Genomic DNA, 72,089 nt, shown 5'->3' with positions numbered 1-72,089 from the left:
AGTGCCACAATACTACAGTAACCAACAGTGCCACAACATCACTGTAACCAGCAGTGCCACAAAATCACTGTAACCAACGGTCACACAACATCACTGTAACCAGCAGTGCCACAAAATCACTGTATCCAACAGTGCCACAATACCGAGAGTCAGGCAGGACAGGAGAGAGAGGTTTGGGACGAGAGTCAGGCAGGACAGGAGAGAGAGGTTTGGGACGAGAGTCAGGCTGGACAGGAGAGAGAGGCTTGGGACGAGAGTCAGGCTGGACAGGAGAGAGAGGCTTAGGACGAGAGTCAGGCAGGACAGGAGAGAGAGGCTTGGGACGAGAGTCAGGCTGGACAGGAGAGAGAGGCTTGGGACGAGAGTCAGGCAGGACAGGAGAGAGAGGCTTGGGACGAGAGTCAGGCAGGACAGGAGAGAGAGGCTTGGGACGAGAGTCAGGCAGGACAGGAGAGAGAGGCTTGGGACGAGAGTCAGGCAGGACAGGAGAGAGAGGCTTGGGACGAGAGTCAGGCAGGACAGGAGAGAGAGGTTTGGGACGAGAGTCAGGCCTGTGTTATGGCTTCAGCTTCTGTTGAATTCTTTATAAAATTAAGAACACGACATATGTAGACAGAATTGGCCAAACTCACCTCAATCTGCTACCGTCCACCAGACTGGCCCAGGAAATACGTATAAATGAGATTGTATCATCCCAAACTCGTTTTAATGGTTAATGATAATCCCGGGTTATATATATGATTGGACTATTATTAACATAAGTGTAAACATGACAGATGATATTCAGTGTACAAAATAACTGCTCTGGTTCTGTGTCGTGGCTTCACCAACTACCCAGTCAGACCTAATATAAGCAATATATATTTTGACGTCCCTTTATCCCAATATCATTTCTTACGTTTATTTCCAGCAAAAATGTTTTGTATCTAATATTGAAATTTGGTGTAAGTATTTGTTGATTGTTCATCAGCAAGACGTTGTATCTTTGTTATTAAAGTTCATTTCATACAATAGATCATGTTTTACATAACTATGTCTCTCCATACAGGTGGTACACTTCTCGGATAAAGATATATTTTTAAGAAATACGTTCTATCTAACATAGATATTATGTCTTCTATAAATATCTTTAAAAGTTCTCGTGTGGGACGAGGCTTTAGAGTTTTGTATTAAAGTTGATCACTTGTAACTGATCAAGTATTACAAAGTTGTGTTCCTTCTTTTCTTCAACAGTATTGTCCACATTATCTGCCAAGTAGAGTGGTTGAGAGCAGTATTGTCCACATTATCTGCCAAGTAGAGTGGTTGAGAGCAGTATTGTCCACATTATCTGCCAAGTAGAGTGGTTGAGAGCAGTATTGTAGAGACGTAGTGTCACAGTTGGTTTGATCAAGTCCAGGACTTGGCGCCTCCATAATGACAACTTGTTGGTTATTTCCTTGTAATTATCTGTATGTCTTGTAACGTTGACCACCACACTAATGTGTCACTTACTGATGTCTTCATAAACAGCCTGGGAAGGACCCAGTCATCTGCTGATGTTGGAATTCCTTTGTATTTCCACAGGAGGCAATACTGATCCTAAGTCAAGGTATTTCACAATCTAGGATCCCTTATGCCTTCTAGTTACTTATGTTTGGTATCTGATTCCATCCCAACACTCGATATTTATGGTGTGTAATTCTGTTTATCCTGATCACATCAATATAATCAATGGAAGTGCAGACCATTTTTCAACATAGTTACTCCACTCTGTCACATAATGCCATACAAAATGTGTTACCGGACTCCACCCGTAAGTGGTTACACCGGGAATGACAAGTCATCTTCGGCGAGGCGGTATCGTTGGTAAGGAAGGAAAGACATGGTACAGTCCAGTCAATAATCTTGCTGCAGAGATGTGTACCATACCCTGCTCCTGCATGGAGTGCAGCCAGGAAGGTGTAGGGGGCACATGGATGTTGTCCTGGGGTTGTGTAGTTATGATGATATTGGTCAAACCACCAACAACCATTTCTCAAGGTTTGGTGACCTAATGGTGGTCAGTGGATGTGTAAATGTCTTCGTTATATGTACAATGGATCACGGTACACAGGGGGTCCCAGGCTGGCTGACCTTCACACAACTGCTCAGGTTGTGTGTGTGTGTGTGTGTGTGTGTGTGTGTGTGTGTGGTTCAGAAGGCGTGAACCACTGGGGCGATGGTTCACAAGGTCGTTCATGTTGTGGTGTGTGTGTGTGTGTGTGTGTGTGTGTGTGTGTGTGTGTGTGTGGTTCAGAAGGCGTGAACCACTAGGGTGATGGTTCACAAGGTCGTTCATGTTGTGGTGTGTGTGTGTGTGTGTGTGTGTGTGTGTGTGTGTGTGGTTCAGAAGGCGTGAACCACTAGGGCGATGGTTCACAAGGTCGTTCATGTTGTGGTGTGTGTGTGTGTGTGTGTGTGTGTGTGTGTGGTTCAGAAGGCGTGAACCACTAGGGCGATGGTTCACAAGGTCGTTCATGTTGTGGTGTGTGTGTGTGTGTGTGTGTGTGTGTGTGTGTGTGTGTGTGTGTGTGTGTGTGTGTGGTTCAGAAGGCGTGAACCACTAGGGTGATGGTTCACAAGGTCGTTCATGTTGTGGTGTGTGTGTGTGTGTGTGTGTGTGTGTGTGTGTGTGTGTGGTTCAGAAGGCGTGAACCACTAGGGTGATGGTTCACAAGGTCGTTCATGTTGTGGTGTGTGTGTGTGTGTGTGTGTGTGTGTGTGTGTGTGTGTGTGTGTGTGTGTGTGTGTGTGGTTCAGAAGGCGTGAACCACTAGGGTGATGGTTCACAAGGTCGTTCATGTTGTGGTGTGTGTGTGTGTGTGTGTGTGTGTGTATGTGTGTGGTTCAGAAGGCGTGAACCACTAGGGTGATGGTTCACAAGGTCGTTCATGTTGTGGTGTGTGTGTGTGTGTGTGTGTGTGTGTGTGTGTGTGTGTGTGTGTGTGGTTCAGAAGGCGTGAACCACTAGGGCGATGGTTCACAAGGTCGTTCATGTTGTGGTGTGTGTGTGTGTGTGTGTGTGTGTGTGTGTGTGTGTGTGTGTGTGTGTGTGTGTGTGGTTCAGAAGGCGTGAACCACTAGGGTGATGGTTCACAAGGTCGTTCATGTTGTGGTGTGTGTGTGTGTGTGTGTGTGTGTGTGTGTGTGTGTGTGTGTGTGTGTGTGGTTCATAAGGCGTGAACCACTGGGGCGATGGTTCACAAGGTCGTTCATGTTGTGGTGTGTGTGTGTGTGTGTGTGTGTGTGGTTCAGAAGGCGTGAACCACTAGGGTGATGGTTCACAAGGTCGTTCATGTTGTGGTGTGTGTGTGTGTGTGTGTGTGTGTGTGTGTGTGTGTGTGTGTGTGTGGTTCAGAAGGCGTGAACCACTAGGGTGATGGTTCACAAGGTCGTTCATGTTGTGGTGTGTGTGTGTGTGTGTGTGTGTGTGTGTGTGTGTGTGTGTGTGTGTGTGGTTCAGAAGGCGTGAACCACTAGGGTGATGGTTCACAAGGTCGTTCATGTTGTGGTGTGTGTGTGTGTGTGTGTGGTTCAGAAGGCGTGAACCAGTGGGGCGATGGTTCACATGGTCGTTCATGTTGTGGTGTGTGTGTGTGTGTGTGTGTGTGTGTGGTTCAGAAGGCGTGAACCACTAGGGCGATGGTTCACAAGGTCGTTCATGTTGTGGTGTGTGTGTGTGTGTGTGTGTGTGTGTGTGTGTGGTTCAGAAGGCGTGAACCACTGGGGTGATGGTTCACAAGGTCGTTCATGTTGTGGTGTGTGTGTGTGTGTGTGTGTGGTTCAGAAGGCGTGAACCACTGGGGTGATGGTTCACAAGGTCGTTCATGTTGTGGTGTGTGTGTGTGTGTGTGTGTGTGTGTGTGTGTGTGTGTGTGTGTGTGTGGTTCAGAAGGCGTGAACCACTGGGGCGATGGTTCACAAGGTCGTTCATGTTGTGGTGTGTGTGTGTGTGTGTGTGTGTGTGTGTGTGTGTGTGTGGTTCAGAAGGCGTGAACCACTAGGGCGATGGTTCACAAGGTCGTTCATGTTGTGGTGTGTGTGTGTGTGTGTGTGTGTGTGTGTGTGTGTGTGTGTGTGTGGTTCAGAAGGCGTGAACCACTAGGGCGATGGTTCACAAGGTCGTTCATGTTGTGGTGTGTGTGTGTGTGTGTGTGTGTGTGTGTGTGTGTGTGTGTGTGGTTCAGAAGGCGTGAACCACTAGGGCGATGGTTCACAAGGTCGTTCATGTTGTGGTGTGTGTGTGTGTGTGTGTGTGTGGTTCAGAAGGCGTGAACCACTAGGGCGATGGTTCACAAGGTCGTTCATGTTGTGGTGTGTGTGTGTGTGTGTGTGTGTGTGTGGTTCAGAAGGCGTGAACCACTAGGGTGATGGTTCACAAGGTCGTTCATGTAAGCCTAACAAAGTGATGGTCGGCCAGCAGTCTCCTGCTTGTATAAGGTATAATGAACACGTCACAGTCAACACATGCATGACGCGGGTCACAACAGTTGTGATGACGCTTGGTCTCCACCACCACAACACACCACCACCACACACCATCACACACCATCACCACCACCACCACAACACACCACCACACACCATCACACACCATCACTACCACCACCACCACACACCACCACAACACACCACCACCACCACCACACACCATCACTACCACCACCACAACACACCACCACCACCACAACACACCATCACAACACACCACCACCACCACCACAACACACCACCACCACCACCACACACCATCACTACCACCACCACAACACACCACCACCACCACCACACACCATCACAACACACCACCACCACCACAACACACCACCACCACCACCACACACCATCACTACCACCACCACAACACACCACCACCACCACAACAACACACCATCACTACCACCACCAACACCACAACACACCACCACCACCACAACACACCACCACAACACACCACCACCACCACAACACACCACCACCACCACCATACACCATCACTACCACCACCACAACACACCACCACCACCACAACAACACACCACCAAAACACACCACCACCACCACAACACACCACCACAACACACCACCACCACCACAACACACCACCACCACCACCACACACCATCACCACCACCACCACAACACACCACCACCACCACCACACACCATCACAACACACCACCACCACCACAACACACCACCACCACCACACACCACCACCACCAGCACCACAACACACCACCACCACCACAACACACCATCACCACAACAACACACCATCACTACCACCACACACCACCACACACCATCACTACCACCGCCACAACACACCATCGCTACCACCACCACAACACACCACCACCAACACCACACACCATCACTACCACCACCACCACAACACACCACCACCACCACCACAACACACCATCACCACCACCACAACACACCACCACCACCACAACAACACACCACCACCACCACCACAACACACCATCACCACCACAACACACCACCAGAACACACCACCACCACCACAACACACCATCACTACCACCACCACCACCACCACAACACACCACCACCATCACCACAACACACCATCACTACCACCACCACAACACACCACCACCACCACCACCACACACCACCACCACCACCACAACACACCACCACCACAACACACCACCACAACACACCAGCACAACAAACCAGCAAAACACACCACCACAACACACCACCACCACCACAACACACCATCACTACCACCACCACAACACACCACCACAACACACCACCACAACACACCACCACCACCACACACCATCACTACCACTACCACAACACACCACCACAACACACCAGCACAACACACCACCACCACCACCACCACAACACACTACCACCACGACCACCACAACACACCACCACAACACACCACCACAACACACCACCACCACACACCATCACTACCACCACCACAACACACCACCACCACCACCACACACCATCACTACCACCACCACAACACACCACCACAACACACTACCACCACCACCACCACAACACACCACCACCACCACCACAACACACCACCAGCACCACCAACACACACCACCACCAACACCACCACCACAACACTCCAACACCACCACCACCACAACACACCACCACAACACACCACCACCACCACCACACACCATCACTACCACCACCGAAACACACCACCACAAAACACTACCACCACCACCACCACAACACACCACCACCACCACCACAACACACCACCAGCACCACCAACACACAACAACACCACCACCACCACCACAACACACCAACACCACCACCACAACACACCAACACCACCACCACCGAAACACACCACCACCACAACACACCACCACCACCACCACCACAACACACCACCACCACCACCACAACACACCACCACCACCACCACAACACACCACCACCACCACCACCACCACCACCACCACAACACACCACCACCACCACCACCACCACAACACACCACCACAGCACACCACCACCACCACAACACACCACCAGCACCACCACCACAACACACCACCACAACACACCACCACCACCACAACACACCAACACCACCACCACCACCACAACACACCAACACCACCACCACCACCACAACCACCACCACAACACCACCACCACCACCACAACACACCAACACCACCACCACCACAACACACCACCACAACACACCACCACCACCACAAACACCACCAGCACCACCAACACACCACCACCACCACCACAACCACAACACACCACCACCACCACCACCACCACAACACACCACCACAACACACCACCACCACCACCACCACCACCACAAACAACACACCAACACCATCACAACACACCACCAGCACCATCAACACACCACCACCACCACCACAACACACCACCACAACACACCACCACCACCACCACCACAACACACCACCACAACACACCACCACCACCATCACCACCACAACACACCACCACCACCACCACAACACACCACCACAACACACCACCACCACCACCACCACCACAACACACCACCACAACACACCACCACCACCACCACCACAACACACCAACACCACCATCACCACCACCAGCAACGATGATACATGCAGACATTGATGCTATGTGCCACGCACGGCTCGGCTCCTCCACCACCCATGATGATGATGATGATGATGATGACCACGTCAATGATGTGATGACATGATAGATAATGTTGATAACAGATGATGTTATTATCATATATAGGTACACAATGGCGAAATATGTAGATAATGTTGACAAATTATGTTATTATTATATATGGTTACATAATGGTGCAAGAGATGAAAAAGAGGGCAAATGAGAGGTGGGGTGAGAGAGTATCATTAAATTTCAGGGAGAATAAAAAGATGTTTTGGAAGGAGATAAATAAAGTTCTTACAAGGGAACAAATGGGAACTTCAGTGAAGACGGCTACTGGCGAGGTGATAACAAATAGCGGTGATGTGAGAAGGATATGGAGTGAATATTTTGAAGGTTTGTTGAATGTGTTTCATGATAGAGTGGCAGATATAGGGTGTTTTGGTCGAGGTGGTTGTCGAAGTGAGAGGGTTAGGGAGAATGATTTGGTAAAAACAGAAGAGGTAGTGAGGGCTTTACGGAAGATGAAAGCTGGCAAGGCAGCGGGTTTGGATGGTATTGCAGCGGAATCTATCAGAAAAGAGGGTGACTGTGTTGTTGACTGGTTGGTGAGGATATTTAATGTATGTATGACTCATGGTGAAGTGCCTGAGGATTGGCAGAATACTTGCATAGTGCCATTGTACAAAGGCAAAGGGGATAAAAGTGAGTGTTCAAATTACAGATGTATAAGTTTGTTGAGTATTCCTGGGAAATTATATGTGAGGGTATTGATTGAGAGGGTGAAGGCATGTACAGAGCATCAGATTGGCGAAGAGCAGTGTGGTTTCAGAAATGATAGAGGATGTGTGGATCAGGTGTTTGCTTTGAAGAATGAATGTGAGAATACTTAGAAAAGCAAATGGATTTATATGTAGCATTTATGGATCTGGAGAAGGCATATGATAGAGTTGATACAGATGCTCTGTGGAAGGTATCAAGAATGTATGGTGTTGGAGGCAAGTTCTTAGAAGCAGTGAAAAGTTTTTATCGAGGATGTAAGGCATGTGTACGTGTAGGAAGAGATGAAAGTGATTGGTTCTCAGTGAATTTAGGTTTGCGGCAGGGGTGCGTGATGTCTCCATGGTTGTTCAATTTGTTTATGGATTGTGTTGTTAGGGAGGTGAATGCAAGAGTTTTGGAGAGAAGGGCAAGTATTCAGTCTGTTGTGGATGGGAAGGCTTGAGAAGTGATTCAGTTGTTGTTCACTGATGATATAGCGCTGGTGGCTGATTCGAGTGAGAAATTGCAGAAGTTGGTGACTGAGTTTGGCAAAGTGTGTGAAAGAAGAAAGCTGAGAGTAAATGTGAATAAGAGCAAGGTTATTAGGTACAGGAGGGTTGAGGGACAAGTCGATTGGGAGGTAAGTTTGAATGGAGAAAAACTGGAGGAAGTGAGGTGTTTTAGATATCTGGGAGTGGATTTGCCAGTGGATGGAACCATGGAAGCGGAGGTGAGTCATAGGGTGGGGGAGGGGGCGAAAGTTCTGGGAGCTTTGAAATATCTGTGGAAGGCCAGAACATTATCTCAGGAAGCAAAAATGGGTATGTTTTAAGGAATAGTGGTTCCAACAATGTTATATGATTGCGAGGCGTGGGCTATGGATAGAGTTCTGCGGCGGAGGGTGAATATGTTGTAAATGAGTTGTCTGAGGACACTATGTGGTGTGAGGTGGTTTGATCGAATAAGTAATGAAAGGGTGAGAGAGATATGTGTTAATAAAAAGAGTATGGTTGAGAGAGCAGAAAAAGGTGTTTTGAAATGGTTTGGTAACATGGAGAGAATGAGTGACGACAGATTGACCAAGAGGGTATATGTGTCAGAGGTGGAGGGAGCGAGAAGAGGGAGACCAAATTGGATGTGGAAGGATGGAGTGAAAGAATTTTGAGCGATTGGGGCCTGAACATGCAGGAGGGTGAAAGGCGTGCAAGGAATAGAGTGAATTGGCACGATGTGGTATACCGGGGTCGATGTGCTGTCAGTGGATTGAACCACGGCATGTGAAGCGTCTGGGGTAAACCATGGAAAGTTCTGTGGGGCCTGGATGTGGAAAGGGAGCTGTGGTTTCGGTGTATTATACATGACAGCTAGAGACTGAGTATGAACGAATGTGGCCTTTGTTGTCTTTTCCTAGCGCTACCTCGCGCACACGCGGGGGGGAAGGGGATGGTCATTTCATGTGTGGCGGGGTGGCAACGGAATGAATGAACCCAACAAGTATGAATTACGTACATGTGCAAATATGTAAAGGTCTGTGTATGTATATATATGTATGCATTGAAATGTATAGGAATGTATATGTGCGTGTGTGGACGTGTATGTATGTGCATGTGTATGTTGGTGGGTTGCGACATTCTTTCGTCTGTTTCCTTGCGCTACTTTGTTAATGCGGGAGACAGGGACAAAGTATAATGAAATGAAATGAAATGATAATAATAATACAATGAATTAATTTCCAGTGAGAGGAAGACAGTGTAAGGGTGGGCGACACGCGCTCAAGGCAGGTGGACCAAGCGTGGCTGGTATGGGAGGGAGTGAGGCAGCTGGGTGGAGGAATACAGACAAAATTAATGTTTTACACGTAAGCTTCAACACTGGTTGTAAACATATGGGCATTTAACAGTTCTCAAGGTCGCTGCTGGTGGGTTGGAGGGTCTGTGGCTGGTGTTGGGGAGGGATGGGTAATGTGTCGCCAGCAAGTAGGTGTTGCCGCCATATTGGAAATGTTAGCTATTTACGCACATCATGACGTTGCATAACAGAAACAATTTAACATTTTATGAATAGTAGTGACGTTGCTTAGTAATCTAGGATACTATGAACCAATGTTTTGTTTTATTTAGCAATTACAGGTGAGCAACTGATATTAATCGTGGCACATGTGGCATTTTTCCCCAGCCCCTCCAGCCCACTCTCTCACTCCAAATACCCACTCACCTCCAGCTTGGTCACAGCAAATTTGTAAGTTATCTATAATTCTATTCCCTCCAGAATAACATAACATTTTGTTAGTGTTTTTGGAAGCATCTAGAACAAGCGGGGCAGTGTAATGTGGTGTTATAAAAGTGTCAGCAATGTGGCATCACAGGCGGCTGCGTCAGCTAGCACATCCACCTTAATTCACCAAAGGAAGTAAGTTATTTAACAACTAATGCCGGCCAGCCAAATGTATTCATGTCTATAAAACGAATAAAACTTAAAATACGGACTTATGATTTGCTTTTTATGAAGAGAAACTCTGCAAAGACAAAGAAGACCTGGGGACGCGAGAGGAGGAGGTAGTTGCCAGATACCGCGATATTTGTCCAAAACATTTTGCAGACTAAATGTTTTGCAGTGGAATTTATCAAAAAAGGGGGTGACTGTATTGTTGACTGGTTGGTAAGGTTATTTAATGTATGTATGACTCATGGTGAGGTGCCTGAGGATTGGCGGAATGCGTGCATAGTGCCATTGTACAAAGGCAAAGGGGATAAGAGTGAGTGCTCAAATTACAGAGGTATAAGTTTGTTGAGTATTCCTGGTAAATTATATGGGAGGGTATTGATTGAGAGGGTGAAGGCATGTACAGAGCATCAGATTGGGGAAGAGCAGTGTGGTTTCAGAAGAGGTAGAGGATGTGTGGATCAGGTGTTTGCTTTGAAGAATGTATGTGAGAAATACTTAGAAAAGCAAATGGATTTGTATGTAGCATTTATGGATCTGGAGAAGGCATATGATAGAGTTGATAGAGATGCTCTGTGGAAGGTATTAAGAATATATGGTGTGGGAGGAAAGTTGTTAGAAGCAGTGAAAAGTTTTTATCGAGGATGTAAGGCATGTGTACGTGTAGGAAGAGAGGAAAGTGATTGGTTCTCAGTGAATGTAGGTTTGCGGCAGGGGTGTGTGTTGTCTCCATGGTTGTTTAATTTGTTTATGGATGGGGTTGTTAGGGAGGTAAATGCAAGAGTTTTGGAAAGAGGGGCAAGTATGAAGTCTGTTGGGGATGAGAGAGCTTGGGAAGTGAGTCAGTTGTTGTTCGCTGATGATACAGCGCTGGTGGCTGATTCATGTGAGAAACTGCAGAAGCTGGTGACTGAGTTTGGTAAAGTGTGTGGAAGAAGAAAGTTAAGAGTAAATGTGAATAAGAGCAAGGCTATTAGGTACAGTAGGGTTGAGGGTCAAGTCAATTGGGAGGTGAGTTTGAATGGAGAAAAACTGGAGGAAGTGAAGTGTTTTAGATATCTGGGAGTGGATCTGGCAGCGGATGGAACCATGGAAGCGGAAGTGGATCATAGGGTGGGGGAGGGGGCGAGAATTCTGGGGGCCTTGAAGAATGTGTGGAAGTCGAGAACATTATCTCGGAAAGCAAAAATGGGTATGTTTGAAGGAATTGTGGTTCCAACAATGTTGTATGGTTGCGAGGCGTGGGCTATGGATAGAGTTGTGCGCAGGAGGATGGATGTGCTGGAAATGAGATGTTTGAGGACAATGTGTGGTGTGAGGTGGTTTGATCGAGTGAGTAACGTAAGGGTAAGAGAGATGTGTGGAAATAAAAAGAGCGTGGTTGAGAGAGCAGAAGAGGGTGTTTTGAAGTGGTTTGGGCACATGGAGAGAATGAGTGAGGAAAGATTGACCAAGAGGATATATGTGTCGGAGGTGGAGGGAACGAGGAGAAGAGGGAGACCAAATTGGAGGTGGAAAGATGGAGTGAAAAAGATTTTGTGTGATCGGGGCCTGAACATGCAGGAGGGTGAAAGGAGGGCAAGGAATAGAGTGAATTGGAGCGATGTGGTATACCGGGGTTGACGTGCTGTCAGTGGATTGAATCAAGGCATGTGAAGCGTCTGGGGTAAACCATGGAAAGCTGTGTAGGTATGTATATTTGCGTGTGTGGACGTGTGTATGTACATGTGTATGGGGGGGGTTGGGCCATTTCTTTCGTCTGTGTCCTTGCGCTACCTCGCAAACGCGGGAGACAGCGACAAAGTATAATAAGATAAATAAAAAAATGATTTTGCAGACTATGACGTCACTACTTGAGGCAATGTACCGGCTGGAGTGATGACGTCATGGAGGAGGTTGACGTCACCAGGTGTGTTGTTGTACCTGGAGTATTGTTAGTGTTGTGCCAGGTGATGACTCATCTTATTTCCAATCAGCCACCCAGTGTTCACTACCATCCTGGATGGTGGTCAAAATATAGTCAACAATATTAGTAATGATGGCGTTATTTTAGGTGACATTAATGGCGGCCGCTGTATTGGTGAGTTGGCGACTCATATAATAATGTGAGAGAAGTTGTCTTATGCTCACGTGAGTACCTGACCTTGTTCACACTTCAAATGTCAATATATCATCATGTATGTGTAGTGATGATGATCATTAATGATGGTGTAAACATGACCCAGAAAATGGCTATTAGACACATTGGTTGTGGCAAGAAATATTGTGGACACCAAGTTAGCGGCGTAAGATATAGAACATGGGACACCTGCACTCACACCCACCACCCACAGAACATGGGACACCTGCACTCACACCCACCACCCACAGAACATGGCACACCTGCACTCACACCCACCACCCACAGAACATGGCACACCTGCACTCACACCCACCACCCACAGAACATGGCACACCTGCACTCACACCCACCACCCACAGAACATGGCACACCTGCACTCACACCCACCACCCACAGAACATGGCACACCTGCACTCACACCCACCACCCACAGAACATGGCACACCTGCACTCACACCCACCACCCACAGAACATGGCACACCTGCACTCACACCCACCCACAGAACATGGGACACCTGCACTCACACCCACCACCCACAGAACATGGCACACCTGCACTCACACCCACCACCCACAGAACATGGCACACCTGCACTCACACCCACCACCCACAGAACATGGCACACCTGCACTCACACCCACCACCCACAGAACATGGCACACCTGCACTCACACCCACCCACAGAACATGGGACACCTGCACTCACACCCACCACCCACAGAACATGGCACACCTGCACTCACACCCACCCACAGAACATGGGACACCTGCACTCACACCCACCCACAGAACATGGGACACCTGCACTCACACCTACCCACAGAACATGGCACACCTGCACTCACACCCACCACCCACAGAACATGGCACACCTGCACTCACACCCACCCACAGAACATGGGACACCTGCACTCACACCCAACACCCACAGAACATGGCACACCTGCACTCACACCCACCCACAGAACATGGGACACCTGCACTCACACCCACCCACAGAACATGGCACACCTGCACTCACACCCACCCACAGAACATGGCACACCTGCACTCACACCCACCCACAGAACATGGCACACCTGCACTCACACCCACCCACAGAACATGGCACACCTGCACACCCACCCACCCACAGAACTGACACCCACCCACCCATATAACTGATCCCCAGCCACCCAGCCACCCACATAACTAACAGCCACCCAGCCACCCAGCCACCCACATAACTAACAGCCACCCAGCCAGCCACCCAGCCACCCACATAACTAACAGCCACCCAGCCAGCCACCCAGCCAGCCAGCCAGCCAGCCAGCCACTAGTGTGAGCCACATAATATGTAGCAGAGGAGGATGGTACAGCTGGTGTCGACCAGCTGCTCTCCTTCTGGCAGCTGGTCGTTTTCTGTGATGAGAAAACGTTGTGTACTGACGCCCCGTACAGCAGCAGGTCAGGTTGGGCCACAACCCTGAGCCATTTGACGTGGTGGTGGTCCACAAGTGCCCCATCCACAGGTCGGGGTGTTAAGGTGTGGTAGTTTGAGCCCCACTGGGCAACATCCCCTCCCTGACGTGAACATGAATCCTCCACACTTGCCACATCACTGATGACGACGTCAACACCACCACATCATCATCATCATGATGTCATCAGTGATGAGGTCAACACTTGGTGACGTCATCATGTGGTGGTGGTAGTCTTGTGTTGGTCAGGTCAGGTCAGGTTTGGTGGCTGGGTGATTGTAAATATGGCTTCCTCCTCCTCCGTTGTTCTCTGGTGATGGAGATAATTACTGTGTCACAACATACAAGCCTCCTCCTCCTCCTCTACCATCATTATTGTGGCATCAAGAGAAATGGCTTCGTACAAGTAGCATTGGTTTATTTATGATTACATCATCATGATGACATTTTACAGCCAAGTTGAGGGAAAGAAGATGGCAGGTTCTCCACTAGTTCAGGGTAGTTATCTGCTTTATGGTGACCAAGACAATTCCTTACAACCACAGTGAACGAAGACCATGCCTCTGCCTCAACATTGGTCATTGAATCTTGGAAATGTGGGTCTTTCATGAGTTCCATGGTTTGTGACCCGTCGACAATACCTGCCTTCACATTCTCCATGATCAGCGCTGGACATTTTCTGCCTTTGTAGTCAAAGCAGAGTGTTCTTCTTTGTTCCAAACCTTCATAAAGTGTTTCATTAAACCTAGTTTGATGTGCAGTGGTGGTACAATGATCTTATCTCTGTCAACCAAGGGTTCTGCCATTACATTCTTGTCTCCAACCAACATGTTTTCTCTCAGAGACCATTGTTTTCTCAGCCAGTGCTCATCCTCAGCTCTACTATCCCAGAGACAGATAAAGCTGGGCTACTTGTTGTACCCACTCTGCTGACCCAGGAGAAAAGTCACCATCTTAAGATCCACACACATTAACCATTGGTCATGGTGGTATGATATCTTGTGTAAGACCAGGACGATTGTGTCCTGCTGTTCACTCATCATAGTTGATCCACCAATTGGGGGTGATCCATATTTGTTGTCATTGTGTAGAAGCACAACATGTTAAGCTCCACTCAGAACTACCTATGCTCGTGAGTGGTCCATTTATTGATAATTGCATTATCTGAAAACCTGTATCTGCTAGAAGGAAATGATCATAATGTTAGTCAGTGGCGTAAATATACCTTGATTCATGTCTAAAATCTATTCCTCTTGACGTTACCTACTACTAAATGTCTGAGCAGCTGATGCTACTTAAGGATACAGTCAACATTTACTCCTTGTTGATGTTGTACACAGGAACATTTACTCCTTGTTGATGTTGTACACAGGAACATTTACTCCTTGTTGATGTTGTACACAGGAACATTTACTCCTTGTTGATGTTGTACACAGGAACATTTACTCCTTGTTGATGTTGTACACAGGAACATTTAAGCATAACTATGCACATAATGTTTACTGGATGTGTCTAACGTGGATAATGTCTCACATTGTCATTCCCAGTTATTATAACCATATAAGTTATATTCATATGGAAGATGTTAATGACAACCGGCAGGAGATGTTGTATATACTACATGGCAGCAACCATTGTGGCATGCAGGCCTCACGTGAGCCTGCTCCTCTACCATGACCCCAAACTTACCTCGCACGTGTCTTGTTGTCTGGATCAGTAGTTTTCAAGAACTTTTTCTGAGCGATAGTACATTACTGTTGTATCCACCAACATTATATATAATGAATTAGACATTTGATGTAGTTTCAATGTTTGATGTATGGAATGACTTTACATACACATTATCACTATCATGCAGGCAAAAGTAAAACTTCTTACCCACACCAGGTCTTCTGTCTAACGACAGCAGGGAAAAGTAGGTAATAGGTGAAGACACAGGCCATGTACCACGTCAGTGGAGGACCAGCTACGGCAGCCTTCGTGGCTCAGGAGAGAATGTTCGTGAGCAGTGTTGGGAGGAGACCATATACTGTTCACCAGCCTTACGTATACAAGAGGTGTGGGGGCGGGTCGTCAACACAGCTCAGTAAGACACCAACAGCGGCAGTTAATTGTCGGAAGCGTTTCAAGTGAGCAGTTGCAAGGTGAGGCAATGGTGGTCATGAAGGCTGTTCCTTGTAGCTCGCTAGTTAGCCCTAGAGAGGTGAGTGTAGACACTGTATAATGTTATGATGAAGTATGGAGTAGATAGATATTGTGTTTCACTGCCAACTTATCTGAGATTCAAGCTATGTCAGGAGGGACGCATTGCAGTAGATAGTTTACAACTTGAAGGGAAAACAGATGATTGGCATCCAGTTATTTACGAAATGTCTTTTCAGAAAAAATAAACAGTTTACCCAGACGAAATGTTGTACACATATATTGTGATAGATTCGTGTTAGGTAACGGTCAAGCGGGTTGTGGTGGTTTTTATAAGGGAATATTTTATCAATCAATGTTATGCAGATGTAACAGTTTGTAAAAGAATTAGTAAGAACACCTCGTCCACGCTGACTGAACTTCATGCAGTTAGTGAAGGACTTCAGGTTGCTATAGAGATGTGTAAACATGTATGTTATTGTTAACAGTAGAAGTGCACTTGAAGCCTTACAGTGTAAACATCCAGTTAACTTTCATATTGTTAATATCTATAAACAACTGGTCATAGAAATGTAAGAAATGGAATGTACTGTGCAGTTTGTATGGATTCCATCATATGTGGGGATTCAGTTGAATGAAATGGCTGACAAATTGGCCAAGAAAGCTGCAGAAAAGCTTCATAGAGATATCATAAGTAACGAAAGTATAAGAACAATAAAGAGAGAAATGGAAAGAAAAAGAAAAGAATGGGAACATGCAAGAAGAGAAGTGATAACCAAAGGCAGTGAGAGTTTACATCATTAATTGTATGTGTTACAAATCACCAATGTAACTTACGGCACTAACTTACCATCTGTTGATACTGCCATAATGAGACTAAGGTTGGCATATTATTGGCAGATAAGTGGAGGGCTGGGTCAATCTTGCCAACTATGAGGGATGCACATACACTGTGGCATTATGGATTACAATGTGGACAAATCCAACTATATAGGAAGAGTGACGTCACTTCTCTATAAGAACAAATTTGTTGATCAATTAATAATAGAAAGATTAAAATGATCCTTACAATATACAAACATTTTGCCCCAAGGGTATGACTTTATTATCATCCAAGACTACATTATCTTTACATGTCAAAAGTACTTGTATTCTAATTATATTACTGTAGATAATGCAATGTGATTCTTGTAGTGTACTATTGTTAAGACATTTACAACTTTTGTAAGCCCAAAAAGGGATGACAAAGATGAGGGTGAGGTAGTACACTACCCTGTCATTTTGTTGTACATATCATCAATAAAATATCTCAGATTCAGTTTCAATTTCAACCATAGTACTTAAGGATATATTTGTTTCATTCTAATCGTAGTTATGATTATATACTTGTCGGAAAACGTTTTACCTCGAATGAGGCGAAGTACTTTATCTTAACAGGATTATCAACATGTGGAATGATATACCAAGTAGAGTAGATGAAAGATGTTTGAGAATAGACTCGATAGATATTTCGCCTATGATTTTCGACTAATATTGTTTGCGTCTCCTTAGTTACATATACAGTTTACAGGTTATTCTATCTGAAATATGTGTATGTGTGTCTCCTCCTACCCAACTGATCTATGACCTGATCTCTTCCATCATTACAGGCAGCTTCGTAAGGTGCCAGTGTTATGATGTTGTATGAATTCCTTTGTATATTCCTTTATACGTAATCTGAAATCTGACTTGAATTAGGTTGACATAATTTGGAGAGGAATCTATCTAACGTCAACGAATATTCGAAAATATTCTAAGTTTATATTTTCTCTAATATATGTTTCATATTTTTTCTAACAAAAAGACAGCTTCATTTTTCTAATAATTCCTATAAAGTTACAATATTTTGAACCACGAGTTTGGTGAATGTTTAGGGAGTAGAAGGTAATGACTCAATAGATTAGCTCAGTTTATGATAAAGACAAGTGGTGACATTATCACAATAGGACAAACACGAACACCTTTGATATAGTTCGAGTAACTCTTAAGTAGTTCATATAATATCAAGGAAAAAAAAAAACTTTTTCTCTATTTTTTTCAGTTTGCTTTTAGAACTCAATCTTAAATTTGACGCCGCTGTATGACACTCTGCTGAAGTTCTTCGTTTGAAAAGGTTAACGATGACTTTTTCTCCTTTTGTGACATCCCGGGAAACATCTTGGTGCCCCAAATGATGTGTGTCACCTGGTACGTCCGGCCGGTGGTGGCAAGATTTGGCTGGAGTCAAGAACAAATACCTAACTAAAGCTGTTTACCCAGGCCACCTCCCCTGCCTGCCTGCCCGACCACACCTGGGAAACATAAGCAACAGGTGAAGACACACACCCTGTACCACCTCACTGGCTACGGTGGCAGCCTTCCTCACTCAGGTAAGAGTCGTCGTGACCGGTGTTGGGAGGAGACCGTCTACTGTTGACCAGCCTTACGTATACAGGAGGTGTGGGGTGGGTGGGTGTCGGGTGGTCAACACACAATGTTCTCGGGATCGTCAGAAGGAGGAGGAGGGTTCCTGGTAGTTAGTGGAGAGTTCAACGTGCCGGAGCTCAGTGCTGTCTGTAGTTTGTCGTGTGTAAAGGCTGGATCATCTTCTGTCATGAGAAACAATGTTTGTAAGTTACTGTATACAATTGTTATCCGTTGCTGAATCATCATGAAACCTGGATACATAATCATGTATTCTGAATATGATCAAATTGATCATCTGTTGTGAGAGTCACCAGGTCTGCGCTTGACATGTCTTACGACAACATGTTCTCAGAAACTATTATTTTCTGTACAGTTATGTTATTGTTATGTTCACCAAGTCTTCTCTTAGCAGTTATGATTTGTGTCACATTAGCTAGGTCTTCACCTGACAATTTTGTTGTTGTTGTTGTTGTTGTTGTTCTTCTTCTTCTTCTTCTTCTTCTTCTTCTTCTTCTTCTATTACGGGTCCTCGCTTCTACACAGTCGTTCTCTGATCTTGCCTAACAGGTCATTTCTTGTTTACAGATTCGTCAGGTCCTTGCCTGGCTCGGGCCCTTATCATACGGCCTCTGTAACACGTAAGTATGTTTTATTATCTCTGAATTTACAGCTGTCAACAAGTAAAGTTCGGTAAACCAAAATGTGTACCGTACGGAAAAGCAAACAAATAACACAATTTGCAAGATGATAACAGTCGATATTAACCATCAGCAGGTAAGGTCATCAAGCCGCACCATACATACGTCAGACAGTAACATCAGTTGTATAACAGGATGTATATATGTTGTTGGATTTAAGGGCTATCACCTAAAGGTCATGAAGCCAGAATGTGAACCATAACCACTTATGGGTGGAGTCCGGTAACACCTTTCATAGCATTATGTCTCAAACAGAATACAGTAGTCAGTTTCATATAAGTATTCTGCACTTCAACTGATTAATGCTATGATAAGGATGAAGAGAATTACAAACCATGAATACTCATTGTAAGGATCACATCAAGGATGAAACATATATAACTAGAAGTGTTGAGGAAACAAAGATGGTGAAATACCTTGACCCGCCCGGGATCACTAGCACCTGTGGCAATGGACACACCTTTGTAATGCTTGATCACTTACAACTGATCAACTTTAATACGAAAGTCTTAGGTATTGTCCCTCAGAAGAATGTTTTACAAATATCTATAGAAGACGTATCTGTGTTAGATAGACGCCATTTCTAGGAAATATCTTTACCCGGGACGTGTAACACTTGTGTGGATGGTCACAACTTTGTAATGCATGATCCATTACACGAAATGAACTTCACTAACGAAGACTCATACAACGCCTCGCTGGAGGACATTCAACAAATCTCTATACCGAATTTTTATTATAGATACAAGACATTTGTTGAAAGTGAACATAAGATTTATGATAGAAAAGGGACGTAATAGTATATAGTTTGTTACGAAAATAAAATAATCCTGCCTTAAACTAGTTCTCTTGTGTTGTTTTTCTTTTAAATCCCCAGAGGAGAAAATATTCTGTTGTTTATGATAATATAGATTTGTTTTTATCACCTTATTTGAATTTCTTGTAATCTTTACTGATTCTAGCTGAAACGCATTGTTTTAAACAACCATTAAAGTTCAACACAATATATAGTCCTTATAAACAAATAATCTATCAGAACAACATTATGTTTCATCAAATTCCTTAAGTCTTCTGTAACATTTTGAAGTACATAACATATTCACAAGTCTCATCTACTGCGCCACTCTCTTCACCACAACATTCTTCTGAAAACCTCTACAAATGTTCACCTTTACCTCCATAAGATAATTTTATTATACTTAGTCGCTGTCTCCCGCGTTAGCGAGGTAGCGTAAGGAAACAGACGAAGGAGTGGCCGAACCCAATCATATACGCATGTATATACATAAACGCCCACACACGCACAAATACATACCTATACATTTCAACGTATACATACAAACACACACACAAACATATACGTATATACCCATGTACATATCCATACCTGCTGCCTTTATCTATTCCCATCGCAACCCCAGCAGATATGAAAATGACCCCCCCCCCCTACCCCCAGCACGCGCGAGGTGGCTCTAGGAAAAGACAGCAAAGTCCACATTCATTCACACTCAGTCTCTAGCTGTCATGTGTAATGCACCGAAACCACAGCTCCCTTTCCACATCCAGGCCCAACAGAGTTTCCATGGTTTACCCCAGACGCTTCACATGCCCTGGTTCAATCCATTGATAGCACGTCGACCCCGGTATACGACATCGATCCAATTCACTCTATTCCTTGTACACCTTTCACCCTCCTGTATGTTCAGGCCCCAATCGCTCAAAATCTTTTTTCACTCCATCCTTCCATCTCCAATTTGGTCTCCCACTTCTCCTCATTCCCTCCACCTCTGACACATATATCCTCTTTGTCAATCTTTCCTCACTCATTCTCTCCATGTGACCAAACCATTTCAAAACAGCTTCTTCTGCTCTCTCAACCACACTCTTTTTATTACCACACATCTCTCTTACCCTTTCATTACTTAATCAATCAAACCACCTAACACCACATATTGTCCTCAAACATCTCATTTCCTACACATCCACCCTTCTCCGCAAAACCCTATCTATAGCCCACATCTCGCAACCATAGAACATCGTTGGAACCACTATTCCTTCAAACATACCCATTTTTCCTCTTCGAGATAATATTCTTTCCCTCCAACGTACACATTCTCCTACGCTCCCAGAACCTTTGTTCTCTCCCCCAACCTATGACTCGCTTCCGCTTCCATCGTTCCATCTGTTATGAAGTCCACTCCCAGTATCTACAGCACTTCACTTTCTTCATTTTTCTCCATTCAAACTTACCTCCCAATTGACTTGTCCCTCAACCCTACTGAACCTAATAACCTTGCTCTTATTCACATTTACTCTCAGCTTTCTTCTTTTACACACTTTACCAAACTCAGTCACCAGCTTCTGCATCCGAATCAGCCACCAGCGCTGTATCATCAGCAAACAAGAACTTACACTTCCGAAGCCCTCTCACCCGCAACAGACTGTATACTTGCCCTTCTCTCCAAAACTCTTGCATTCACCTCCCTAACAACCCAATCCATAAGCAAATCAAACTACCATGAGACATCACACACCCTTGATGCAAACAGACATTCACTAGGAACCAATCACTTTCCTCTCTTCCTACACGTACACATGCCTTACATCCTTTGTAAAAACTTTTCACTGCTTCTAGCAACTTGCCTTCCACAGAGGATCTGTATCCACCCTATCCTATTCCCTCTCCAGATCCATAAAGGCTACATACAAGTCCATCTGTATTTCTAAGTATTTCTCACATACATTCTTCAAAGCAAGAATAATAGTAATATTGAAAATGATAATGATAATAGTAATGACAATAATAATAGTAATGATAATAATATAATGATAATAGTAATACTAATAATAATAATGATAATGGTAATAATAATAATAATAATGATAATAATAATAATAATAATAATAATAATAATAATGATAATAATAATAGCAATAATAATAATAATAATAATAATAATTATAAAATTATAAAAAGTAAGAGTAAATGTGAATAAGAGCAAGGTTATTAGGTACAGTAGGGTTGAGGGTCAAGTCAATTGGGAGGTGAGTTTGAATGGAGAAAAACTGGAGGAAGTGAAGGTTTTTAGATATCTGGGAGTGGATCTGGCAGCGGATGAAACCATGGAAGCGGAAGTGGATCATAGGGTGGGGGAGGGGGCGAAAATTCTGGGGGCCTTGAAGAATGTGTGGAAGTCGAGAACATTATCTCGGAAAGCAAAAATGGGTATGTTTGAAGGAATAGTGGTTCCAACAATGTTGTATGGTTGCGAGGCGTAGGCTATGGATAGAGTTGTGCGCAGGAGGATGGATGTGCTGGAAATGAGATGTTTGAGGACAATGTGTGGTGTGAGGTGGTTTGATCGAGTGAGTAACGTAAGGGTAAGAGAGATGTGTGGAAATAAAAAGAGCGTGGTTGAGAGAGCAGAAGAGGGTGTTTTGAAGTGGTTTGGGCACATGGAGAGGATGAGTGAGGAAAGATTGACCAAGAGGATATATGTGTCGGAGGTGGAGGGAACAAGGAGAAGAGGGAGACCAAATTGGAGGTGGAAAGATGGAGTGAAAAAGATTTTGTGTGATCGGGGCCTGAACATGCAGCAGGGTGAAAGGAGGGCAAGGAACAGAGTGAATTGGAGCGATGTGGTATACCGGGGCTGACGTGCTGTCAGTGGATTGAATCAAGGCATGTGAAGCGTCTGGGGTAAACCATGGAAAGCTGTGTAGGTATGTATATTTGCGTGTGTGGACGTATGTATATACATGTGTATGGGGGGGGGTTGGGCCATTTCTTTCGTCTGTTTCCTTGCGCTACCTCGCAAACGCGGGAGACAGCGACAAAGTATAAAAAAGAAAAAAAAAAAAGAAAAAAATTATAAAAATAATAATGATAATAATAATAATAATAATAATAATAATAATATGATAATAATGATGATAATAATAACAGTAATAATAATAATATTATTAATAATGATAATAATAATAATACAACAATAATGATAAAAATGATAATAATAATAGAATTGATGATAATAATTATAATGATAATGATAACCATATAATAATAATACTAATAATAATGATAATGATAATAATAGCGATGATATTAATGATAACATCAATATCTATATTTTAAACTATTTATTTATTATACTTAACCACCGTCTCCCGCTTATCCTTCTTCCCTCCACCTCTGACACTTACATCCTTTTTGTCAATCTTTCCTCACTCATTATCTCCATGTGTCCAAACCATTTCAATACACCCTCTTCTGCTGTTGACCACTTTCACAAAGGTTACTACGTATTTATCCAATTTCGACGTCATCTGAATCACGTAAATTGCTGGACGAAGAAGTACTATGGCGGCGGTTACCAGTGTGTGCAGGACCATGACGATCGTACCAAATATTCAGCAATCCAGCTCAAAACTGTTACTACAACGGCGCCTCCAGCCAACAGTCTATAACAGAAAATCAACCTGAGTGTTGCAACGATGAAGACTTCCTCGATGAGGCCCCCAGGAGAGAAAGGACCCTGAAGGTGTTGTTGGCATTCACTGTGCCATAGTCTCCAAGATCACTGCTTCTCTGAACACAACTGACCATACAGAGATGCTGACCTTTGTGACCATCTTTACGATGAGTACAGGAATGCCAGTGAGCATCATCTTTCCCACCTCCACGACAAGTACCACAACTATCTCATCCAAGAATATTCTATGGACTTTCTGTGTGACCTGAACAGCGTAGTCAGCTCTTCTAATGATAGGAACCATTACCTCCACCACCATTCTCACTAGGATGATGAACACTAAGAGGAACATAGTCACCTGGAATATGAGTTCCCGCACGATATTCCTCACAACTCTCCGCACAAGACCTACGAGCCATCTTATTGCGCTCACTACCAGTGGGTCCATCACGCTCAAGAACTCCTGTTCGAGAACGAAGCAGGTGACTACAATGACCCAGATGGTGTAAAGTGCCAGGCGAACACCCTTACGAAGACATGAGAGAAACACACGCCTGCACATACCCACAAGGTACAACAATGCCTGTGCAAAATATGGGAGGGTAACCAATGACCAGGTGGATCCACTGCGCCATGGTAGCCGGTCCAGGAGCATGAGCAGCATTTCCTTAGGTTTTGTTGATCCAATCTTTGGCAGGACACGTTGAACGTTTTTGTACACAGTGCGCATGATGATGGATGATCTGTTTTTGTTTTAGTGAGAAATGGTTGGTGACATGTTCTCTTAATATCCCGGATAAAAAATATAGTTTGGTTGTAACCTTCGTATGGTTGTAGTTATGTTTTTGTATTGTCTAGAGTAGTTATGATAATACTTGTGGTAGGCATGAATATGTGCATATCAAGGATGGTTAATCCTGTTTAAATGTAGGGTAGTTATGATAATCTTGAGGATAGTAAAAGGCGTGTGTTTTGATAGGGAAGTGTAGTGTGCTATATAGAGTAATGTAAATATTTGATGATATGTGTATGGGAAAGACGTCACCATCTTTTATCACACACGAAAGATCACTACTGCTGTAATGTACGTAATGTACAGTAATAATAATGCATAAGTTAGATTGCTGAAAATAATTGTATGGTATGAATGGTAAAGATGACAGTGATCAAAATTCCAGTAAATTTATTAATGAAAGTGATAATTATGCCACTGGTGGGGTTTGGTAACTGTGTTAAGGGAATGATAACATTTCTTAGTAGCACCTGTGGCAATGGACACACCTTTGTAATGCTTGATCACTTACAAGCGATGAAATTTGATACGTAAACCATAGGTATTGTTCGTCAGGAGAACAATTTACAAATATTTATAAAAGACATATATATGTTAGATATATCTTTATCCGAGACGTGTAACACTTGTGTGGATGGACACACCTTTGTAATGCATGATCCATTACACTAAATTATATCTTCGCTATACCCTCTTCTTCACTACGCCGTTATTTCTACCATACCATCATCATTGTTCTCTTTGATGTTCACTAGAAATAGTTCTTATCTTCACTACATAATCATTCTGAATAAACTTTACCCCTTGATAACCCTTATCTCTACTACATTCGTATCTTCACTACATTCTTTTCTTCACTACAAGCTATCTTGACAATATCCTTATCATCACTATACTCTTCCTCACTCCACTCTCATCTTAACATCTTCCTTCTGTTTACCGAACTTAGTTCAAAGTCTGACTTGAACGTAGCTTTGGAAAGTTTGTGTTCCTCATTGTGTTACCCTCTAATTATCATTGCAAAGGCAATTGTCACTACTCTCTAACTAAACTCTTATCGTTACTACACTCTCATCATTATCATCACTTCTTCATGTTCAATACAAAATCTCAACATATATATTCATCTTCACTACAGAATAATTTTCATTGCACCTTAATCTTCATTACTCCTTGTTTCAGCTACATTCGTATCTTCCATTCATTCTTATATCTTATATTAGTTACATCTTTACAATATCTTTATATCTTCTCTGTTCCGTCTTTTGAAAAATTGAAAATGAGAGTAAAGGATTTCCAGCCTCCCGCTCCCTCCCCTTTTAGTCGCCTTGTACGACACGCAGGGAATACGTGGCAAGTATACTTTCTTCCCTATCCCCAGGGATAACAGCATCTGGTGTTCCCAGACGGTCACCCATCCAAGTACTAACCAGACCCAACGATGCTTAACTTGACTGATCGAACGATATATATATATATATATATATATATATATATATATATATATATATATATATATATATATATATATATATATATATATATATATATATACTTATATATATATATATATATATATATATACGAGACTGAAAATGAATTTTCCACGTAACAAAAATGGAAGCGCCGGGGTTTGAACCCGGGTCCTCTCGCATGCCAAGCGAGCGCTCTACCACTGAGCTACGCCCCCAAGAACATTTTCTGGCACTTAGTATTACATAAAGCACTGAGATTACCACGGCAAAATACTGCTTAACCGACCGTTGCCGACTAGCCGGCAAAATAACCACAGGGTAAGTCTCCATGTTCCTGTCGTAGGAGGAGGATCGCCAGAAGCTTCTGGAAGATTTCAAGGACGTCTTGGTGGACCTGACCCTTTCAGATAAGGTCGAAAACCCCAATTTATTGTGAAGATCTTCACTATAACGTTGGACGAACATACTGAATGTTGCACACATGTGATGCGGACAAAATGAAAAAAGATAAAGACAAAAAATATGTCTGGTGTGGGTCTCGAACCCACGACCTTGAGTGTGTCAGACTCACGCTCTACCACTGAGCTAACCAGACAATAGAAATATACGTCTGTTTCTTCAATTTGAATTAATGAAAATCTTTGCGAGGCAGCGTTTAGAAAAGAGAGATGTCTTTGACGAAATCTATATTGCTTGGCTCTTTCTTCTGTTACTCATTATCGAAAGTAAACATACAGAAGGATATATATATATATATATATATATATATATATATATATATATATATATATATATATATATATATATATATATATATATATATATATATTTTCAATAATGATGGAACTTGGCTCCTAAGGTGATTTTGTTGTTGGAGTGGGACCTCCAGCCATTCTGTCCACCTTTTCCCTTTCTAGACATGTTGTGGTGCATTGGGTAGTGTGGCAACCTTCGTCTTCATCTTTTTGGGTGCAGGCTTGCAAACCTCGTGGAGTAGTTGTGGGGTTTGCTTCTTTGCTGCACCCGACATAGCCATCTGGGCGTAGCTATCTACCCGGGCTGGTGGGTCAGCCAGCATAGCTACACGCTCACTCGGTACCTGGGCTGGTGGACGAGCAGCCTTCCTTTCTTCCATGGCTTCAGTCTGCCTAACGACCTGGGGTTGTGGAGCAGCCATCCTTACTACCACCCAGGTTGGTTGGGCAGCCTTCTTTCGTTTCTTTGCTACACCCTTCTGGTTGGGCTGGTTGGGCAACCTTCTTTCGTTTCTTTGCTACACCCTTCTGGTTGGGCTGGTTGGGCAACCTTCTTTTTCCTCTTCTTCGATACAACCTGTCAACCGAATTCGTCTGCTGGTGGGTCCGTTTCTTTCATGGATACAACCTCTGTAGCCACTTGGGCTGGCCGGTCAACCTTCGATTGTAGGTAAAAGTATATATATAGAATAATGTGGTTATCATCAGCAGCCAGAGGCCATTCCTCCCTCCTTGCCTGCAGAGTTCTTGATTTTCTGGAAAGTTCTACGAGATTCTGGTAAGATAAATACCATTGAGAGGACGTTGTTAGGGGACAGTCAGGTTCAGTTTAGAGTTGGTTGTGGGATGGTCCTTTTACTGTGTCGTATCAGCCAGATGGGTATTTCTTTTCACAGTTTTCGTTAAAGTTTGTTTTCTAGAAGCATAATCTAGAACACTATTTTCCATATGTTTATCATTTTTCTTCTTATAGTTTCATTATCATCATTAGTTTTGTTATTGTTGACTTTCAGATATTTGATGTTATGTTCATGATTGCCGTGGAATCGTCTGACATCTTGCTAGAAGACTTTCTGGTCACAATATTTCTGCACTGGGGAGTTGATCGTATTCTTTTATTGCAGGTTTTGTTATTATCTTGCTTTACATTAAGGTCTACTGGAGGTTTTCCCAATGCTGGTTGAACATATGACCAGCAACAGGAGATGGCGTAAGATACAGTATTGATGAAACTTATCTATCTATATACCTATCTAAATATCGCTCTATCAATCTATCAATCTAACTATCTATCTATCTATATATCTATCTTTATCTGAAAATCAACAATAATAGAATCATTGATATATGAAGTATAACAACGTCCTCTCAATGGCAATTATCTCACCAGAATCTTCTAGAACCTTCCAGAAAACTATGAACTCTGCAGGCAAGGAGGGAGGAATGGTCTCCGGCTATTGATAAAACCATATTATTCCATATATATGTTTATATATACATATTTATGTATATATATGAATGTATATATAACGTACAGAATAATGTGGCCATCATCAGTATCGAAGAAAACTGAAAAGATGAGGTCCCACCGAGATTCGAACTCGGATTGCTGGATTTAGAGTCCAGAGTGCTAACCCTTACACCATGGGACCTGATAAGAAAAGATGTGATTTCATCTAAATGTTTTACATATAATCAACCAGAGGCCATTCCTCCCTCCCTGCCTGCAGGGTTCAAGGTTTTCTAGAAGGTTCTCGAAGATTCTGGTAGGAACTGCCATTGAGAGGACGTAGTTATACGTATCATTAATGATATTGTTGTTGACTTTCTGATTTAGAAAGATAGATAGATAGATAGATCGATAGATAGATAGGTAAAAAACAGATATTAGATAGATCGATAGATACGTAAGGCTGTATATGTCAATTTTCACAGAAATCATTGATATCTGCGTTATTCTGCAAGAAATACATGTACATGGATGTAGTGATAATATGGGTTAGGTATAAGACCAGTCGTGTTGAGATTGTAGTGAATGTGACCATTGACTTCAACCTTAATGGTGTAGTGAAGATAAAGTTGTAGTGAAGATAAATCTTTAAGTGACTCATAAGGTTGTTGTGAGTACAAGGATGCATCGTAAATGAGTACTTCCTACCTGAAAGTCAACAATTACAAAATTGATCAAGTATAACAACATCCTCGGACAACCAACTACAAACACCAACCATAGAGTGAACCTGACTGTCATCTAACGACGACCTCTCAAAGGTAATGATCTTACCAGAATCTTCGAGAACCTTCTAGAAAACCTTGAACCCTGCAGGCAGGGAGGGAGGAATGGCCTCTGGTTGATTATATGTAAAACATTTAGATGAAATCACATCTTTTCTTATCAGGTCCCATGGTGTAAGGGTTAGCACTCTGGACTTTGGATCCAGCAATCCGAGTTCGAATCTCGGTGGGACCTCATCTTTTCAGTTTTCTTCGATACTGATGATGGCCGCATTATTCTGTACGTTATATATACATTCATATATATACATAAATATGTATATATAAACATATATATGGAATAATATGGTTTTATCAATAGCCGGAGACCATTCCTCCCTCCTTGCCTGCAGAGTTCATAGTTTTCTGGAAGGTTCTAGAAGATTCTGGTGAGATAATTGCCATTGAGAGGACGTTGTTATACTTCATATATCAATGATTTTATTATTGTTGACTTTCAGATAAAGGTAGATAGATAGATAGATAGATAGATACATAGTTAGATTGATAGATTGATAGAGCGATATTTAGATAGGTATATAGATAGATAAGTTTCATCAATACTGTATCTTACGCCATCTCCTGTTGCTGGACATATGTTCAACCAGCATTGGGAAAACCTCCAGTAGACCTTAATGTAAAGCAAGATAATAACAAAACCTGCAATAAAAGAATACGATCAACTCCCCAGTGCAGAAATATTGTGACCAGAAAGTCTTCTAGCAAGATGTCAGACGATTCCACGGCAATCATGAACATAACATCAAATATCTGAAAGTCAACAATAACAAAACTAATGATGATAATGAAACTATAAGAAGAAAAATGATAAACATATGGAAAATAGTGTTCTAGATTATGCTTCTAGAAAACAAACTTTAACGAAAACTGTGAAAAGAAATACCCATCTGGCTGATACGACACAGTAAAAGGACCATCCCACAACCAACTCTAAACTGAACCTGACTGTCCCCTAACAACGTCCTCTCAATGGTATTTATCTTACCAGAATCTCGTAGAACTTTCCAGAAAATCAAGAACTCTGCAGGCAAGGAGGGAGGAATGGCCTCTGGCTGCTGATGATAACCACATTATTCTATATATATACTTTTACCTACAATCGAAGGTTGACCGGCCAGCCCAAGTGGCTACAGAGGTTGTATCCATGAAAGAAGGACCCACCAGCAGACGAATTCGGTTGGCAGGTTGTATCGAAGAAGAAGAAAAAGAAGGTTGCCCAACCAGCCCAACCAGAAGGGTGTAGCAAAGAAACGAAAGAAGGCTGCCCAACCAACCTGGGTGGTAGTAAGGATGGCTGCTCCACAACCCCAGGTCGTTAGGCAGACTAGCCATGGAAGAAAGGAAGGCTGCTCGTCCACCAGCCCAGGTACTGAGTGAGCGTGTAGCTATGCTGGCTGACCCACCAGCCCGGGTAGATAGCTACGCCCAGATGGCTATGTCGGGTGCAGCAAAGAAGCAAACCCCACAACTACTCCACGAGGTTTGCAAGCCTGCACCCAAAAAGATGAAGACGAAGGTTGCCACACTACCCAATGCACCACCACATGTCTAGAAAGGGAAAAGGTGGACAGAATGGCTGGAGGTCCCACTCCAACAACAAAATCATCTTAGGAGCCAAGTTCCATCCATTATTGAATATATATATATATATATATATATATATATATATATATATATATATATATATATATATATATATATATATATATATATATATATATATATATATATACATATCTATATACATATATATATATATATATATATATATATATATATATATATATATATATATATATATATATATATATATATATATATATATATATATATATATATATATATATATATATATCCTTCTGTATGTTTACTTTCGATAATGAGGAACAGAAGAAAGAGCCAAGCAATATAGATTTCGTCAAAGACATCTCTCTTTTCTAAACGCTGCCTCGCAAAGATTTTCATTAATTCAAATTGAAGAAACAGACGTATTTTTCTATTGTCTGGTTAGCTCAGTGGTAGAGCGTGAGTCTCACACACTCAAGGTCGTGGGTTCGAGACCCACACCAGACATATTTTTTGTCTTTATCTTTTTTCATTTTGTCCGCATCACATGTGTGCAACATTCAGTATGTTCGTCCAACGTTATAGTGAAGATCTTCACAATAAATTGGGGTTTTCGACCTTATCTGAAAGGGTCAGGTCCACCAAGACGTCCTTGAAATCTTCCAGAAGCTTCTGGCGATCCTCCTCCAACGACAGGAACATGGAGACTTACCCTGTGGTTATTTTGCCGGCTAGTCGGCAACGGTCGGTTAAGCAGTATTTTGCCGTGGTAATCTCAGTGCTTTATATAATACTAAGTGCCAGAAAATGTTCTTGGGGGCGTAGCTCAGTGGTAGAGCACTCGCTTGGCATGCGAGAGGACCCGGGTTCAAACCCCGGCGCTTCCATTTTTGTTATTTGGGAAATTCATTTTCAGTCGTATATATATATATATATATATATATATATATATATATATATATATATATATATATATATATATATATATATATATATATATATATATATATATGTATATATATATATATATCGTCCGATCAGGAAAGTTAAGCAACGTTGGGTCTGGTTAGTACTTGGATGGGTGACCGTCTGGGAACACCAGATGCTGTTATCCCTGGGGATAGGGAAGAAAGAATACTTGCCTCATATTCCTTGTGTGTCGTACAAGGCGACTAAAAGGAGAGGGAGCGCGAGACTGGAAATCCTCTCCTCTCTTTTTCAATTTTCCAAAGGAAGGATCAGAGAAGGGACCAAGTGAGAATATTCCCTCAGAGGCTCAGTGTAGTGAGAGTGTAGTGAGGAAGAGCATAGTGATGATAAGGATATTGTCAAGATAGCTTGTAGTGAAGATACGAATTTAGTGAAGATCCGAATGTGGCAGAGATAAGGGTTATCAAAGAGTAAACTTTATTCAAAATGATTATGTAGTGAAGATAAAAACTTTTTAGTGAACATCAGGGAGTGCAATGATGATGATATGGTAGAAATAACGGGGTAGTGAAGAAGAGGGTATAGTGAAGATATAATTTAGTGAGAATAAGCTAGTAGTGAAGATACACGTTACTGAATATGAGATTGTAGTGAACTTAACCGTATTGACCTAATCCCCCCAAATCCTCCAAACTACGTTCAAGGACGGATCCAAAGCCAACCGAAAAGGCTATTTCTCTGTGTATTATTAGTGGTGGTGGTGGTGTGTAGGTGTGTGTAATCATCTATTTGCACTGGTCGGGCCCCGTGTAAGTACGTTGTTTGTGTGAGCGGGTAAAATCTAAAGCCTTTCTTGAAACCAGCTAAGTCAAGATAAGGTCGTATGAAGATGAGGTTGTAGTGAAGATTATAATAAGCCTTTCATAGTGAAGATAAAGGGATTAAGGAGAGGAGATGTAGTAAGAAGATTATAGTGAACACAAAAGGATTCAAGCTAAGTGCAAGGTCGGCCTACGGGCTTGAACTTACATTTCAGGTCGAAGGCATTCGAGTACATAGTATTAGAATAGTTATTTCCGTATCAGGGGCGATCATAGCCTAGCGGTAGCTCTCCCGCCCGTTGCACAGGGGTCCCGGGTTCGATCCTGGCTGTTGGAGGTTTTTATGTTTCATGAGAGTGCTCGTTCATATGCACTTAGTTCGTTGGGTTGGGGGTGGAGGGGTGGAGTGGGGGGGATTTTGTGTGGTCGGGGCCTGGAGTGGAGTGAGTTGGAGCGGTGTGGTGTGCCGGGGTTGGCGTGCTGTCAGTGGGTTGAATCGGGGCGGATGGGGCGTCTGGGGTGAGCCGTGGAGGGCTGTGTGGGTGTGTGTATTTGCGTGTGTGGACGTATGTATGTGCATGTGTGTGGGGGTGGGTTGGGCCGTTTCTTTCGTCTGTTTCCTTGCGCTGCCTCGCAAGCGCGGGAGACAGCAAAAAAGAAAAAAAATGTATATATATATATATATATATATATATATATATATATATATATATATATATATATATATATATATATATATATATATATATATATATATATATATATATATTTTTTTTTTTTTTTTTTTTTTTTATACTTTGTCGCTGTCTCCCGCGTTTGCGAGGTAGCGCAAGGAAACAGACGAAAGAAATGGCCCAACCCCCCCCCATACACATGTACATACACACGTCCACACACGCAAATATACATACCTACACAGCTTTCCATGGTTTACCCCAGACGCTTCACATGCCTTGATTCAATCCACTGACAGCACGTCAACCCCTGTATACCACATCGCTCCAATTCACTCTATTCCTTGCCCTCCTTTCACCCTCCTGCATGTTCAGGCCCCGATCACACAAAATCCTTTTCACTCCATCTTTCCACCTCCAATTTGGTCTCCCTCTTCTCCTCGTTCCCTCCACCTCCGACACATATATCCTCTTGGTCAATCTTTCCTCACTCATTCTCTCCATGTGCCCAAACCATTTCAAAACACCCTCTTCTGCTCTCTCAACCACGCTCTTTTTATTTCCACACATCTCTCTCACCCTTACGTTACTTACTCGATCAAACCACCTCACACCACACATTGTCCTCAAACATCTCATTTCCAGCACATCCATCCTCCTACGCACAACTCTATCCATAGCCCACGCCTCGCAACCATACAACATTGTTGGAACTACTATTCCTTCAAACATACCCATTTTTGCTTTCCGGGATAATGTTCTCGACTTCCACACATTTTTCAAGGCTCCCAAAATTTTCGCCCCCTCCCCCACCCTATGATCCACTTCCGCTTCCATGGTTCCATCCGCTGACAGATCCACTCCCAGATATCTAAAACACTTCACTTCCTCCAGCCTCTCACCATTCAAACTCACCTCCCAATTGACTTGACCCTCAACCCTACTGTACCTAATAACCTTGCTCTTATTGACATTTACTCTTAACTTTCTTCTTCCACACACTTTACCAAACTCCGTCACCAGCTTCTGCAGTTTCTCACATATAATATATATATTATCCCTGGGGATAGGGAAGAAAGAATACTTCCCACGTATTCCCTGCGTGTCGTAGAAGGCGACTAAAAGGGGAGGGAGCGGGTGGCTGGAAATCCTCCCCTCTCTTTTTTTCAATTTTCCAAAAGAAGGAACAGAGAAGGGGGCCAGGTGAGGATGTTCCCTCAAAGGTCCAGTCCTCTGTTCTTAACGCTACCTCGCTAACACGGGAAATGGCGAATAGTACGAAAGAAATATATATATATATATATATATATATATATATATATATATATATATATATATATATATATATATATATATATATATATATATATATATATATATATATATATATATATATATATATATATATATATATATATATATATATATATATATATATATATATATATATATATATATATATATATATATACATTTACACACACACACACACACACACACACACACACATATATATATATATATATATATATATCTTTTTTTTTATTATTATTACTATACTTTGTCGCTGTCTCCCGCGTTTGCGAGGTAGCGCAAGGAAACAGACGAAAGAAATGGCCCAGCCCCCCCTATACACATGTATATACATACGTCCACACACGCAAATATACATACCTACACAGCTTTCCATGGTTTACCCCAGACGCTTCACATGCCTTGATTCAATCCACTGACAGCACGTCAACCCCGGTATACCACATCGCTCCAATTCACTCTATTCCTTGCCCTCCTTTCACCCTCCTGCATGTTCAGGCCCCGATCACACAAAATCTTTTTCACTCCATCTTTCCACCTCCAATTTGGTCTCCCTCTTCTCCTCGTTCCCTCCACCTCCGACACATATATCCTCTTGGTCAATCTTTCCTCACTCATTCTCTCCATGTGCCCAAACCACTTCAAAACACCCTCTTCTGCTTTCTCAACCACGCTCTTTTTATTTCCACACATCTCTCTTACCCTTACGTTACTCACTCGATCAAACCACCTCACACCACACATTGTCCTCAAACATCTCATTTCCAGCACATCCATCCTCCTGCGCACAACTCTATCCATAGCCCACGCCTCGCAACCATACAACATTGTTGGAACCACTATTCCTTCAAACATACCCATTTTTGCTTTCCGAGATAATGTTCTCGACTTCCACACATTCTTCAAGGCCCCCAGAATTTTCTCCCCCTCCCCCACCCTATGATCCACTTCCGCTTCCATGGTTCCATCCGCTGCCAGATCCACTCCCAGATATCTAAAACACTTCACTTCCTCCAGTTTTTCTCCATTCAAACTCACCTCCCAATTTACTTGACCCTCAACCCTACTGTACCTAATAACCTTGCTCTTATTCACATTTACTCTTAACTTTCTTCTTCCACACACTTTACCAAACTCAGTCACCAGCTTCTGCAGTTTCTCACATGAATCAGCCACCAGCGCTGTATCATCAGCGAACAACAACTGACTCACTTCCCAAGCTCTCTCATTCCCAACAGACTTCATACTTGCCCCTCTTTCCAAAACTCTTGCATTTACCTCCCTAACAACCCCATCCATAAACAAATTAAACAACCATGGAGACATCACACACCCCTGCCGCAAACCTACATTCACTGAGAACCAATCACTTTCCTCTCTTCCTACACGTGCACATGCCTTACATCCTCGATAAAAACTTTTCACTGCTTCTAACAACTTTCCTCCCACACCATATATTCTTAATACCTTCCACATATATATATATATATATATATATATATATATATATATATATATATATATATATATATATATATATATATATATATATATATATATATATATATATATATATATATATATATATATATATATATATATATATATATATTCCTATGAGTCCACGGAGAAAATGAAACACGATAAGTTCCCAAATGGACTTTCGTGTAATAATGGCAAGCAAGTATGAAAGATAGAGTATGAAAGACAAAGACAGTGGACAAGTGTTATGTATTCTGTTTCCTTGATAATCATTTGGTCTGACTCATTCAGATAAGGTCCAAAACGCCAGTAGTGAAGATGTACAAAGGATAATAGAGCAGTGTGCGTACGTACGTAGTGTGAGTATCTTGACTGATAGAAAGTATTGAAAGCGGCAGGAAGTAGTGAGATATTGTATTGTGCTTCGTACAAGACTGGCGGGCGACTCCGTCCTTCGTGCTGTGCCACACACAGTCTGGTGATTGTCGGGATGTGTAGCCATAATGTTTGATCTTATGACCATTAGTGATACATCATGTGATGTTTACTATCACAACATCGGCTTCTTCCTCCTCCTCCAGGAGAGTGGCGATCAGGTGGCGGTTATTGTGGTAGCCCGGCACCTGCAATTGTAAGATTTCAAGCAACATTGTGAAAATGGGATACATTATAAAGAGTTCCATAATTTCTCTAATTCTTCCCCAAATTCATGTGGACCTGCAACGCTGAAAATGTTTAAATACCGCTGGTGTAGAGGGAGGGAGAGGGAGGCCTGGGATGAGAGTGAGGCTTTGTAGGAGAGAAAGGCTCGGGATGAGAGAGGTTGAACACAAGATGTGTGGCCGGAGAGTGAGGCTTTGAAGGAGAGAGAGGCTTAGGATGAGAGAGGTTGGGAATGAGAGAGGCTTGGCAGGAGAGTGAGGCTTTGAAGTAGAGAGAGGCTTGGGAGGGAGGAGGTGTAAACCTGTGAATGGGAAAGAAGTTTGTGATGAGAGAGGCTGATCATGAGAGAGAGGCTTGGGATGGGAGATGCTGGACACCAGAATTTGGGAGGAGACTGAAGTTGTAAAAGAGAGATCTCGCATAAGCGAGGCTGGACACGAGAGATATACTTGGAATGTGAGAAAAAGTAGTGAAGTAGAGAGAAGCTTGGGATGAGAAAATCTGGAGGCAAGAGAGGCGTGGGAGGAGAGTGAGGCTGAGTGTGGCAGAAAGGTTTGTTTGAGAGAGGCTGGACACCAGAGCAAGACTTGGGTTGAAAGTGAGACTTGAGAGAAAGAGAAAGGCTGGTGACGAAAGCGAGGCTGGACGTGAGAAAAGATTGGCATGAAAACGATATTGGTTAGATGAGAGAGGCTGGTCTTGAGAAAGAAGCCTGGGTTGAGGGTTAAGTTGGAGACGAGAGAGAGGATCGAGATGAGACAGAGGCTGTGGAGGAGCGAGAAGCTTGGGATGAGAAGGGCTGGACAAGGAAGAGGTTTGAGAGCAGAGTGAGGCTGTGAAGGAGAGTGGGGCTTGGTATGAAGATGGCTTGACACGAGAGAGACTTGGGATTAAGGTGATGTTGGGAACAAGGGGCGGGGGGGGGGGATAAGAGTTAGGCTGGATATGAGAGAGAGGATTGGGATGAGAGTGAGGCTGTGAATGATCGAGAGGCTTAGGATGCGAGAGAGAGAGGCTTAACAAGAGAGGAGCCTGGGAGGAGAGTGAAGCTGTGTAGGAGAGAGAGATGCTCGAGGGGAAAGAGGATAGACACGAGAGAGGCTTGGGATGAGAGTTAGTCTGGACGAGAAAAACAGGCTTGGGATGGGACTCTGGATCTGAAGAAGAGAAAGGCTTGGGATGAGAGATGCTGGATATGGGATAGACCCCTGGGATGAGAGCTAGGCTGGACATGGGAGGGAAGTCTGGGATGAGAGTGAGGCTTTTAAAGAGAGAGAAGCTTGGGATGAGAGAGGCTGGACATGAGGGGCGCTTGGGATGAAAATGATGCTGTGAATGAGACAGAATCGTATAAGAGAAGCTGGACACAAGGAAGGGGTTGAGGAAACGTAAGGCTGTGAAGGAGAGAGAGGTTTGCTGTGAGAAAGGCTGGATACGAGAGAAACCCTTGGGGTGAGAGTTAGGATGGATACGAGAGAGAGACATCGGATGAGAGAGACGGTGAAGGAGAGATAGCCTTCGGATGAGAGAGACTGGACACGAGGGGAAGGTTTAGGGCGAAAGCAAGTTGATACGAGAGATAAGTTAAGGATGAAGCCAGGCCAGCCGCGAGAAAGGCTTGGAGTTACATAGACTCAGAGACCACACAGCCAGGTGGTCTGGCCTTAACACTACTTAACAAAATGTATTGCCCTTAACAGCAGTAGAAGAAACGGAGAGCAAAGCAAAGGCTCCCTCCCCACCCTCAACTCCCTCCGGCAACACGCAGCACGGAAAACATGTAGAAAAAATACCTTGCAGGATTTATAAGACTGAAGGAAATGTTTACATGAAAGTCATAAGGTAGAATGAACATGAACAAGTCATGCATGCCATCACCAAGGACATACATCCCTTCACTTTCTGTTATAAAGACAATAGTAAGGATAAACTTAAGCTCCAGCCTCCCGACTTACCATGACTATATCATTCCTAATGTTGAAGAATGATATTATAAAACTTACTTACTCTTACAAAGCAGGTGACATGGGTTAATCAATGTTGGTATGTTACCTGGCCAGGGAGAGATCAGTGGTTGAGAAGGTAGCATGATATACCACTGTGTTATGATAACTGATTAACTGAATTATTCCATACTGGAGAGAGGCTTGGGACGAGAGTCAGACAGGACAGGAGAGAGAGGCTTGGGACGAGAGTCAGGCTGGACAGGAGAGAGAGGCTTGGGACGAGAGTCAGGCAGGACAGGAGAGAGAGGCTTGGGACGAGAGTCAGGCAGGACAGGAGAGAGAGGTTTGGGACGAGAGTCAGGCCTGTGTTATGGCTTCAGCTTCTGTTGAATTCTTTATAAAATTAAGAACACGACATATGTAGACAGAATTGGCCAAACTCACCTCAGTCTGCTACCGTCCACCAGACTGGTCCAGGAAATACGTATAAATGAGATTGTATCATCCCAAACTCGTTTTAATGGTTAATGATAATCCCGGGTTATATATATGATTCGACTATTATTAACATAAGTGTAAACATGGCAGATGATATTCAGTGTACAAAATAACTGCTCTGGTTCTGTGTCGTGGCTTCACCAACTACCGAGTTCGCCCTAACATAAGCAATATATATTTTGACGTCCCTTTATCCCAATATCATTTCTTACGTTTATTTCCAGCAAAAATGTTTTGTATCTAATATTGAAATTTGGTGTAAGTATTTGTTGATTGTTCATCAGCAAGACGTTGTATCTTTGTTATTAAAGTTCATTTCATACAATAGATCATGTTTTCCATAACTGTGTCTCTCCATACAGGTGGTACACTTCTCGGATAAAGATATATTTTTAAGAAATACGTTCTATCTAACATAGATATTATGTCTTCTATAAATATCTTTAAAAGTTCTCGTGTGGGACGATGCTTTAGAGTTTTGTATTAAAGTTGATCACTTGTAACTGATCAAGTATTACAAAGTTGTGTTCCTTCTTTTCTTCAACAGTATTGTCCACATTATCTGCCAAGTAGAGTGGTTGAGAGCAGTATTGTAGAGACGTAGTGTCACAGTTGGTTTGCTCAATCCTTCAAGTCCAGGACTTGGCGCCTCCATAATGACAACTTGTTGGTTATTTCCTTGTAATTATCTGTATGTCTTGTAACGTTGACCACCACACTAATGTGTCACTTACTGATGTCTTCATAAACAGCCTGGGAAGGACCCAGTCATCTGCTGATGTTGGAATTCCTTTGTATTTCCACAGGAGGCGATACTGATCCTAAGTCAAGGTATTTCACAATCTAGGATTCCTTATGCCTTCTAGTTACTTATGTTTGGTATCTGATTCCATCCCAACACTCGATATTTATGGTGTGTAATTCTGTTTATCCTGATCACATCAATATAATCAATGGAAGTGCAGAGCATTTTTCAACATAGTTACTCCACTCAGTCACATAATTGTAAGGTTGCGTCGTCGACAGGAATGAATACAGGTCTTCTTCGTGGATGGTAGTCAATGAAGATCAGGCGGCCTTTGTAGATTTATTACAACAAAACGTGTACGTCCATCTGTAGTACTCTGGGCTATAGTCTTATGACACACTACGACACACTCTAGTGAACAGTGTGACGATGCTGGCCAGTGTGTCCCCTCAGGTCACACTGGCAGGGGTTATATGGGAGTCCGTCAACACCCATTCAACAACGTGTTCAAATAACAGATCAGCTCTTACGTGTTCAAACATCCTGATTAACAGTAGCCCGTGGGAACAGTGAGCCCGTGGCAACATGCATCTAACTCTATGTAACTCACAATAAAATGATTATAACAAATAGTTAATGAAAAATTAATGGTAGTGTGCGTGAGTATTACATTTTGCTCGGCCACAACCTGGCTCAAGCTCCTGCGAGCCATGAAAAGTTATGGATATTTATGAAATAATACTGAGTACAGAAATAAGCAAATTATAGTTATTAACAAGAGTTACGCCTATATCAACTAGTATTCTTGATAACATAGATAACACACTCTACAATGTTAGAGCATTAAAAAGATACATATATATATATATATATATATATATATATATATATATATATATATATATATATATATATATATATATATATATATATATATATATATATATATATATATATATATATATATATATGTTATAAACAAAATCAGTATGCAAAAAAAAATTCAAGCAACTCATTCAATACATATTATTCTGGAGTTAGATTCCTCCTTAAATAAGGAAGTGCTGCTGCGACTACCTTCTGAACCTCCAATGTGGCTGTAGGGAATTCTATATTAGACACCCTATGTCGTAGACGACAATATAAGATGAATACTATGAATAATAATATGAGTGCAATAGACAACGAAATAATTGAAAATCCAGAAATATGAGAAGTGTACTTAAAAGGTACAAAAGCCAAAACATCTATTGTAGAATCTAAATCTTCTTGAACCATAGATGGAAGGTGTTGGATATTTACTTCATTAATGATGGATAAGTTGATGTTTTGGGGATTCGTTCTATACTCGGGATAGCTCTATCAATCTGGCCCAAAATATGATCATGAATGCCGAACAATTTGAAACTTGAACTGATAACAGTACATTGTTGTCCTAACTGAATGTGTCCCAGAAACAAATAAGATTTGGGATGATTGGGTGGGCAATGAATGAGAACATTTTGTGGGTCTGGGAAAAACAGGACGTGATATTTGTCCATACTTTCAATCCAAGGTTCAGTAACAACAATTTCCTTAAAGGAACAGGAATGAAGAACATTTTGTTGATGCCCTAAAAGGAGTTGGTACTCACATGAATTTGTTTGTAAATTATGGAAAACAAAGGTATGGGGGGGGGGGGGGCAAATCAAGTTGTCAAGCAATGGTTTATGGCACAATGCTAAATCATGCAAGGAGAGATGTGCAATCAACGAGGAAGTAATATTATATAAGAGAAAGTTCATGTTATCAGCAAGGATGATAGTCTTTTGCAACTCTTTTGTATAATTAAAAGGGAATGGTATTACGTTCACAAGGCTGTAAGTATTGGAGTCAGTGAATGGTATGTGGATAATGACCGCTTCGAGGATCACGTCAACCGTTAGTAAGGAGTAATAACTGGTCACGTGATGCAGAGGGAGAGCTGGGGTGCAACCGAATTTCGTCATCGCTTGTTTAATGATACGTGTGAGTTCCGAGAAGGGAAAAAACGATGGTGTGACAACTTGGTTTACCAGATTATTAACATCTTCCAGTAAGTCAGTGAAATAATGTGCATAATAAGTGATTTGGGTATATAAACTATCAACATATGTGGAAATAGTCACTATAGCATATATAGTATTAACAAACTTTGACAGTAGTGCTACATGTTGTGTCAAGTTATTAACAGTTAACATCATGTCATTCAAATATCTAGAATGTTGTTTTAAGATCTTAGCTTTAGCTTTAGTAAACCTGTTGTTAAGAAGTTGTTGAAATTGTAAAGATGCAATCTGATTCCTAACTGAATTAAGTTCTTCCTGAGTAGCAATACCAAACAAATATGATTGGAGGGACCCTACAAAATTAAGCAGACCTCTCTTGCTTCTCCTCTGCTTTTTCGTGTTCATCCTGGTATTAGTATTTACTGGAGATTGAATGTCTTGCATTATGTCATACAGACTCACACAGGTGCTATTCAGTTTCCAGGTCCACTGTTGTAACAGAGTTGGAGGAGGAGCAACACTAGAGTTTCTGATGGACGCACTGTTGTAAAACTTGAGTAGGGTAGACCGTAATTGAGTCGTGCGATATTTCAGCGACAACTGATTTCTGGACCGCTGGACATGAAGGAGGGGCCGCTATTATGTCATACGGCAACACTTTATCAAAACCGTGTAAGGCGTGGAAGAGTGTCTCCAATTGACTTATGATAAGCTGAGTTTAATGAACATTGGACATCAGACAGTATTCATCCCATTCATCATGATCAAAATTAATGTTGGTGGGAAGACACTGGAGGATCTTACGGTTCAACCTTTCTGCTAAGCCATTCGAGGCTGGGTGATGTGCCGTTATATCACATTTACTTATGTTATACAATTTACAGAGTTCTAATAATGAGTTATTCCCCACCATTATCTGTGACTAAAATCTTCGGCGCATTATGTCTGTCTAAGATATGTTTTTTGAACGCCTTAGCGACCGTGGCTGCGTCTTTATTTTGAACTGAAACTAATTCATAATATCTCGTGAAGGCATCAGTAATTACGTATGTGTAGCCTGCCATGGACCTAGGAAAACCTCCTAATATGTCCATCTTTCCCATGGGTGTGAAGGTAAAGGATATTTCAACACAGTTTGCGGGGTAGTGGGATTTCCCTTGTGTGTGTTACAGGTTTGGCACCTCAAAATATGATCTCTAAAGTTTCTCTGCATCTAGACCTAAAATACCTCAAACGAGTCTGCTTATAACATGTATCTGCACCTGTGCGGCCTGGGGTCGCCTGTGTGTGCGGCCTGGGGTCGCCTGGGTGTGCAGCCTGGGTGTGCGGCCTGGGTGTGCGGCCTGGGGTCGCCTGCGTGTGCGGACTGGGTGTGCGGCCTGGGTGTGCGGCCTGGGGTCGCCTGGGTGTGCAGCCTGGGTGTGCGGCCTGGGTGTGCGGCCTGGGGTCGCCTGGGTGTGCTGCCTGGGTGTGCGGCCTGGGTGTGCGGCCTGGGGTCACCTGGGTGTGCTGCCTGGGTGTGCGGCCTGGGTGTGCGGCCTGGGGTCGCCTGGGTGTGCAGCCTGGGTGTGCGGCCTGGGGCCGCCTGTGTGTGCGGCCTGGGTGTGCGGCCTGGGTGTGCGGCCTGGGTATGCGGCCTGGGGTCGCTTGTGTGTGCGGCCTGGGTATGCGGCCTGGGGTCGCCTGGGTGTGCGGCCTGGGGTCGCCTGGGTGTGCGGCCTGGGGTCGCCTGAGTGTGCGGCCTGGAGTCACCTGTGTGTGCGGCCTGGGGTCGCCTGTGTGTGCAGTCTGGGTGTGCGGCCTGGGTGTGCGGCCTGGGGTCGCCTGTGTGTGCAGTCTGGGTGTGCGGCCTGGGTGTGCGGCCTGGAGTTGCCTGGGTGTGCGGCCTGGGGTCGCCTGAGTGTGTGGCCTGGAGTCACCTGTGTGTGCGGCCTGGGGTCGCCTGTGTGTGCAGTCTGGGTGTGCGGCCTGGAGTCGCCTGTGTATGCGACTGGGTGTGCGGTTTGGGTGTGCGGCCTGGGTGTGCGGTTTGGGTGTGCGGCCTGGGTGTGCGGCCTGGGGTCGCCTGTGTGTGCGGCCTGGGTGTGCAGCCTGGGTGTGCGGCCTGGGGTTGCCTGTGTGTGCGGTCTGGGTGTGCGGCCTGGGGTTGCCTGTGTGTGCGGTCTGGGTGTGCGGCCTGGGGTCGTCTGGGTGTGCGGCCTGGGTGTGCGGCCTGGAGTTGCCTGGGTGTGCGGCTTGGGTGTGCGGCCTGGGGTCCCCTGTGTGTGTGGCCTGGGTGTGCGGCCTGGGTGTGCGGCCTGGAGTTGCCTGTGTGTGCGGCCTGGAGTCGCCTGTGTGTGCGGCCTGGGGTCGCCTGTGTGTGCGGCCTGGGTGTGCGGCCTGGAGTTGCCTGTGTGTGTGGCCTGGAGTCGCCTGTGTGTGCGGCCTGGGGTCCCCTGTGTGTGTGGCCTGGGTGTGCGGCCTGGGGACGCCTGTGTGTGCGGCTTGGGTGTGCGGCCTGGGTGTGCGGCCTGGGATCGCCTGGGTGTGCGGCCTGGATGTGCGGCCTGGGGTCGCTTGTGTCTGCGGCCTGGAGTGTGCGGCCTGGGGTCGCCTGTGTGTGCGGCCTGGGTGTGCGGCCTGGGTTCGCCTGGGTGTGCGGCCTGGGTGTGCGGCCTGGGTGTGCGGCCTGGGGTCGCCTGTGTGTGCGGTCTGGGTGTGCGGCCTGGGGTCACCTGCGTGTGCGGCCTGTGTGTGCGGCCTGGGTGTGCGGCCTGGGGTCGCCTGCGTGTGCGGCCTGGGTGTGCGGCCTGGTGTCGCCTGCGTGTGCGACCTGGGGTCGTCTGTGTATGCGGCCTGTGTGTGCAGCCTGGGTGTGCGGCCAAGGGTCGCCTGGGTGTGCGGCCTGGAGTCGCCTGCGTGTGCGGCCTGGATGTGCGGCCTGGGGTCGCCTGTGTGCGCGGCCTGGGTGTGCGGCCTGGGGTCGCCTGGGTGTGCGGCCTGGGTGTGCGGCCTGGGGTCGCCTGCGTGTGCGGCCTGGGGTCGTCTGGGTGTGCGGCCTGGGTGTGCGGCCTGGGGTCGCCTGTGTGTGCAGTCTGGGTGTGTGACCTGGGGTCGCCTGTGTGTGCGGCCTGTGTGTGCGGCTTGGGGTCGCCTGTGTATGCGGCCTGTGTGAGCGGCCTGGGTGTGCGGCCTGGGGTCGCCTGGGTGTGCGGCCTGGGGTCGCCTGCGTGTGCGGCCTGCGTGTGCAGCCTGGGGTTGCCTGTGTGTGCGGCCTGATTGTGCTGCCTGGGGTTGCCTGTGTGTGCAGTCTGGGTGTGCGGCCTGGGGTCGCCTGTGTGTGCGGCCTGGGGTCGCCTGTGTATGCGGCCTGTGTGTGCGGCCTGGGTGTGCGGCCTGGGGTCGCCTGGGTGTGCGGCCTGGGTGTGCGGCCTGGGTGTGCGGCCTGGGGTCGCCTGTGTATGCGGCCTGTGTGTGCGGCCTGGGTGTGCGGCCTGAGGTCGCCTGGGTGTGCGGCCTGGGGTCGCCTGCGTGTGCGGCCTGGGGTCGCCTGCGTGTGCGGCCTGGGGTCGCCTGCGTGTGCGGCCTGGGGTCGCCTGCGTGTGCGGCCTGGGGTCGTCTGGGTGTGCGGCCTGGGGTCGCCTGTGTGTACGGTGCAGAAGATAATGAAGCCATGTATTGTGTTTATCTTAACTGCTAGAAAGTGTTCGTATTGCCATGAGATGGCGAGGTATTCGTGTTCGATGGTGTTGCGTATGAGAATGGCGACTCCCTCGTGTCTACTGTCTGGAGACTGTCGTGATGTATACCCGTAATGTCTAATTTTGTATCCGTTGGTGATACATGTGATGTTAAGTATCACAACATCGGGTCCCTTCTCTTCGAGGAGAGTGGCAATCAGATGACGGCCATTGTGATAGCTGCGCACGTTAAACTGTTAGATTTTTAGCATTTTACGACTTATGGAAGTTTATTGGCCTTCTGTGTCTGTTGTTGATGAAGGCCGTGGACGAACCGTTTGAGTGTTTCACTTGTATCATGTTTCTAGTCTTGGGTCGGGATATATCTGGTGAGGGGTCAGGAGAGGGGAGAGGGGAGGGGAGAGGATCATTGTCGACGAGTTGAAGGTCAAGGTTGACCGTTGGTGGGTTGTCTGGTGTGTCGGCAGGGTCAGGTGCTGGGGCTCCTCTGGGAGGGTTAGGTAGGGGACGGAGGGAGGGGGAGGGGGGAGGTGGGGATTGGTGAGTGGAGGTTCTGGGGGAACTGTCGTGGTGGTGGAAGTTGGGACGGTGGGGGTGGGAGAGGAATCGGTATTTGGAGAGACAGTAGGATTGTTGGTGTCGGGTTGGGGGGTTGTGGATGGAGTTGTGTTAGGGGGTGCGGAGGGGGTATTGGAAGTTGGGAGGGTGACAGGTTGAGTAGTTGGGGGAGAGTTGGAAGTGTTACTGGGGGTCTCCTGGGATACGTTTTCGTTAGGGGTCAGGGTGGCGGACGAGACAGGGGTCGGTGAGGGATGGTTGTTGGCGGGGGAGCTGAGGAGTTCAGGTGGAGTTCGTACATTGGGTAGGTTGTTATGAGCAAGAAGCAAATCGAAAATTCTGATGAATTCCGACTTACCTTCCCCGCTCAGGAACAACGCTTTTAGGTAGCACGCATGCATCCTACCTTGTAGGGTGAGGAGGTCTGAAGAATTAGTAGTTGGGATAGGAGAAGCTTGGGTGGCAGGGGGAGCAGCAGCAGCAGCAACTGTAGCGTAGAGGTGAGGGTTTGTGGAAGGAGGTGAGTTGGATTTTTGTGCCTGACGCACTGGCCGGAGTTGCTCCTTCTTACGTGGGCACAGTCCAGATACAGCAACATGTTTACCTTTACAGTTGACACACTTCGCTGCCTGAACCTTGCACTCACGAAAACCATGACCAGTTTCCGCGCATTGACTACAGGTTTGGTGGGGTTCTTTACAGTTCTTAGTCTCATGTCCGTATTTCAGACATTTGAAACATTGTTGTACGTCGAGATGTTCATCTTTCTTCAGGGATTTTGCAGGCACAGAGATCATGGGGAACAGGACTCCCCGGGAGAGCAGGCGATCGGCCTCGGTCGGGTTTGAGCATTGTATCTTTATTGATCTGGAGTTATTCGGTTTATAGACGTTGATGACATTAACGTCATTGTTTTCGCCATTGATGGCTTCAACAATCTCCGAAGGGCTGAGGGACAAGATAGATTCATCAACATTGTAGGCAATAATAGTACATCTAGCTTGAAGGGGCAGCGGTCCTGAACGATTTGGTAGTTTTTTTAGCTAGTTCATCAAGGAGAGGCTTAGATAGGATTCTATCTAAATCACTATCTTTGCCCAAGCAAATCTTAAACTGGTATTTGTTCGAGGGGAATTGAATGACCCTAGTAGGACGGATCTCAGTGGTCTTAAAGACGATGGACAGGAGTTCGAACGTGGAAGGAGGGGGACAATCAGTTTTGAGGGATTTTCGACGTATGTCGGGCGGCATGTTGGTGGCATCAGTGTCCTAGTGCGAGAAAACGTGAGTGAGGGAGGCTCGACGGTCCAAGGTAGGGGAGAGGTAAGAGATAGTGTGAGGGTCTCCACCCCGTCAGGTGAGAACAGGTCCACTCCAGCCTCCACTCCTCAGGAAAATGAGTTTTCCAGAATGGGGTGGGGAAGCTGGGGTAGAGATTGCTCAAGCCAAACGGTCGAGAGATGGATGATGGATGATACAAAAATAAAAGAATAAAAAAAGGATGTGAAGATGGAGTGGAGGCAACGCGGGGGTGTGGGGAGCAGCGAGGGTGGTGAGGGAACAGCCTGCCGGCGTCGTCACCGTAACGGTCTCCCGCGGGAAGGACCAACGCGGGAGGCAACGTTACAATCCACTTCTTTCTTCGGTCTTCTCTCTTCTGTCTTCTTTCTTCTGTCTTCTTTCTTCTCTCTTCGTGGGATCTGGCGGTTAATCCTCCATCAACCACGTGGTTAACACGTGGCCGAGACAGGAGCAGCAAGAACCTTCTCGAATGGCTAGAAAAGATGATGTATACATAGGAACATTCTTATATATACCGGGTCAGATGGACGTTAAAGTAGCAGTTGTACCTTCTGTGCCTATCATCGTGTGCTTTTTGTGAAATGTGCATTTTTCTTTGTATGTATCTTATGGAACATGGACAACACCGCAAGCTCTATCTTATGACACCATTATATTTTACTTTTTTCCATATATACATAGAGATAATTGTGAAAAATTGCCTTTCAACCTTCAGCTGGATCAAGTGAGGCAGGATGGGCGGAGCTTATGGCTTTCCTTCAGCCAATAGGGAGGGAGTTTGTCTGCTAGTACACAAAACGCGCTCGCACCACCTAAGACGACATTACCTAATTACTGATACTTAACATAAACAAAACATAGGAATCTCACCCTTACAACTTATCAAACTATATCAAATGCAGCCCTCTCATTGGTAGATCATTGTCAACCAATGGCAAGCACGTTTTCCACCAATTATAGAGGCACCCAGGCCCGTTAAACCCCGTTTTCAAACCTCCAGTCTACAAAAAAGGACTTTGACGGGCCTTCCTTTCCACGTTTAACACACCGACCCACTACTACCACAAACACACATTCCCATTACTTGTATACTTTATTTACTTATAATTTCTCGCTGTATCCCGCGTTAGCGAGGCAGCGAAAGAGTGGCCCACCCCACCCACATCCACATGTATATACATACACGTCCATACACGCAAATATACATACCTATAGGTCTCAACGTATACATATATTTACACACACAGACATATACATATAAACACATGTACATAATTCCTACAGTCTGCCTTCATTCATTCCCACCGCAACCCCGCCACAAATGAAATAACAACCCATTCCCCCCGTATGTGCGCGAGGTATCGCTAGGAAACGACAACAATGGGCACATTCGTTCACACTCAGTCTCTAGCTATCATGTATAATGCACTTTAACCACAGCTCCCTTTCCACATCCAGGCCCCACAGAACTTTCCATGGTTTACCTCAGACGCTTCACGCGCCCTGGTTCAATCCATTGACAGCACGTCGACCCCGGTATACAACATCGTTCCAATTCTATTCCTTGCACGCCTTTTACCCTCCTGCATGTTCAGGCCCCGATCACAAAATCTTTTTCACTCTATCTTTCCACCTCCAATTTGGTCTCCCACTTCTCCTCGTTCCCTCCACTTCTGACACATATATCCTCTTGGTCAATCTTTCCTCACTCATTCTCTCCATGTGACCAAACCATTTCAAAACACCCTCTTCTGCTCTCTCAACCACACTTTTTAGTACCACACGTCTCTCTTACCCTATTATTACTTACTCCATCAATCCACCTCACAGCACATGTCCTCAAACATCTCATTACCGGCACATCCACCCTCCTCCGCACAAATCTATCTATAGCCCACGCCTCGCAGCCATATAACATTGTTGGTATATATATATATATATATATATATATATATATATATATATATATATATATATATATATATATATATATATAAGCAGTGAAAAGTTTTTATCGAGGATGTAAGGCATGTGTACGTGTAGGAAGAGAGGAAAGTGATTGGTTCTCAGTGAATGTAGGTTTGCGGCAGGGGTGTGTGATGTCTCCATGGTTGTTTAATTTGTTTATGGATGGGGTTGTTAGGGAGGTAAATGCAAGAGTTTTGGAAAGAGGGGCAAGTATGAAGTCTGTTGGGGATGAGAGAGCTTGGGAAGTGAGTCAGTTGTTGTTCGCTGATGATACAGCGCTGGTGGCTGATTCATGTGAGAAACTGTAGAAGCTGGTGACTGAGTTTGGTAAAGTGTGTGGAAGAAGAAAGTTGAGTAAATGTGAATAAGAGCAAGGTTATTAGGTACAGTAGGGTTGAGGGTCAAGTCAATTGGGAGGTGAGTTTGAATGGAGAAAAACTGGAGGAAGTGAAGTGTTTTAGATATCTGGGAGTGGACCTGGCAGCGGATGGAACCATGGAAGCGGAAGTGGATCATAGGGTGGGGGAGGGGGCGAAAATTCTGGGGGCCTTGAAGAATGTGTGGAAGTCGAGAACATTATCTCGGAAAGCAAAAATGGGTATGTTTGAAGGAATAGTGGTTCCAACAATGTTGTATGGTTGCGAGGCGTGGGCTATGGATAGAGTTGTGCGCAGGAGGATGGATGTGCTGGAAATGAGATGTTTGAGGACAATGTGTGGTGTGAGGTGGTTTGATCGAGTGAGTAACGTAAGGGTAAGAGAGATGTGTGGAAATAAAAAGAGCGTGGTTGAGAGAGCAGAAGAGGGTGTTTTGAAGTGGTTTGGGCACATGGAGAGAATGAGTGAGGAAAGATTGACCAAGAGGATATATGTGTCGGAGGTGGAGGGAACGAGGAGAAGAGGGAGACCAAATTGGAGGTGGAAAGATGGAGTGAAAAAGATTTTGTGTGATCGGGGCCTGAACATGCAGGAGGGTGAAAGGAGGGCAAGGAATAGAGTGAGTTGGAGCGATGTGGTATACCGGGGTTGACGTGCTGTCAGTGGATTGAATCAAGGCATGTGAAGCGTCTGGGGTAAACCATGGAAAGCTGTGTAGGTATGTATACTTGCGTGTGTGGACGTATGTATATGCATGTGTATGGGGGGGGGGGGGGGGGGCTGGGCCAGTTCTTTCGTCTGTTTCCTTGCGCTACCTCGCAAACGCGGGAGACAGCGACAAAGTATAATGAATAAATATAATATAAAAAATATATATATATATAAAAATATATATATATATATATATATATATATATATATATATATATATATATATATATATATATATATATATATATATATATATATATATATATATATATATATATATATATATATATATGTATATATATATATATAGATATATATATATATATATATATATATATATATATATATATATATATATATATATATATATATTATATTCATATATAAACACAAATAATGGACATACATAGGAAATATTCCATCTAATTTTTTTGCTTCATTTTTTTCGTTTAGGTGTTATCTGTTGGAGTTTCTAGGGCTTTTTATTTTTGGTTGCTTACCCTAGCTTTTGAATTAGTTATTTGATTTGATTGTAAGTTGTTTATTTTGGCTTATTAAGATGTTATTTTCAATATCACTGGCGTTTATCATGGTCAAGCGCCATCTTCACTACATCCTTATACTTATCTCATTTTCAGTATCATTGGCCTCTATCTTGTTAAAAGCTATTTTCACTACTCCTTCATAATCATCATATTTTCAATATCACTAGTGTATTTTTTGGTCAAAGGCCATCTTCACTACATCCTTATAGTCAAGTCACTTTCACAGCACTGAACTCTACCTTAATGAAAATGTATCTTCACTACATCCTCACAGTCATCTCGTTTTCATCATCAGTGGCCTTTATTTGGTCAAGGCCATCTTCACTACATCCTCATAAATATCTTACTTTGGACATATCTTGTCTTTCAGATGGATTCCTGATATACCAACTTACATTCAAATATATACACACACACACACATATATATATATATATATATATATATGTATATATATATATATATATATATATATATATATATATATATATATATATATATATATATATATATATATATTTTTCTTTCTTTTTCTTTCAAACTATTCGCCATTACCCACATTAGCGAGGTAGCATTAAGAACAGAGGACTGGGCCTTTGAGGGAATACCCTCATCTGGCCCCCTTCTCTGTTCCTTCTTTTGGAAAATTAAAAAAAACGAGAGGGGAGGATTTCCGGCCCCCCACTCCCTCCGCTTTTAGTCGCCTTCTAAGACACGCAGGGAATACGTGGGAAGTATTCTTTCTCCCCTATCCCCTATTTTATTCTTAAGTCATATATTTGTGCTTTACAGTAATCAAGTGGTTCAAAACTTTAGATAATATAACTTATCTAACCTCATAAGATTAAGTAAACCATACTCTACGCACCTGCCACTATCGTCCACCAAAGTGAGCACCACAGAAGAAGAACAATTTATGTCAGCTCTTGAAGAATTAGCAAAGACATTCTCTGCATGACCTGGACATTTGTCATGGTCTAAACATGTTGTAGAAATTGCATTTTAAGGGAAATGTACCTGGTGGACTTTTCATGAACGTTGTAAATCATTTTTTGCAAATTATTTTTTTAAGTTTTATATATATATATATATATATATATATATATATATATATATATATATATATATATATATATATATATATATATATATATATATATATATATATATATATATATATATATATATATATCCGAATGTAAGTTGGTATATCAGGAACCCATCTGAAAGGTGAACCTTATATAAACTACATTGCAACTTATATATAAATAGAACCATCAAACTTCACTATATTAGCTTTACTATGTTTAAATATAAACAAGGTCTAACCGAGGTTACTTGGTTGAGCAAGACGTGAGAATATCATCAATTGGCCCTCCAGCCCTGGGTTGAAATTGTCGTTCTGACGTATTTCGAGTTCAGTGCTGATACAGGACCATTGATTATAGGACTATCTTGTTAGTCTGTGTAACTTCGCCTGACCCAATCCACGTCTTCAATGGCTTTCTGTTACTACAAACGGGATTACAAAGGAAAGGCTTCCTTTGTTAGTTTCATGAATACCTTCGTTCAAATGAAGGGAAAGACTATTACTATGAAGCGGTACCTTATCAGCAGGAAAGAGCTGCAGCAACGGTATGAAAGTTACTGCAAGATACATAACGAGCCCGTGGCTTCCAACGTAAACATCGGCCGCCATTTGGGTTCACTCGGCATCATGTGTGACACCAAGATTGGACCCGTTGGGAAACAGGAACGATACTATTCTGGTATCATGTGGCTCGATGGCGCAGGATCACCAACTGAAATGCAAAGAAAATGGAGAAAGCCGCCCAAACGTATCATGAAGGCCGTGCAAGAGAAGATCGAGAGGAATCGGTTGAGAGACGATATCGCTCACAGTATATTGAAATTTATACCCAAGACTTCCCCTGATCTCCAGACACAGCCAGTCACAGAGACCACCAGCCCCGCTTCCCAGACACAGCAAGTCACAGAGACCACCAGCCCCGCTTCCCAGACACAGCAAGTCACAGAGACCACCAGCCCCGCTCTCCAGACACAGCAAGTCACAGAGACCACCTGCCCCGCTCTCCAGACACAGCCAGACACACAGCCCACCAGCCCCGTCCCCCACACAGAGCCACAAGATCCTGATATTGAGGAAGCAAATGAATTTCTCGATGATTTTTTGCTTTCACTGGAGAAGAACTGATGAGTTCCTTATAGACAAGACAAAATGTTCAAAAAGGAATCTATATAAGTTCACTTATGGAGTGAGATCTTTGAGGGAGCTGTGCTGCGTATAGCACAGCCTACCAAAGGGTGATCTTTGCTGTCGTGCAGTAACCTCATGAGGGCGGAGTCCGGCTACACTTTCTTTACCGAGGAAAAGATCTCTGCACTAATATTGAGTTTCTCCGTTGGCGTCAGGGTAAACACCCATCCCCCCCGAAGCTTGGTTACCTTTCCGTGGTGGGGGGGACTTCATGGGTTGAGCAGTAGCAACCATCGTTGGTTGCTTCTGTTCAATCCATGAACGAAAAACCAAGCATCTTGAGCGTAATTGTCGTATAAATTCAAATGGTGTCAAAACTGACGCGAAAGCGGTTGTCTCAATTTTGTCAGAAATGTTTGTGCGTTTCGGCCTGATGGCGGGAGTCGGTTTGGCGCTGTGGTCATGAGGGAATACGAGGAAGATTGGCAACCGTCCCAGAAGTAGCTACAGTGAGGCCCAGCAGCTGTCCCTAATACTGTGGAAGGCACTCATGTAAGGTGTGCAGTGAGGCGCAGCAGTAACAAGGGAAACGGACAACCAAAACAGCAATCTTCATCATCAGGAGGCTATCCAATGCTCAGAGTAGATAAGGACGATTATTGTATGGCTTCGCTCAGAGGATGAAAATCTTAGCCGTGAAAATCAACAAGTAAAATAACTAGTAGTTAGTGGTAGTGAAGTGGAATTACCGTATTTCTGTGGTCTTAATAGTAAAACGAAATTTTTCGTTTTCTCCATCAATCTAGAGGTGTTGTAGACCACCATCCTTAAGGTTGTAAGGTAATGGTAACTACAAGGTTATAACCTCAGCAAATTTGTGAAGGAAAGTGCAGGAAATGTGGTAATGTATATAATATAAATTACATAGTTGTATAATAGATGTGTAATAAAATTTTGTCTTTTCTGTTCCCGTTCATTAATTCAAATACAGGTAAGTTTTCTCTCTAACGAGGTGGGATAAGCTACGTGCACTCGGCTTGTAAATGTGGTGACTTTCCCTTCATTACCACAATGTTGTGCTGAACTGAAGATGTAGAATTCCGTAGACGAAACTAAGATAAGAAATCAATCTACATCAAAAATTGAACGTATGCATCTTTAGATGGACATAAAACAAACGGACGGAGGGGCACACTGGAGCAAATGGATTTGAATATCACCACTTAAAGTAGGCCTTTCAAGTAGTTGTGGCTTTAAAACAAACTTTTTCTAGCCAAGGTTTAGTTAGCACCTAAACTAATCCCCACGTCCTTACCTTAAGAAATATTTTCAGAAGGTACTGTCTGAACATATTTCTAAGGTAAGGTCATTTAGGCTTGGTTTAGATGCTACCCTAACCTAGGCTAGAGAAAGTTTCCTTTGCTTCAGAGCCCCAACTACGTAGACGGGCTACTGTTGATATTAAACAGTAACAGAAAGGTGATAAAACTGAGATGAAATTAATAAAAATATAGAATGGGTCAGTTGAAAATTGAAGTATTTGCTAAATACAGTTTTTGACAGATCCAAATGCATCCTAAGGTCAGTCACTTAAATCACAATGTTGAATATCATTTTAATTGTTGGAACTAGTTACAGGAAGTAAAAATATTAAGCTCAAAGGGATGCCATTACAATAACATCATATACCTGTATAGGATCTCTTAAACTTCTTTTCCCTAAAGCTGAATGGATTTACGTCACTTAATCTGCTTTCTGAATTTGTTTCTCAGACCAGTAATCATCTTTGGAGATTACCTGAGTAATTTCTCCATTCAATGTCTTCCTTTTCAAATTAGTTGACGACCACAGCAGTGCAATATCCAGGCTGGGATGGCTATGTTTTGGGAAGGAGAGAGGTCAGGTTATGCAAGGATGTTAGAAATGGCTTCCATCAGTTTCTACCCTCTAAAATTTTGGGTTATTAGAACTTAGAGATTTATGAGTAAATAATACTGAAAGTTGGTTTAAAGTTGCTTGACCCAACATAACAACACCTTGGTAATGGTGACCTGATGAAGGATACTGAACCTAACCTAACCTATATTAACACCTGACTAGTGATTATATGATCAAGGATGCCTTAGCTATCCTAACTTTAACGTTAAGCTCTATCTCACATTCCTTAACCTTCATTTTAAGGGTAACATCAAATGGGAAAACTCTTTAACATCGACGATAATATATTCTATGTACTCAAGTGATTAAAGTGGGTGGAGCCGTCCCAACATACTTAGTAAAAATGGGCCTGGATAAGCAACACAAACGTATTAGGCTTTTATGATTTTTTTTTATTTTCTGTTTGATTTTGATGTAGAACAAATTTCATTATTACTTGAAAACTTATTGCCCTCTAGACATAATTCAATTTACTACTTTCTAAATGGAATAAATACAAAGGTTTTCACCGCTATTCGGTATTTTATCTTTAATAAGCACCTTTTTTGTACGTATAATCCACTCCTGCCATTTTATTGGTATCTGCACACACACACACACACACACACACACACACACACACACACACACACACACACATGTATATAAATATATATAGATATATATATATATATATATATATATATATATATATATATATATATATATATATATTAGGTACAGTAGGGTTGAGGGTCAAGTCAATTGGGAGGTGAGTTTGAATGGAGAAAAACTGGAGGAAGTGAAGTGTTTTAGATATCTGGGAGTGGATCTGGCAGCGGATGGAACCATGGAAGCGGAAGTGGATCATAGGGTGGGGGAGGGGGCGAAAATTTTGGGAGCCTTGAAAAATGTGTGGAAGTCGAGAACATTATCTCGGAAAGCAAAAATGGGTATGTTTGAGGGAATGGTGGTTCCAACAATGTTGTATGGTTGCGAGGCGTGGGCTATAGATAGAGTTGTGCGCAGGAGGATGGATGTGCTGGAAATGAGATGTTTGAGGACAATGTGTGGTGTGAGGTGGTTTGATCGAGTAAGTAACGTAAGGGTAAGAGAGATGTGTGGAAATAAAAAGAGCGTGGTTGAGAGAGCAGAAGAGGGTGTTTTGAAATGGTTTGGGCACATGGAGAGAATGAGTGAGGAAAGATTGACCAAGAGGATATATGTGTCGGAGGTGGAGGGAACGAGGAGAAGAGGGAGACCAAATTGGAGGTGGAAAGATGGAGTGAAAAAGATTTTGTGTGATCGGGGCCTGAACATGCAGGAGGGTGAAAGGAGGGCAAGGAATAGAGTGAATTGGAGCGATGTGGTATACAGGGGTTGACGTGCTGTCAGTGGATTGAATCAAGGCATGTGAAGCGTCTGGGGTAAACCATGGAAAGCTGTGTAGGTATGTATATTTTGCGTGTGTGGACGTGTGTATGTACATGTGTATGGGGGGGGGGTTGGGCCATTTCTTTCGTCTGTTTCCTTGCGCTACCTCGCAAACGCGGGAGACAGCGACAAAGTATAAAAAAAAAAAAAAAAAAAAAAAAAAATATATATATATATATATATATATATATATATATAATATTTATTATCTATATTTATTTTGCTTTGTCGCTGTCTCCGCGTTTGCGAGGTAGCGCAAGGAAACAGACGAAAGAAATGGCACAACCCACACCCATACATAATGTACACACACACACGCCCACACACGCAAATATACATACCTATACATCTCAATGTACACATATATATATACATATATATACACAAACAGACACATACATATATACCCATGCACACAATTCACACTGCCTGCCCCTATTCATTCCCATCGCCACCTCGCCACACATGGAATACCATCCCCCTCCCCCCTCACGTGTGCGAGGTAGCACTAGGAAAAGACAACAAAGGCCCCATTCGTTCACACTCAGTCTCCAGCTGTCACGCAATAATGTCCGAAACCACAGCTCCCTTTCCACATCCAGGCCCCACACAACTTTCCATGGTTTACCCCAGACGCTTCACATACCCTGATTCAATCCACTGACAGCACGTCAACCCCGGTATACCACATCGATCCAATTCACTCTATTCCTTGCCCTTCTTTCACCCTCCTGCATGTTCAGGCCCCGATCACACAAAATCTTTTTCACTCCATCTTTCCTCCTTCAATTTGGTCTCCCACTTCTCCTCGTTCCCTCCACCTGTGACACATGTATCCTCTTGGTCAATCTTTCCTCACTCATTCTCTCCATATGACCAAACCATTTCAAAACACCCTCTTCTGCTCTCTCAACCACGCTCTTTTTATTTCCACACATCTCTCTTACCCTTACATCACTTACTCGATCAAACCACCTCAAACCACACATTGTCCTCAGACATCTCATTTTCAGCACATCCACCCTCCTGCGCACAACTCTATCCATAGCCCACGCCTCGCAACCATACAACATTGTTGGAACCACTATTCCTTCAAACATACCCATTTTTGCTTTCCGAGATAATGTTCTCGACTTCCACACATTCTTCAAGGCTCCCAGGATTTTCGCCCTCTCCCCCACCCTATGATTCACTTCCGCTTCCATGGTTCCATCCGCTGCCAGATCCACTCCCAGATATCTAAAACACTTTACTTCCTCCAGTTTTTCTCCATTCAAACTTACATCCCAATTGACTTGACCCTCAACCCTACTGTACCTAATAACCTTGCTCTTATTCATATTTACTCTTAGCTTTCTTCTTTCACACACTTTACCAAACTCAGTCACCAGCTTCTGCAGTTTCTCACATGAATCAGCCACCAGCGCTGTATCATCAGCGAACAACAACTGACCCACTTCCCAAGCTCTCTCATCCACAACAGATTTCATACTTGCCCCTCTTTCCAAAATTCTTGCATTCACCTCCCTAACAACCCTATCCATAAACAAATCAAACAACCATGGAGACATCACACACCCCTGCCGCAAACCTACATTCATTGAGAACCAATCACTTTCCTCTCTTCCTACACGTACACATGCCTTACATCCTCGATAAAAACTTTTCATTGCTTCTAACAACTTGCCTCCCACACCTTATATTCTTAATACCTTCCACAGAGCATCTCTATCAACTCTATCATATGCCTTTTCCAGATCCATAAATGCTACATACAAATCCATTTGCTTTTCTAAGTATTTCTCACATACATTCTTCAAAGCAAACACCTGATCCACACATCCTCTACCACTTGTGAAACCACACTGCTCTTCCCCAATCTGATGCTCTGTACATGCCTTCACCCTCTCAATCAATACCCTCACATATAATTTACCAGGAATACTCAACAAACTTATACCACTGTAATTTGAGCACTCACTCTTATCCCCTTTGCCTTTGTACAATGGCACTTTGCACGCATTCCGCCAATCCTCAGGCACCTCACCATGAGTCATACATACATCAAATAACTTTACCAACCAGTCAACAATACAGTCACCCCATTTTGTGATAAATTCCACTGCAATACCATCCAAACCTGCTGCCTTGCCGGCTTTCATCTTCCGCAAAGCTTTTACTACCTCTTCTCTGTTAACCAAATCATTTTCCCTAACCCTCTCACTTTGCACACCACCTCGACCAAAACACCATATATCTGCCACTCTGTCATCAAACACATTCAACAAACCTTCAAAATACTCACTCCATCTCCTTCTCACATCACCACTACTTGTTATCACCTCACCATTTGCGTCCTTCAATGAAGTTCCCATTTGCTCCCTTGTCTTACTCACTTTATTTACATCCTTCCAGAACATCTTTCTATTCTCCCTAAAATTTAATGATACTCTCTCACCCCAACTCTCATTTGCCCTCTTTTTCACCTCTTGCACCTTTCTCTTGACCTCCTGTCTCTTTCTTTTATACATCTCCCACTCAATTGCATTTTTTCCCTGCAAAAATCGTCCAAATGCCTCTCTCTTCTCTTTCACTAATAATCTTACTTCTTCATCCCACCACTCACTACCCTTTCTAATCAACCCACCTCCCACTCTTCTCATGCCACAAGCATCTTTTGCGCAGTCCATCACTGATTCCCTAAATACATCCCATTCCTCCCCCACTCCCCTTGCTTCTATTTTTCTCACCTTTTTCCATTCTGTACTCAGTCTCTCCCGGTACTTCCTCACACAAGTCTCCTTCCCAAGCTCACTTACTCTCACCACCCTCTTCACCCCAACATTCACTCTTCTTTTCTGAAAACCCATACAAATCTTCACCTTAGCCTCCACAAGATAATGATCAGACATCCCTCCAGTTGCACCTCTCAGCACATTAACATCCAAAAGTCTCTCTATCGCGCGCCTGTCAATTAACACGTAATCCAATAACGCTCTCTGGCCATCTCTCCTACTTACATACGTATACTTACGTATATCTCGTTTTTTAAACCAGGTATTCCCAATCACCAGTCCTATTTCAGCACATAAATCCACAAGCTCTTCACCATTTCCATTTACAACACTGGACACCCCATGTATACCAATTATTCCCTCAACTGCCACATTACTCACCTTTGCATTCAAATCACCCATCACTATAACCCGGTCTCGTGCATCAAAACCACTAACACACTCATTCAGCTGCTCCCAAAACACTTGCCTCTCATTATCTTTCTTCTCATGCCCAAGTGCATATGCACCAATAATCACCCATCTCTCTCAATCAACTTTCAGTTTTACCCATATTAATCGAGAATTTACTTTCTTACATTCTATCACATACTCCCACAACTCCTGTTTCAGGAGTAGTGCTACTCCTTCCCTTGCTCTTGTCCTCTCACTAACACCTGACTTTACTCCCAAGACATTCCCAAACCCTTCTTCCCCTTTACCCTTGAGCTTCGATTCACTCAGAGCCAAAACATCCAGGTTATATATATATATATATATATATATATATATATATATATATATATATATATATATATATATATATATATATATATATATGTATGTATATATTCATATGTGTGTGTGTGTGTGTGCAGATACCAAGTCAATTGGGAGGTAAGTTTGAATGGAGAAAAACTGGAGGAAGTAAAATGTTTTAGATATCTAGGAGTGGATCTGGCAACGGATGGAACCATGGAAGCGGAAGTGAATCATAGGGTGGGGGAGGGGGCGAAAATCCTGGGAGCCTTGAAGAATGTGTGGAAGTCGAGAACATTATCTCGGAAAGGAAAAATGGGTATGTTTGAAGGAACAGTGGTTCCAACAATGTTGTATGGTTGCGAGGTTTTCGGCTATGGATAGAGTTGTGCGCAGGAGGGTGGATGTGCTGGAAATGAGATGTTTGAGGACAATGTGTGGTGTGAGGTGGTTTGATCGAGTAAGTATTGTAAGGGTAAGAGAGATGTGTGGAAATAAAAAGAGCGTGGATGAGAGAGCAGAAGAGGGTGTTTTGAAATGGTTTGGTCACATGGAGAGAATGAGTGAGGAAAGATTGACCAAGAGGATACATGTGTCAGAGGTGGAGGGTACGAGGAGAAGTGGGAGACCAAATTGAAGGAGGAAAGATGGAGTGAAAAAGATTTTGTGTGATCGGGGCCTGAAAATGCAGGAGGGTGAAAGGAGGGCAAGGAATAGAGTGAATTGGATCGATGTGGTATACCGGGGTTGACGTGCTGTCAGTGGAATGACTCAGGGCATGTGAAGCGTCTGGGGTAAACCATGGAAAGTTGTGGGGGGCCTGGATGTGGAAAGGGAGCTGTGGTTTCGGGCATTATTGCATGACAGCTAGAGACTAAGTGTGAGCGAATGGGGCCTTTCTTGTCTTTTCCTGGCGCTGCCTCGCACACATGAGGGGGGAAGGGGATGGTATTCCATGTGTGGCGAGGTGGCGATGGGAATGAATAAAGGCAGCCAGTGTGAATTGTGTGCATGGGTATATATGTATTTGTCTGTGTGTTTATATATATGTGTACATTAAGATGTATAGGTATGTATATTTGCGTGTGTGGACGTGTATGTATATACATTGTGTATGGGGGTGGGTTGGGCCATTTCTTTCGTCTGTTTCCTTGCGCTACCTCGCAAACGCGGGAGACAGCGACAAAGCAAAATAATGATAATAAAAAAAAGAAATATATATATATTTATATATATATATATATATATATATATATATATATATATATATATATATATATATATATATATATATATATATATATATATATATATATATATATATATATATATTATCCCTGGGGATAGGGGATTAAGAATACTTCCCACGTATTCCCTGCGTGTCGTAGAAGGCGACTAAAAGGGGAGGGAGCGGGGGTCTGGAAATCCTCCCCTCTCGTTTTTTTTTTTAATTTTCCAAAAGAAGGAACAGAGGGGGCCAGGTGAGGATATTCCAAAAAAGGCCCAGTCCTCTGTTCTTAACGCTACCTCGCTAACGCGGGAAATGGCGAATAGTTTGAAAAAAAAAAAAAAAAAATATATATATATATATATATATATATATATATATATATATATATATATATATATATATATATATATATATATATATATATATATATATATATATATATCCCCTATCCCCAGGGATAATATATATATATATATATATATATATATATATATATATATATATATATATATATATATATATATATATATATACATATATATATATATATATATATATATATATATATATATATATATATATATATATATATATATACATATATATATACATATATATATATATATATATATATATATATATATATATATATATATATATATATATATATATATATATATATGTAAATATATATATATTTCTTTTTTTTATTATTATTATTTTGCTTTGTCGCTGTCTCCCGCGTTTGCGAGGTAGCGCAAGGAAACAGTCGAAAGAAATGGCCCAACCCACCCCCATACACAATGTATATACATACACGTCCACACACGCAAATATACATACCTACACAGCTTTCCATGGTTTACCCCAGACGCTTCACATACCTTGATTCAATCCACTGACAGCACGTCAACCCCGGTATACCACATCGCTCCAATTCACTCTATTCCTTGCCCTCCTTTCACCCTCCTGCATGCTCAGGCCCCGATCACACAAAATATTTTTCACTCCATCTTTCCACCTCCAATTTGGTCTCCCACTTCTCGTTCCCTCCACCTCCGACACATATATTCTCTTGGTCAATCTTTCCTTACTCATTCTCTCCATGTGCCCGAACCATTTCAAAACACCCTCTTCTGCTCTCTCAACCACGCTCTTTTTATTTCCACACATCTCTCTTACCCTTACGTTACTCACTCGATCAAACCACCTCACACCACACATTGTCCTCAAACATCTCATTTCCAGCACATCCATCCTCCTGCGCACAACTCTATCCATAGCCCACGCCTCGCAACCATACAACATTGTTGGAACCACTATTCCTTCAAACATACCCATTTTTGCTTTCCGAGATAATGTTCTCGACTTCCACACATTCTTCAAGGCTCCCAGAATTTTCGCCCCCTCCCCCACCCTATGATCCACTTCCGCTTCCATGGTTCCATCCGCTGCCAGATCCACTCCCAGATATCTAAAACACTTCACTTCCTCCAGTTTTTCTCCATTCAAACTCACCTCCCAATTTACTTGACCCTCAACCCTGCTGTACCTAATAACCTTGCTCTTATTCACATTTATTCTTAACTTTCTTCTTCCACACACTTTACCAAACTCAGTCACCAGCTTCTGCAGTTTCTCACATGAATCAGCCACCAGCGCTGTATCATCAGCGAACAACAACTGACTCACTTCCCAAGCTCTCTCATCCCCAACAGAATTCATACTTGCCCCTCTTTCCAAAACTCTTGCATTCACCTCCCTAACAACCCCATCCATAAACAAATTAAACAACCATGGAGACATCACACACCCCTGCCGCAAACCTACATTCACTGAGAACCAATCACTTTCCTCTCTTCCTACACGTACACATGCCTTACATCCTCGATAAAAACTTTTCACTGCTTCTAACAACTTGCCTCCCACACCATATATTCTTAATACCTTCCACAGAGCATCTCTATCAACTCTATCATATGCCTTCTCCAGATCCATAAATGCTACATAGAAATCCATTTGCTTTTCTAAGTATTTCTCACATACATTCTTCAAAGCAAACACCTGATCCACACATCCTCTACCACTTCTGAAACCACACTGCTCTTCCCCAATCTGATGCTCTGTACATGCCTTCACCCTCTCAATCAATATCCTCCCATATAATTTACCAGGAATACTCAACAAACTTATACCTCTGTAATTTGAGCACTCACTCTTATCCCCTTTGCCTTTGTACAATGGCACTATGCACGCATTCCGCCAATCCTCAGGCACCTCACCATGAGTCATACATACATTAAATAACCTTACCAACCAGTCAACAATACAGTCACCCCTTTTTTAATAAATTCCACTGCAATACCATCCAAACCTGCTGCCTTGCCGGCTTTCATCTTCCGCAAAGCTTTTACTACCTCTTCTCTGTTTACCAAATCATTTTCCCTAACCCTCTCACTTTGCACACCACCTCGACCAAAACACCCTATATCTGCCACTCTATCATCAAACATCACCACTACTTGTTATCACCTCCCCATTTGCGCCCTTCACTGAAGTTCCCATTTGCTCCCTTGTCTTACGCACTTTATTTACCTCCTTCCAGAACATCTTTTTATTCTCCCTAAAATTTAATGATACTCTCTCACCCCAACTCTCATTTGCCCTTTTTTCACCTCTTGCACCTTTCTCTTGACCTCCTGTCTCTTTCTTTTATACATCTCCCACTCAATTGCATTTTTTCCCTGCAAAAATCGTCCAAATGCCTCTCTCTTCTCTTTCACTAATACTCTTACTTCTTCATCCCACCACTCACTACCCTTTCTAATCAACCCACCTCCCACTCTTCTCATGCCACAAGCATCTTTTGCGCAATCCATCACTGATTCCCTAAATACATCCCATTCCTCCCCCACTCCCCTTACTTCCATTGTTCTCACCTTTTTCCATTCTGTACTCAGTCTCTCCTGGTACTTCCTCACACAAGTCTCCTTCCCAAGCTCACTTACTCTCACCACCCTCTTCACCCCAACATTCACTCTTCTTTTCTGAAAACCCATACAAATCTTCACCTTAGCCTCCACAAGATAATGATCAGACATCCCTCCAGTTGCACCTCTCAGCACATTAACATCCAAAAGTCTCTCTTTCGCGCGCCTGTCAATTAACACGTAATCCAATAACGCTCTCTGGCCATCTCTCCTACTTACATAAGTATACTTATGTATATCTCGCTTTTTAAACCAGATATTCCCAATCATCAGTCCTTTTTCAGCACATAAATCTACAAGCTCTTCACCATTTCCATTTACAACACTGAACACCCCATGTATACCAATTATTCCCTCAACTGCCACATTACTCACCTTTGCATTCAAATCACCCATCACTATCACCCGGTCTCGTGCATCAAAACCACTAACACACTCATTCAGCTGCTCCCAAAACACTTGCCTCTCATGATCTTTCTTCTCATGCCCAGGTGCATATGCACCAATAATCACCCATCTCTCTCCATCAACTTTCAGTTTTACCCATATCAATCGAGAATTTACTTTCTTACATTCTATCACATACTCCCACAACTCCTGTTTCAGGAGTATTGCTACTCCTTCCCTAGCTCTTGTCTTCTCACTAACCCCTGACTTTACTCCCAAGACATTCCCAAACCACTCTTCCCCTTTACCCTTGAGCTTCGTTTCACTCAGAGCCAAAACATCCAGGTTCCTTTCCTCAAACATACTACCTATCTCTCCTTTTTTAAAGGGGAAGTAAATGTTTATAGTTGTGTTACTGGAGGGATAGTTTTCATACATGGTGCTTTGACAAGAAAATAGTGAAATTGGAAAAAATGTAGCTTAGACATTGAAGCTTATTGATACAGTGGTCAAATTGATGAGAACTACTATTGACGTTTGTGTAAATAAATTATACATTTCCTTTTTCCATAGCCAGAGGTTGAACCATTATGTGACATCCATTTTCATTTCATTTCAAGCTAGAAGTTTTAGGTTTCTAAATTGTTCTTACATTTTTCATATGTATATATATGTATGTGTGTGTGTGTGTATATGTGCGTATGTATGTGTGTGTGTATGTGTATATATATATATATATATATATATATATATATATATATATATATATATATATATATATATATATATATATATATATGTATATATATTATCCCTGGGGATAGGGGTGAAAGAATACTTCCCACGCATTCCTCGCGTGTCGTAGAAAGCGACTAGAGGGGACGGGAGCGGGGGGCCAGAAATCCTCCCCTCCTTGTATTTTTTAACTTTCTAAAATGGGAAACAGAAGAAGGAGTCACGCGGGGAGTGCTCATCCTCCTCGAAGGCTCAGATTGGGGTGCCTAAATGTGTGTGGATGTAACCAAGATATATATATATATATTGGGGAAGAGCAGTGTGGTTTCAGAAGTGGTAGAGGATGTGTGGATCAGGTGTTTGCTTTGAAGAATGTATGTGAGAAATACTTAGAAAAGCAAATGGATTTCTATGTAGCATTTATGGATCTGGAGAAGGCATATGACAGAGTTGATAGAGATGCTCTGTGGAAGGTATTAAGAATATATGGTGTGGGAGGCAAGTTGTTAGAAGCAGTGAAAAGTTTTTATCGAGGATGTAAGGCATGTGTACGTGTAGGAAGAGAGGAAAGTGATTGGTTCTCAGTGAATGTAGGTTTGCGGCAGGGGTGTGTGATGTCTCCATGGTTGTTTAATTTGTTTATGGATGGGGCTGTTAGGGAGGTAAATGCAAGAGTCTTGGAAAGAGGGGCAAGTATGAAGTCTGTTGGGGATGAGAGAGCTTGGGAAGTGAGTCAGTTGTTGTTCGCTGATGATACAGCGCTGGTGGCGGATTCATGTGAGAAACTGCAGAAGCTGGTGACGGAGTTTGGTAAAGTGTGTGGAAGAAGAAAGTTAAGAGTAAATGTGAATAAGAGCAAAGTTATTAGGTACAGTAGGGTTGAGGGTCAAGTCAATTGGGAGGTGAGTTTGAATGGAGAAAAACTGGAGGAAGTGAAGTGTTTTAGATATCTGGGAGTGGATCTGTCAGCGGATGGAACCATGGAAGCAGAAGTGGATCATAGGGTGGGGGAGGGGGCGAAAATTTTGGGAGCCTTGAAAAATGTGTGGAAGTCGAGAACATTATCCCGGAAAGCAAAAATGGGTATGTTTGAAGGAATAGTAGTTCCAACAATGTTGTATGGTTGCGAGGCGTGGGCTATGGATAGAGTTGTGCGCAGGAGGATGGATGTGCTGGAAATGAGATGTTTGAGGACAATGTGTGGTGTGAGGTGGTTTGATCGAGTAAGTAACGTGAGGGTAAGAGAGATGTGTGGAAATAAAAAGAGCGTGGTTGAGAGAGCAGAAGAGGGTGTTTTGAAATGGTTTGGGCACATGGAGAGAATGAGTGAGGAAAGATTGACCAAGAGGATATATGTGTCGGAGGTGGAGGGAACGAGGAGAAGAGGGAGACCAAATTGGAGGTGGAAAGATGGAGTGAAAAGGATTTTGTGTGATCGGGGCCTGAACATGCAGGAGGGTGAAAGGAGGGCAAGGAATAGAGTGAATTGGAGCGATGTGGTATACAGGGGTTGACGTGCTGTCAATGGATTGAATCAAAGCATGTGAAGCGTCCGGGGTAAACCAAGGAAAGCTGTGTAGGTATGTATATTTGCGTGTGTGGACGTGTGTATGTACATGTGTATGGGGGGGGTTGGGCCATTTCTTTCGTCTGTTTCCTTGCGCTACCTCGCAAACGCGGGAGACAGCGACAAAGTATAAAAAAAAAAAAAAATATATATATATATATATATATATATATATATATATATATATATATATATATATATATATATATATATATATTTTCTTTTAAACTATTTGCCATTTCTTGCGTTAGCGAGGTAGCGTTAAGAACAGAGGACTGGGCCTTTTTTGCAATATCCTCACCTGGCCCCCTCTGTTCCTTCTTTGGAAAATTAAAAAAAGAAAAAAGAAAACTAGAGGGGAGGATATGGAAAGGGAGCTGTGGTTTCGGGCATTATTGCATGACAGCTGGAGACTGAGTGTGAGCGAATGGGGCCTTTGTTGCCTTTTCCTGGCGCTGCCTCGCACACATGAGGGGGGAGGGGGATGTTATTCCGTGTGTGGTGGGGTGGCGATGGGGGTGAGTAGGGGCAGACAGTGTGAATTGTGTGCATGTATGTATATATGTGTGTCTGTGTGTGTATACATGTGTGTACGTTGGGATGTATGGGTGTGTATGTTTGCGTGTGTGGACGTGTGTGTGTGTGCATGTGTGTGGGGGGCGGGTTGGGCCATTTCTTTCGTCTGTTTCCTTGCGTTATCTCGCAGGCGCGGGAGACAGCGACAAAGCAAAATTAAAATATAATGAAATATTTTCTTTTCTTTTTTTTTTTTCTTTGTCGCTGTCTCCCGCGTTTGCGAGGTAGCGCAAGGAAACAGACGAAAGAAATGGCCCAACCCCCCCTATACACATGTATATACATACGTCCACACACGCAAATATACATACCTACACAGCTTTCCATGGCTTACCCCAGACGCTTCACATGCCTTGATTCAATCCATTGACAGCACGTCAACCCCGGTATACCACATCGCTCCAATTCACTCTATTCCTTGCCCTCCTTTCACCCTCCTGCATGTTCAGGCCCCGATCACACAAAATCTTTTTCACTCCATCTTTCCACCTCCAATTTGGTCTCCCTCTTCTCCTTGTTACCTCCACCTCCGACACATATATCCTCTTGGTCAATCTTTCCTCACTCATCCTCTCCATGTGCCCAAACCACTTCAAAACACCCTCTTCTGCTCTCTCAACCACGCTCTTTTTATTTCCACACATCTCTCTCACCCTTACGTTACTCACTCGATCAAACCACCTCACACCACACACTGTCCTCAAACATCTCATTTCCAGCACATCCATCCTCCTGCGCACAACTCTATCCATAGCCCACGCCTCGCAACCATACAACATTGTTGGAACCACTATTCCTTCAAACATACCCATTTTTGCTTTCCGAGATAATGTTCTCGACTTCCACACATTCTTCAAGGCCCCCAGAATTTTCGCCCCCTCCCCCACCCTATGATCCACTTCCGCTTCCATGGTTCCATCCGCTGACAGATCCACTCCCAGATATCTAAAACACTTCACTTCCTCCAGTTTTTCTCCATTCAAACTCACCTCCCAATTGACTTGACCCTCAACCTTACTGTACCTAATAACCTTGCTCTTATTCACATTTACTCTTAACTTTCTTCTTCCACACACTTTACCAAACTCAGTCACCAGCTTCTGCAGTTTCTCACATGAATCAGCCACCAGCACTGTATCATCAGCGAACAACAACTGACTCACTTCCCAAGCTCTCTCATCCCCAACAGACTTCATACTTGCCCCTCTTTCCAAAACTCTTGCATTTACCTCCCTAACGACCCCATCCATAAACAAATTAAACAACCATGGAGACATCACACACCCCTGCCGCAAACCTACATTCATTGAGAACCAATCACTTTCCTCTCTTCCTACACGTACACATGCCTTACATCCTCGATAAAAACTTTTCACTGCTTCTAACAACTCTCCTCCCACACCATATATTCTTAATACCTTCCACAGAGCATCTCTATCAACTCTATCATATGCCTTCTCCAGATCAATAAATGCTACATACAAATCCATTTGCTTTTCTAAGTATTTCTCACATACATTCTTCAAAGCAAACACCTGATCCACAAATCCTCTACCACTTCTGAAACCACACTGCTCTTCCCCAATCTGATGCTCTGTACATGCCTTCACCCTCTCAATCAATACCCTCCCATATAATTTACCAGGAATACTCAACAAACTTATACCTCTGTAATTTGAGCACTCACTCTTATCCCCTTTGCCTTTGTACAATGGCACTATGCACGCATTCCGCCAATCCTCAGGCACCTCACCATGAGTCATACATACATTAAATAACCTTACCAACCAGTCAACAATACAGTCACCCCCTTTTTTAATAAATTCCACTGCAATACCATCCAAACCTGCTGCCTTGCCGGCTTTCATCTTCCGCAAAGCTTTTACTACCTCTTCTCTGTTTACCAAATCATTTTCCCTAACCCTCTCACTTTGCACACCACCTCGACCAAAACACCCTATATCTGCCACTCTATCATCAAACACATTCAACAAACCTTCAAAATACTCACTCCATCTCCTTCTCACATCACCACTACTTGTTATCACCTCCCCATTTGCGCCCTTCACTGAAGTTCCCATTTGCTCCCTTGTCTTACGCACTTTATTTACCTCCTTCCAGAACATCTTTTTATTCTCCCTAAAATTTAATGATACTCTCTCACCCCAACTCTCATTTGCCCTTTTTTTCACCTCTTGCACCTTTCTCTTGACCTCCTGTCTCTTTCTTTTATACATCTCCCACTCAATTGCATTTTTTCCCTGCAAAAATCGTCCAAATGCCTCTCTCTTCTCTTTCACTAATAATCTTACTTCTTCATCCCACCACTCACTACCCTTTCTAATCAACCCACCTCCCACTCTTCTCATGCCACAAGCATCTTTTGCGCAATCCATCACTGATTCCCTAAATACATCCCATTCCTCCCCCACTCCCCTTACTTCCATTGTTCTCACCTTTTTCCATTCTGTACTCAGTCTCTCCTGGTACTTCCTCACACAGGTCTCCTTCTCAAGCTCACTCACTCTTACCACCCTCTTCACCCCAACATTCACTCTTCTTTTCTGAAAACCCATACAAATCTTCACCTTAGCCTCCACAAGATAATGATCAGACATCCCTCCAGTTGCACCTCTCAGCACATTAACATCCAAAAGTCTCTCTTTCGCACGCCTGTCAATTAACACGTAATCCAATAACGCTCTCTGGCCATCTCTCCTACTTACATAAGTATACTTATGTATATCTCGCTTTTTAAACCAAGTATTCCCAATCATCAGTCCTTTTTCAGCACATAAATCTACAAGCTCTTCACCATTTCCATTTACAACACTGAACACCCCATGTATACCAATTATTCCCTCAACTGCCACATTACTCACCTTTGCATAATGAAATATATATATATATATATATATATATATATATATATATATATATATATATATATATATATATATATATATATATATATATATATATATATATATATATATATATCCTCTAAAAAGAATTCATATTGATTCATAAGGAATATTTCTAAGAAAAACCTCGATATTTTCTTAATTAGTGTTTATCACAGTAAAATAAACATGTCTATTTTTCAAAGTATACTTAATGGATCTTACTAAAGTTTTGAAGAATATAAACTTATAACTTGTTTAAGGCTTTCTAAACCTGGTGCGAATAATAACTACATCACTTTTCTATAGACAATATCGTTTTAATGCGTAAAACCCGGATAAAAAGCTTGTGATATAAAATCTGATGGTTTATGTTTAGGTTGTTGAAGATGTTACTGATTTCTACATGTAGAACATTTATGTTATTTGCAAAATAGAAATCTTTATGTTAGATATGTTAATTCTACCGGTTTCACGTTACATACATTTCTGTACCCTGTGCTCCAGAAAAATTATGAGATTTTATTCATTCTCGTATAAGATAATCATTTTAGATAAAATATTTCGTATATTTTCAATATAAATCCACAAGGAAAATACACTTTTACTATCTGCATTCTATAATTAGTCATAGATTTTTAGATAAAGAAAATATGTAATACATTACTTAGGGAGTAAGTCCTTCGTCCATCACAACATACCGTAAGAGTGTGTAAGGTTCACATTGTTGAACAACGTAATGCTTTTTGGTCGGTTTAGGTTTCTTAATTGTTGACTACAGGGACGAGTTTATAAGGAAGTGAGGAATTTGGGAAGGGTTTATTGATGGGTGCCGGGAGTGTGGTGATGATGATGAAGGATCAGAGAAAATATATTATGTCGGACGGAAGTCAATAGATCCTGGTGCTCGACCCAGAACCTTGACTAATCGTCTATAAGAAAGTGGTTGTTTATGTTTGGCCAAGTCCCAGCTTGGGAGGGGCTCTGGTCTTATGACACACTGTTATCTGGCTTTATTTGTCATGTAAAGTTTTTTCATAGGTTGGATTGATAAGAACATTAAAGAATTAGAATTTCATCTAAACACATTTTAATAGAATGTATACCTACTATGTAAATTTTGAATTGATTATATGAGCTCTATAATTCTTGTAATGGAAAACTAGTTGTCTTAATTTGTAATTGACTCCTAAAAAGAAGAAAAGGATGAATGACTTAGAGTAAGCGCCTTAGATTTGATAAATCTTTCAAGAAACAATTCTCTTCATTTTTTCTTAATTTAGCCAACAGTGGCTTGTGTCATTATAGCAAGTCAAGTATTACTCCACCGTACAACAACTACAACATGGCTTGTGTCAGTGTGTCTGTCCCTCAGTATAGCAAGTCAAGTATTACTCCACCGTACAACAACTACAACATGGCTTGTGTCAGTGTGTCTGTCCCTCAGTACAGCAAGTCAAGCATTACTCCACCGTACAACAACTACAACATGGCTTGTGTCAGTGTGTCTGTCCCTCAGTACAGCAAGTCAAGCATTACTCCACCGTACAACAACTACAACATGGCTTGTGTCAGTGTGTCTGTCCCTCAGTATAGCAAGTCAAGCATTACTCCACCGTACAACAACTACAACATGGCTTGTGTCAGTGTGTCTGTCCCTCAGTATAGCAAGTCAAGCATTACTCCACCGTACAACAACTACAAGGTCACAAATGAGGGGACAAA

This window comes from Panulirus ornatus, chromosome 70, assembly GCF_036320965.1.
Source record: "Panulirus ornatus isolate Po-2019 chromosome 70, ASM3632096v1, whole genome shotgun sequence".
Taxonomy (NCBI): domain Eukaryota; kingdom Metazoa; phylum Arthropoda; class Malacostraca; order Decapoda; family Palinuridae; genus Panulirus; species Panulirus ornatus.
This window is presented reverse-complemented; position numbering follows the sequence as displayed.